Source organism: Juglans regia, unplaced genomic scaffold (genome assembly GCF_001411555.2).
Source record: "Juglans regia cultivar Chandler unplaced genomic scaffold, Walnut 2.0 Scaffold_636, whole genome shotgun sequence".
Classification (NCBI taxonomy): Eukaryota; Viridiplantae; Streptophyta; class Magnoliopsida; order Fagales; family Juglandaceae; genus Juglans; species Juglans regia.
The window spans coordinates 1-59493 of record NW_023361220.1 but is presented as its reverse complement, the minus strand read 5'-3'; the positions used below and the strand labels follow the sequence as shown (position 1 = coordinate 59493).

General features: G+C 38.6%; 2 protein-coding genes and 1 pseudogene across 2 annotated transcripts; 1 reads left to right on the top strand and 2 right to left on the bottom strand.

Moving 5' to 3' along the window:
- Window positions 1-7261: 7261 nt before the first annotated feature.
- Window positions 7262-8111, bottom strand: LOC108984321. The gene is made up of 3 exons (XM_035687053.1): window positions 8027-8111; window positions 7585-7920; window positions 7262-7477 (listed from the first exon to the last, which is right to left on the bottom strand). The coding sequence occupies exons 2-3, from the start codon at window positions 7909-7911 to the stop codon at window positions 7262-7264; spliced, it is 543 nt and encodes a 180-aa protein (XP_035542946.1). The 5' UTR covers window positions 7912-7920; window positions 8027-8111.
- An 18564-nt stretch (window positions 8112-26675) lies between these two features.
- On the top strand, window positions 26676-28782 carry LOC108996117 (annotated as a pseudogene).
- Window positions 28783-50744: 21962 nt separating this feature from the next.
- On the bottom strand, window positions 50745-51404 carry LOC118346040. The gene has a single exon (XM_035687052.1). The coding sequence runs from the start codon at window positions 51402-51404 to the stop codon at window positions 50745-50747; it is 660 nt and encodes a 219-aa protein (XP_035542945.1).
- Between the last annotated feature and the right edge of the window lie 8089 nt (window positions 51405-59493).

Genomic DNA, 59493 nt, shown 5'->3' with positions numbered 1-59493 from the left:
TCCCTCCCTTCATTTTTGGCCTTCCCATTTCACCTCATTTTCTCCAATGTATACTTTTTCCATTCTGACCTTGACTCCACCAAAATCTCGAGAAAATGCCTTCAATCTCAGTGCATAGTCTTTTGGGCAACAAGAAAACACCCATTGTGTATGTTGGTACTGCTTGTAAAACAGCTTTGATCATCACCTCCTTTCCTCTCCTTTCTTTTATGCTTCGAAAAGCATTATATTTAGATCTTCCCACAAAAGCAGGTAGGCCTAAATATCTTTCATAGCTGTCACACATCACTGCACCAGCTTCATGGTTGACTCTCCTTCTTGTTTCAGTTTTTGTATTTTTGCTGAACATTATAGAAGTTTTTTCTTTATTAAGAGCTTGGCCAGAAGCAGCTTCATAGAGTTTTAAAATTTCATAAACTCTCCTCCACTCCTCTACTTTTGACCTGCAAAATAACACACAGTCGTCAGCAAATAATAGGTGATTCACCCTCAATCCACCTCTGCATACAGCACTCCCCCTTATATCACCCCGTGTCTCAGCTTTATGCAGCATTTGGCTAAGTCCTTCAGCACATATGATGAATAGGTAAGGGGAAAGGGGGTCCCCTTGCCTAATTCCTCTAGTTGGCCTTAAAATTCTCCCAACCTTCCCATTAACAATAACCGAGAAGCTGACAGTTTCCACACATTTCATAAGCAGTCCAGTTATTTTTTCCCCAAACCCCAATTTTAACAACATTGCCCTTAGGAAAGACCACTCAACTCTGTCATAGGCCTTAGACATATCCAATTTGACAGCCATACTCTCTTCACCACCCCTTTGCCTCAATCTCATTGAATGCAACATTTCATATGCCACCATTATGTTATCCGTGATTAACCTTCCCGGGATAAAAGCACTTTGGTTTTGGGAAATCACAGCTGGTAGAACTTTCTTAATTCTATTTGCAAGCACCTTTGCAATGAGTTTGTACAACACATTACAAAGGCTGATTGGCCTGAAATCTCTCACTGAGATAGGATCTTTCACTTTGGGAATCAATGCAATCAACGTATGGTTCAACTCCATGCTTATCTCTCCCCCATTCAGAACATCTAAAACTGCTTTACAAGTCTCCTCTTTAACTATTTCCCAGTGGTTTTGGTAGAAACCAGCCCCAAAACCATCAACCCCCGGAGACTTCATGGGAGACATTTGCTTTAGAGCCAACTCCACCTCTTCCACAGTAAACTTTCTCTCTAAACCTCCTCTCATACCTTCATCAATTTTGGATCTAGCATGCTGCACACAGTTCACAATATCACCAAAGGAAGGGTTCGAGGAAGTGTAAGTTTTTCCAAAATAATCCCAGAAAGCACCCTCTAATTCCCTCTCAGATTCCACCACCCTTCCTTCCTCATCCATGATGGATTTGATGGTATTTTTCATTTTTCTTTGGCTTGCACATGCGTGAAAGAATTGAGTGTTCTTGTCACCACATGCTAGCCATTGTTTCTTAGCCCTTTGCTTCCACCTCAAATCTTCCTGTTCCAACAAGAAACCTAACTCTTCTCTTAACTTTTTTATTTCTCCCATACTCTCGGGCTTTTCATCAACTTCCAGAAAATTAAGTCTCTCAGTTTTTTCTTTTATGGCCCCCTCTCTAACTCTTATTGAACCTCTACTCCATTTGCTTAGAGCCCTTCTACACCCTGAAAGCAGTTCTTGAATTTTTTTTTTGAGGTTTCCTCTCTATATTATATTTTCCCCACTCCTCTCTTACAATTTTACTGCACACCTCTTCCATGCCCCAGCTCATCTCATACTTAAAATTCCTTCTCTGTTGAAACCCCCCAGCCTTCCCTTCCACCGATAAAAATAAAGCCTTATGATCAGAAACTTGTGTTCCAAGCACCTCTACCCTTCTCTCCAAGAACCTGCCCATCCACCTCTGATTAGCCACCCCCCCTATCAAGTCTTTCTTTAATAAAAGTATGGTCCTCATGCCCATTTGACCATGTGAACTTGTTCCCCTTCCATCCCATATCATGCAACCCAGAGCATTCTAGAGCTTCTTTGAATTGTGCCATCTGCCCCTCACCTCTTTCTCTCCCTCCCACCTTTTCATCTTGAGAGATTATTTCATTAAAATCACCTAGAACACACCACTCCATCCCATCTTGAGGCTTTAATTCTTTTAAAAGATCCCATGATTTCCCCCTTTTATTAGCATCTGGGTTCCCATAAAACCCAGTCAACAACCAATCCCTCTCCCCCTTATTCCCTTTCACCAACAAATTGATATGCCATTGTGAGTAATTCAGCAAATCAACCTGATCTTCCTCTTTCCATAGGGCCATTAATCCACCACTCATGCCTCTGGGTTCGACAACCACACAACCATCCATTCCCAATTTTCTCCTGATATTCACAGCTTTTTCCATACGCATTCTTGTCTCTATCAAAAAGACAATCTCGGGTCTCCTCTCCTTTGCCATAATGCAAAGTGACTGAACTGTCCGAGGGTTCCCAAGCCCCCGGCAGTTCCAACATAGTATTTTCATAATTCTTGGCAGGACTGCACAGCAGCCTCTGCCAATCTGCACTCAAAGTGCTCTTCATCACTTAATTTCAACTTTTTCCCCACACAATCATTTAGCTCCTGTGACCCGCCCCTTTTTCTAATACTCACCAGGTTCACAAGAGTATTTTCCTTACTTTTATCTCTAGCCCTTCTCTTCCAACTGCTATTTTTCTTCTCACTAGACACACTTTGCTTCTCATCAGAACTAGCATCCACAGCCCCTCCTCCTCCTTTCTCTTCCTCAGGTAAAAGCAACAAACTCGATCCCTCACTTATTTCTATCAACCCTTCATCCTTCTCCCCCCATTTATTTTCTACTTTTGTTACTTTGGCCCCCAGAACCACGACACCCTCTACTTTTGAAATCTCCCTCTCAACACCCGCAACTCCTTCCACCACCTCCAATTCCTCTCTTCCAGCCCCCACCCATTCTTTTTCTTTTTCCTTTTCCTCATCCTTCCAACCTGTTTTTTCCTTCCCCACCCTCCCAGATCTATTCCAATAGCCATTATATTTTCCTTTTTGCCCAACCTCTGCCCTCAACCATGAACCAAATTGTGCTACATCCTCCCCCATCTCCTCCCTCTTCCCGGTTCCCATACTACACCCACCCTCCCTATGAAGAACCCAACCACAATTAAAACAAATACGAGGCAGTTTTTCATACCTCAATGTTGCCCAAATTTGCCTTTCATTTACCTTGACAAATCTCCCCCGAGCTAGTGCTTTGTGCAATTGGATCTCCACTCTAATCCGTAAAAATTGTCCCCATCCAATGCCATCTTCAGGACTCTCCACCTTCTTGACCTCTCCAATTGAGCTTCCAATATGGATTCCTCCCTCCCGAGTCATACAAACCATTGGAAGATCATGGACCTGTATCCAAAAAACTTCAGTAGAAAAGTTCCACTGATTTGGTTGAGAGAAACCATCGAACACTTTTAGGACGAACATATGGCTATCGAATAGCCATGGTCTTCCCTCCAGAATTCGCATCTTATCGGCGCTAGTTTTGAATGTTATCACAAACAAATTCTTTCCAACTCCCAAAAATTCTGCAGGGCTACTTACTCTCCAGATTTTAGTCATAATCGCAGCAATCACTTCACATCCAATTACTCTGTCCATACATACCTTCCCAACTAAACTCCTCTCCCCCTTCTCTCGTGCAACATTCACCGAATCTGGATCGAAATCAATACCTATCTTCTCTTCCTCCGATAATCGGAGCCTACCACACATCCTTTCGATCCCTTCCATCTCTTCACGTTCCGACTCTACCATTTCCCACCCACATTCCTCTCAGATCCACCCTAACGGTTTCTGACTTTTTTCACCACCTCAGTTTTCGCGGGAGAGAAAACAGAGAGGAGACTGTTTTAGTTATAACTTATATTAATCATGATTGATAATATCTAATCACTATAAGTCTATAGTATTAATGTATTATTATATAATATATAGTACTAGTATAGTAATAGACTCTAATATGGTATTAGAAAAAAATATACTAATAGTCTAGTCCTAAATTACTAATACTATTAATCTATTATATAGTTATAACTTATATTAATCATGATTGATAATAACTAATCACTATAAGTCTATAGTATTAATGTATTATTATATAATATATAGTATTAGTATAGTAATAGACTCTAATATGATATTAGAAAAAAATATACGTGTCGTTTGGATTCGAAGATGGGTTGAGATGATTTAAGATGATTTGAAATGAGTTTTGAATAGTAGTGAGATGAGTTGAGATGAGTTGAGATGATTTATGAATAGTAGTGAGATGAGTTGAGATAATTTATAAGTTGTTGTAATTTATTTATGAATTGATATGGTTTTAACTTTATATTAAATGTTATTTATAAATTATTGATAAAGAAGTATTAATAAATTATTAATTACCCAGGTACTTATTTTTTTTTAAATGAAGTGAATAATAAAAATTTTATTGTTACAATAGTCTTTTCTAATGAAAATACAACAAAATTTCAATAATAAAGTTAATCATTTATTCAAAGATCCCAATTGTAATTGTTTGCAAAAAAACGTTAAATAATATTAATATATTATAAAATAATTTTTTCAAATAGCTGTGCTTAAATTCATTTCCCATATTCACCGTAGTAATGGGAAATTTTCCCTACCTCTAATTTTCAATTATAGTCAATGATAATCAATTAGGAAAATAACATCATTAAATTATAAAATCAATCCTTGTAAATTTGTGTACGATAAAATTTACATATCGACCAATTATTTATGAAACTAAATTTACGTATATAGCTTATAATATTAGCAACCATATTTCTAAATAAATTTGCTACAAACTTCCCTATCTATATAAATAATTGCTTATATATTGCCAGACCAAAATAAAATTTGCAATACATTTGAATCTCTAACTACACCCTTATATAGTCTCAATAATGTCAATATTTATCAATATAAGTCAATGACCCCTCCTAGCTTCCCACATACGTTTGGCAATGTCATCCCTAATTGCAGCCATAGCTCGGGCTGATTCGACGGTCATGTCAGGATGATTTCCTGAAACAGCGGCGTCGCTATATGCACGACCGCTTGGACTGAGCTCCATATCTCTCCACTCCTCGAACAACCAGTCATTCGGGCTCGTCATTCTAATAAAATTGTGTAACGTACAACATGCAATGATCAGATCCCCTTGCCTCCCAACTTTATAACCAGGCATGAGTCTTAGAATTCTAAATCGTGATTTCAAGACCCCAAATGTACGTTCTATTACGTTACGAATACATGAATGACGATGATTAAAATAATCTTTATACCCCCTAAATCCCCGCTGACCCTGACGGTCACTTCTATGATATCTCTCTCTAGGGTAAGGGGGCATAAATCCTCGAGTACATGGATACGCCAATTCGACTAGATAATAATGACCTGTCAACCATTAACATTATGAGATAATCAGGCCCCAAGCAACGAATCCCGAGCTTTTTAAAAACAACAGATATAAAGACCCAATATAATCAGACAAAAATAATTGTGGCCTTCGAACTGATTTACCATCGAGAGGCATTGGAAATGCGTTGCGGCCCTGAGACAATGCATCGATGAATACACGTGCATCATGCGAGCTCCCCTCCCAACCAGTGTACAGGAATGTGAATTTCATGTCCAAGTCACATACACACAATACGTTTTGGGCAACTTTGCCATGCCGGTTGCAATATTCCTCACGCACCTCTGCAGGTACAACAGCGTCGATCATGGTCCCATCAATTGCACCAATGCATCCTGCGAACGAGTAAGCGGACATGATACATACGAATACATACGGTTTAAGTAATTTACAAAACAATTATCCAATATGTACAGAATTATATTTTATTATCTACCATAAACAACTCACCTCAAACCAAAGATAATTTCTCGGATTGGCTGCGATTGTTGGGTGCACCCCGGATGTGTGAGTTGGATAAATAAGATGTGTCCCTAGCCTACACAGGGCCTTCATAACGTTCCTCACATGGGCATTAACAGTTTCTGTTGAATGTTGAAAGCGCTGCCCCACAATCCGTTGTTCGTCTCCAGCTGCCACTACCGATGTGAACATGCCTATTTGTTCCTCGACGGTCAACCCTTTTCTAGTATCCTTCAAAAAACTATTTGAACGTAACAAGCTGCATAATGCGCGGAAGGCATCAACCTCAAGTCGAAATAACTCCCGACAATTTCTTGGATTCCAATTCAAAACTTCCAAAATATATTGATGTCCCCATAATCCGATATTGTGTTGTGGCTGTCTAAGCTGTTGTTGTGCTTCTCTACCAGCCCTCACAAGAAATGCGAGTGTCTCAAGATCCTCAGTTGCAAGGTCATCTTCACTACTATCAGTCAAACACACATTTGGGAACGTATCATCTGAATCTCGATTCACGTTCATCGAGTACCTTCCTGCTGACCAATTCCCATTGTGCACAGTGGGTTAATTCGTACTATTTTATCTTTACAACAGTTGTAAATAATCTGTCACAAGTTAACAAAATAATAAGGAGGTACTACGATAATCATATAATATATTAAACATAATCCAATATAATCATACAAAACCCGAACAGAGCCTAAAACAGGTCCTCCATAATCCGTCCTCATTTCAATCAGATTACAACAAATCAAACAGACAACCCACATTGGAAAATGAGGCTGTTTATAAACTCATCAAAGGAATACAAATAGTCTCATGAAAAATAAAGGGTGACAATGCCATCGAAAATATAGCCTAAGAATTAAAAATGAGCCTACTTTAACAATGACGGGCCCAATCGTCCCTCCTTGCAGCATCCAAGGACAAGAAAAACTGTCGCATCTCTGGATTCAGTAATTCCTTAATTGCGCGAACAAGTTGGGATGGCTCCAACGGAGGGGAAAGCTCGCTGAGCAACGTCGCACAATGACTAATCGGATCATACCCCGCATTGGTCCCCTCACTAGGCTTTGACTCTTTGCTGCGCTTCGATGATGCCACAGCTTCTGCATCCTCATATCGTTTACGCCTCACTCTCTGCGTCAGTTTAAACTCCTCAACGGCCTCAGAAAGCTGCACCTCAAAATCGCTCTTCTTTCTTGGCTTCGGCCTACGTGATGACCCAGTCACGGCATCCACTGCAGGTGACCCGATCCCCATCAAGTCAATAAAGTCGTCATTGCCAATGGGCAATCCCTGTCGATGGCCTAGTGATGGGAGGGCATCGAGCTCGCATCTCCTCATCCAGGCGCCGCTCGTCGTCGCTATCTGCGGGTAGCTGTGTTGATGCGTGTTGCATAGTCCCGTATGCAACGGACGCGCCAAATATGGTGCACAGCTCCTCGTACTTTGGGCAGCCAAAAGTACGAAACCTCCCCCATTTCGATTTAACCTAACAATTATAGAAGAAACATACGCAGTTAATAATCAAACATCGAGTGCTCAAAAAACAAATTTGAAGGGTGCAATAAAGATGGTTAACTTTAATTAAAATTTTACCCTAATGGCATTCTCCCAGCACTCGTCACTCGCGACAACTGTCTTTGTGTTGGGATCCCAACCCATACCAGTTTGGCTCAACAAATCGGTAAACAAGCGCTGCATCCCCTTCAACCTCGTCAATTTTCCACGAACCTGGTTCCCGTCAAACACTTTCTTCCCAACAGCAGTGAGTCGCTGTGCATAAACTCCATGCTCTCTAAACGTTATCTTTCCGCCCTTTAATCTACCTTGAAGCGCGTCCTGGTAGAGCATGTCGATGAATATCTCCTCCATGGCATCGCCCCAAAGCACATTATCCCGGCTCGTATCTTCGGGGTCCTCCATTTCAAATAGCTAAAATGGTAATATAAGGAAAAAAGAAAAAAGGTTTTGCATGTCAACTACCCTACGTTATATGCGTTAATATGAGTAACGAGCCGGAATTACAAATGACCCATACCTGTTGATACGGCTGATGTCTAGCAGATGAGCGTAAGGAGTATCGCTATGGGAACATGGATGACGTAAGTTTATTAATCCCCATGAAACTTTGTTATATATAAATACACAACAGTTGTAGGAGAAAAACCAAAATCAAAACACTACACTACCACATTCAACCACATGCATAGCAAAACCAAAACCCCCAAAAACAGAACAATAATCCCATTTACAACTCTAAAATAAAATGAGGCCCCAAGCAAAATAATTGTTTCAACTATAAAATACATGCAAATGCAAAAATCTCCCCAAATATGGTGCACGGCAGTAGCATATTTTTGAAAGAAAATATGGATGACGGAAGTTCATTAATCCCCACGAAACTTTGTTATATATTAATACACAACAGTAGTAGGAGAAAAACCAAAATCAAAACACCCCATTCCCACATTCAACCACATGCATACCAAAACCCAAACCCCCAAAAACAGAACAATAATCCCATTTACAACTCTAAAATAAAATGAGGCCCCAAGCAAACTAATATTTCAACTATAAAATACATGCAAATGCAAAAATCTCCCCACATTACCTCAAACTACTCCATGAAAGTAAAATACATCCAAATGCAAAAATCAAAACCACATTATGCACGGCAGTAGCAGATTTGAGAAAGAAAAATTAAAACCCCATTCCCACATTCAACCACATGCATAGCAAAACCAAAACCCCCAAAAACAGAACAATAATCCCATTTACAACTAACCTATGACATGAGGCCCCAAGCGAACTAATGTTTCAACCATAAAATACATGCAAATGCAAAAATCTCCCCACATTACAACCAACAATAATCCCCAACTAAAATCCATGCAAATGCAAAAATCTGTCCAATATTTATGCATCGAGTAGCAAATTTGACAAAGAAAAAATAAAACCCCATTCCCACTGTCAACCACATGCATACCAAAACCAAAACCCCAAAAACAGATCAATAATCACTTCTACAACTAACATATGAAATGAGGCCCCAAACAAACTAATGTTTCAACTATAAAATACATGCAATTGCAAAAATGTCCCCAAATATGATGCACGGCTGTAGCAGATTTTTGAAAGAAAAACTAACACCCCATTCCCACATTCAACCACATGCATACCAAAACCAAAACTCCCAAATAATCAATTATAATCACTTTCACAACTAACCTATGAAATGAGACCCCAAGCAAACTACTCCATTCAACTAAAATACATGGAAATGCAAAAATCTCCCCACATTATGCACGGCAGTAGCAGATTTGAGAAAGAAAAATTAACACCCCATTCCCACATTCAACCACATGCATAGCAAAACCAAAACCCCAAAAACAGAACAAGAATAAATTTTACAACTAACAAGCTGAAATGAGGACCCAAGCAAACTATGCCATTCAAGTATGCAAATGCAAAAATAAAACCATATTATGCACGGCAGTAGCAGGAAAAGAAAGAAAAATTAAAAACACCCCATTCCCACATTCAACCACATGCATACCAAAACCAAAACCCCAAAAAACAAAACAATAATCACTTTCACAACTAACCTATGAAATGAGGCCCCAAGCAAACTACTCCATTCAACTAAAATACATGGAAATGCAAAAATCTCCCCACATTATGCACGGCAGTAGCAGATTTGAGAAAGAAAAATTAACACCCCATTCCCACATTCAACCACATGCATAGCAAAACCAAAACCCCAAAAACAGAACAAGAATCAATTTTACAACTAACAAGCTGAAATGAGGACCCAAGCAAACTATGCCATTCAAGTATGCAAATGCAAAAATAAACCATATTATGCACGGCAGTAGCAGGAAAAGAAAGAAAAATTAAAACACCCCATTCCCACATTCAACCACATGCATACCAAAACCAAAACCAAAACCCCAAAAAACAAAACAATAATCACTTTTACAACTAACCTATGAAATGAGGCCCCAAGCAAACTCCATTCAACTAAAATACATGCAAATGGAAAAATCTCCCCACATTATGCACGAATCTCCCCACATAATGCGCGGAAGGCAAATTTGTAAACAATTCACAAAAGCATAAGTTGAGGAAGCCCTACTTAAAGATAATTTTAAGTCGTATGAATGAGGCCCCAACCAAACTACCACATTCAACCCATGCAAACCCAAAAATAAAAGCACAACCATGGCAACCATAAACATATGCAGCCATGATTATGCATTGATATCCACATTCAAGTATGCATCGACCAATCATGCAAATTAACAAAATAACATCTAAAGAAATGAAATGGGTAAACAACATAAAAATTTTCTAAACAGCTTACCATACAGCACTGAAAATTATAATAACATGAAAATTTTAACTGTCGTGGTCATGAGCACATCAATGATAATATGGATATACATTTATCTCGGTCAATAACCACAACAATAATAAATTTAAGGAGAAATTCATCTCCACACTAGAGTAATGCCAACTGAAATTGATGCATTGCATTTCTAACAGCTTAAAATGATTTGAGATGAGATTCACATACTTGGAAGGATCGTGTTCTTGGAGCCGTGATGGTGAAAGAAATACCCCGTAGGTGGTTATGGTGGAATCGACTTCTAGAGGTGGGGTGTTTGCAGATTTTTGGAATTGTGAGTTTCATTTGTGAAGGGGATTTATGAATTTCTCATGTAAGGGGCTATGACAATATTCCCTAAATCTACACTGTACAATGCGAATCTAAAATCAAAACCCTAGACGTGTGTTCACAGCCTTTGGGTCAGGGGGCAGGGGAATCTCTGTAACGGAAGGGGGACGTGATTGTGTACGGTTACCAGACATATAGATGAAACCCAAATCGATTGGTGGGGATGGTATCTCTCACGCGACTGAGCTCCCTGGGTTGCCTCAGACCATCGGTCTTAAGATGCTTCCACCTCAGGTTGCCTTCGAACTGGTGCGTTTGGAAGATCGCAGATGAGATGCCCCCTCGCCCATGCCGTGAAGTGGTCTGAAATGGTGAGGTATGGCGTCGATGATGACAGGAGATGGGTCTGCCCAGAGTGAGGAGCTTTGCATGGAGATGAATGGTGCGTGAAGAGGTGGGTGAGGGCCTTCGAGCTCTGCGTGGAGTTGATGGGTGTGTGAAGGGCATGGGTGAAGGGGTGGGTGAGAGGGCCTTAGGAGCCTTCATTACACCCGTGTAATGGAAACAGTAAAAAGGCAAAAAGCAACGGTCATTCCCATATTTGTCTTATATGAGAGAAAGATGTGAGGTGTGGTTTGACAGACCACTTCTCCGTATGAACTCAGTTTGAGATTTTCTGAAGTCACCTTCGAATCCAAACATCTCCTTAGAGTAAACCAACTTAGAATCTGACACATAGTTCAGCAAAAAAGTCATATTTTAAATATTTCTCTTCTCATTCCCTTTTTTCCTGCCTATAAGCTACGTTGCCCCCCTTCTTCTATTTAAACTGTTATGTGATCGAGTTTATAATTGATCACATCATTGCCTGTGCTGATATTGAACTTGCATACATTAGGTTGTTCTTTCTTTAGTTTACCAAACTGGAATTCAGAGGATTTATAACTTTGCAAAAAAGAACGAGATGTGCTTACAGTTAAAGTCTAGTGCTATATTTATGAATTTAGTTCATAATAAAGTTTCAAATTGTCGTCAAACTCGAGAACCACAGATATTTCCCTTCATACAAGATGTGATTCCAATATCTAAAATTTAAATGTGGAAAATTTCCATTGTTGACTATACAGTTGTTGAACCACATTAGGATTTCATTGTTCTTGTTGGGCACTGCTCTTTCTTCTTTTTCGTCTTATGAGACGATTGTGGAGTTGCTATCTAAGCTCACATACTTGCACTTATACCTTTATTATTACTTAGATCAAGAATTATTGTTTAATGCTGTCTGTTCTTGTTTGCAGTCATTGCTTCGATCAAAATGAAGAAAGGAGGACCCCGGACCTGTCTCTATAAATTATGTAAGAAAGTACAGTACTGGCCAATGCCTACATTTGAAACGACAGAAAGTAAATCAAGGTTAGTCAAGCCAATAGAATCCAAGCCTGGCTGCACAAAGAGTTCACTTAACTCTGTGGCGCTTGTCATGCTTTATGAGCTTCAATGACGTGGAAAAGTCATCATAGGTGGTGCATTAATATGAGAAGAAAAATATTGTTGTTGGGATAAAGATTCTTGTTCGGGGAGGAGAATTTGAAGCTTTTGCAACTCAACTTCTTAAGTTGTTGCTTTGCTCCATATATGGCTTTTTTATTTATTTATTTATTATTATTTTTTTTTATGACTTAGTGGCATCCAATTTTCATTGCAATTAAAAGTGAGCTTCGCTTTCGGCCTCACACGTGTACAGATTGCGGGGCATTTGGCTTCACTTTTTTTAATTTTACGAGCTTATAACCCGCCCAATGTATGGATTGTTGTATATGAGAGATAGAGATTTTGAGAGAGACCGGATTTTATAGTGGAGAAATTTGAAACTGTTTATAAGACGGTTTATTTGACGAAACAATATAAAGGTTGAAATAGTATCTTTGGGTGGAGACTTGAATCGGTTTATATCTTTATATGTAAGAAAAGAAATGAAACTTAAAAGTTATAACAGTTCATAATGAAATATTGTTTTTAAAATTGTTTTTAAATTGATTACCGCTTACTTCCAGTTTAATGGATAGAATGTCTAATTTTATGAGTAGAATGCCACATCGGAGTCATATGACTTCACTTAAAATACAAAATAATATAAATATTAAATTAGTGCTTTTGGGGGGAGTCTTGAATTGATTTATATATTTATAAGTAAGAAAAGAAATGAAACTTAAAAGTTGCAATAGTTCATAATGAAATATTGCTTTTAAAAGGTTCACCGCGTCATAAACATAACACTTCAAATTTAATGGGTAAAAGTCTATTTTTATAGGTAGAATGTCATGTCGGAATTCTATAACTTCGCTTTTATATAGTAATAGATTTTCTGTGTACAACGATATCAATCGTTTCATTCTCACTTCGTTTGATTCTGCATTCCTGTGTGTATTTGTCAATCGTTTCATTCTCACTTCTCATACTAATTTGTCTTATACATGTTAGCAAGAGGCAAGGAGGGGCGCCCATGTGGGCTAACCCCCTCCCTTTAAGCCTCAAAGCAACATATGGCACTAAGCCATACGTTATTTGACTTGTAACGTATGGCTTAAAGCCATACGTTACAAGCTGTTGCAGCTTGCAACTGCTGCAGTGTAAAGGTTGGCCTTTAAGGCTAGCCGTATGGAGGAGGACTATATATAGTCCTCCTCAATTGTGTTTTGGCACCATCTGATACATAAAAGAAAACCCTCTCTCTTTTGGTTCTCTCTTGATAAAATATATAGGATGTGGATTTGTTAAGTGCTACTCTAGTTTTATACTACGTAGTACACTTTCGTCACTAAGTGGGAATGCTTGAGATTTATCAATCTGGAAAAACTTGTGGAGCAATTTTATAAGCTGAGCTTGAGGTGCTTTTCCATTGTGCATTCTGACATTGGTATCAGAGCTTTTTTGAATTGCTTCCAGTTTATAACTTTTTCTTGCATGTACTTGAGATTTGTATGGTGTCTTTTTTATCATCTTTTTTTATCTGGATTTAAAAAAAAAAATGGCCTCGCACTAGGAGGTGCTGCGAGCACTAACGCAATGGTGCTGCACGCACCATCGCAAGGCGCTGCGCACACCAGGAGGTGCTGCGAGCACCAACGCAGTGGTGTTGCGCACACCAACGAGGTGGTGCTGCACGCACCACCGTGGTGCAGTGTGCACCAACGAGGTGGTGCGGCAGCACCCAGCTGCTTGGATCGAGTTTTTCCGGCGTCTGCGGTGCTCCGTGGTAGTCTCGAGCGGCTTCTTTGCTGCTGCTGTGGAATGGCTACTATTCACGTAGCCGACTGGAGGAAGAAGATGACCATTAGGTCATCTGTTTTCTTCCATGGGCCTGGGCCTCACGGCCTATAATATTTTTTATTTTTTATTTAGATTAAATGTGATTACATGTGAATATATAGTTATATTCATGCTATTTTTTTTATTATTCCATTATGTTATATTACATGTGATTTTTTAATTAATTTGTTATATCAAATGTGATTACATGTATATGTGAATTGAACATGTGGATATGTGATTATTTTATCATCTATGAATGTTAGGCTTGAATGTTTATACATTAGTCTTTATTGATAAAATAGAAAAATTTCCACTAAGTAGTCTTAGTTAGAATTGTCAGTGTAAATGATAGATTGAAAAAAAAAATTACAGTGACCCCAGTAAGAACTGTAAATGCACTGTATAGCCAAAAGACCACAGTGACCCCAGTAAGAACTGTAAATGCACTGATAGAACAAGAAAAATAGACTGTAATGATCTTATATGAACCATCTTTGTAGACTGGCCCAACAGGTTACTGTGGTTGGAGTAGCTGTTCTTGTAGACTGGCTCAAAAGGTTACTGCAATTTTAGTAGGTTATGTATTTACATGTGACTAGGACTATAAGATGCGTGGGTTAACCATGAGGTTTGACTCCTATAAGATGTGCTCTGACCGCATGATGAAGCAGCATTTTAGGGCTATGTCAACCATGATCCGCGAACTTAAGTCGGCAGGAAACAACCTGACTGATGAACAGCAAGTCCAGGCAGTGATAAGATCACTGCCGAATTCTTAGGAGAATATGAGCCAGAATCTGATGCATAACGAGAATATAAAAGACTTTGATGATGTCTCGCGTCACTTGGAATTGGAGGCTGAGCGCCTAGAGGCTGCCAAGCCCAATCACACAGCCTATGTGGCTGATTCTGGTTCGTGTAAGGCATCAAGGCCTAAGCGCAAGAAGTCCAAGAATGAGGTAGCTACTGGACAAATTAAGAAGGTGTCAGGAACTTCTCAGCGCAGCAAGAGGGGCAAGCATGGGAAGAACAAGTCAAAATTAGAGTGCTTCAACTGTGGAAAGAATGACCACTTCGCTCATGACTGCACTGAGCCGAAGAAGGTACACTCTGACTTTTCTCGCATTGTTTTTGTAACTAGCCATGTGATGGTTGCTCACTCCTATCCTGTGTGGTTTATTGATTTATGAGCGACTGAACACATAGCGCGAGAGAGAGTCGGATTTGTGGAGTATCGCCGAATTCCAGCTAGGAGCCGTGATATCAAGATGGAGAAAGGAGCTAGCGTGGCGGTACTGGGACTTGGTACCTACAAGCTGGACTTGCAGGGTGACCGCACTCTTTTCCTCCACAATGTACTATACGCTCCCGAGATCCGACGAAACTTACTTTCTGTAGTCACTTTATTAAAACTTGGTTTTCGAATTGTATTTGAAAACAATTATGTTTCCTTTTATTTGGGCTATGTGTTTTATGGCAATGATTTCTTCAAGACGGTTGTATGATTTTGATTTTGGATTATTCAAATATAAATGAATCTATTGTTTTTCTTTGTACATCAGATAATTTGAATTCATCTAAATGGCATGCTAGGCTTGGCCATATAGGGCAAGATAGAATGGCTAAGTTAGCAAGAGAAGGCCTAATAGGCAATCTCGCTAAGGTCATCTTGCTCACATGTGAACATTGTCTAATGAGAAAAGCTAAGAGAAAACCGTTTGGAAAAGCCACTAGAGCATCTTTTCCACTGCAATTAGTCCATTCAGACATCTGTGGTCCAATGAGTGGGAGGGCAAGACACGGAGGTGTCTACTTCATTACATTTATAGATGATTTTTCACGTTACGGTCATGTCTACTTAATCTCCCATAAGTATGAAGCATTGGAATGCTTTAGGCGATATCTAAGAATGGTTGAGAATCAATTAGACAAGAGTTTAAAAACTCTAAGAACTGACCGAGGACGAGAATATCTCTCTGAGCAATTTAAAAGGCTCTGTGATGAAAAAGGAATCAAAAGACAGTTGACGATGCCGAGATGGTTAGGTGAATGATGGCGCAAGCAAACCTACCAATTTCTTTTTGGGGGATGCACTTTTGACTGCTGCCTACATTTTGAACCGAGTGCCTTCCAAATCAGTAACTTCCACCCCATATGAACTATGGACCGACGAGAAACCCAATTTGAGTAACTTGCGGCCATGGGGATCAACGGGTTTTGTTCACGATCTTTCTCATAAGTATGGGAAGTTAGGCCCTAGAGGGAAGAAGTGTATCTTTATAAGGTACTCAGAATACTCTAAAGGGTGTGTATTAATAGGTGAACAATCTGATGGAAGTGTGATTGAGATTGAGTCACGAGATGTGGATTTCATTGAAGATGAGTTTCCAAGTAGAGGTGAGGTTGTTAGGAGTTTAGAACTTCATGAGATTGTGGAACAAGAGGAAAGTGCTCCAAGGAATTTAGTTGAGAATGAGGAAGAAATTCTTCAAGCTCCTACAAATTATTTGAATCCGAGTGAGAGCACATCACTTGTCAATCAATCACAACAACCTCAGCCGCGTAGAAGCACACGTGAAAGTATTCCCCATCGTCGTTTTGAGATTGAAGGGGAAGCTTTTATGGCAGCTCTGCATGATGATGACGAGCCTAGGACAATTTATGAGACTCTCTCATCTTCTACTAAAGATGAGTGGATGAAAGCTCTTAATGATGAGATTGAGTCTATCAAGACTAACCAGGTCTGGGATCTGGTTGATCTACCAATAGGGCATAAGACTATTGGGAACAAATAGGTTCTTAAGGTCAAACGCAAGTCGGATGGATCAATAGATAAGTACAAAGCTTGCTTAGTGGTGAAAGGATATACCCAACATGAAGGTATAGATTATGAGGAGACTTTTTCACCAGTGGTGAGGTTTGCCTCAATTCGCTTGATTCTAGCTATAGTAGCAAACATGGATTTGGAACTCTACCAGATGGACGTTAAGACAACATTTCTCAATGGAGAACTAGATGAGGAGATCTATATGGATCAACCAACGGGTTTTGTGGTCAAAGGTCAGCAAAGTGTGCAAGCTCAAATGATCTATATATGGCTTAAAGCAATCATCTAGACAATGGTACCTCAGATTCCATCGAGCCATTCTCTTGAATGGGTTTACGATGATCACAGAGGATCATTATGTCTATGTCAAAAGGTCTAAGAAGAGTTTCATTATATTGTCATTATATGTTGACGACATACTACTAGCTGGAAATGATAAAGGGCTGATAGTCGCTACAAAATAGTGGTTATCCTTCAATTTTGAGATGAAGAATATGGGTGAGGCAGAATACATTCTAGGAGTTAAAATCTACAGAGATCGCTCAAAGAGACTTTTGTGTTTGTCTCAATAGACTTACATAAAGAAAGTCCTCGAGCGCTTCTTAATGAATGGATGTAAACCCAGTGACACCCCTGTTGCAAGAAGCGAGAACTTGTCTAAAGAGTTGTGTCCTAAGACTCAAAGAGAAAAGGAAAAGATGGCTCGTGTCCCTCATGCTAATGCTGTGGGTAGTCTGATGTATGCAATGATGTGTACTCGGCCTGACATATGCTATGCAGTTGGCTTAGTGAGTAGATTCCAATCTAACCCTGGAGTAGCTCACTGGAAAGCGGTCAAAAGGATTATGCGATATCTCAAGGGAACTACTGACTATATGCGGTGCTATCAGGGTTCAGATTTGTAGCTAAGAGGTTACAGTGATGCCGATTGGGGCAGCGACCTAGATGAGCACAAATCAATCACTAGGTATGTCTTTCTCTTCAACCAAGGCGCCATTACATGGAGCAGCAAGAAACAACCCTGTATAGCTTTATCCACCATGGAGGCAGAATACATAGCTTGTTCTGCAGTAGTTCAAGAAGTTGTTTGGTTACGGAGGTTCCTCAAGCATTTAGACATTGGCACGGATACTTCAGATCCGGTGACGATATTCTGCGATAGTATGGCAGTTCTCGCTTATGCTAAGGACTCCAAGTATCATGGAAGAACCAACACATAGATATCAGATATCACTACATCAGAGACATGGTAGCGCAAAAGGAAGTGGTTCTGAAACACCTTTCTACGAGTCGCATGGTTGCTGATCCCTTAACGAAGCCTATATCAAGAGATGTCTTCGAGGCTCTTGTTAGGAATTTAGGACTGCATAGACTGTAAATGTAATTTGTGTTTCAAATGACATTAAGATGTAACATTTCCTTTGGGATATTAATATAATATGATTCAGTTCTTGCCTTTATCGTATTGTTTTTTAATACACACACACAAGATATGTCAACAGGCTTAGATCAGCTCACTCACACGAGTGATTGCCTCTAGCGCTTAAGTAACTAGTAGAGATGAGACATTGTGTCCCTTGGTACTTGTCCAAAGGGATAAGTTGGTTGACACAAAGTTATGTCGCCTTAGTAGGAGCTAAGATGAGGTCCATTGATAGGACTATGCATGGGTTACCCCACCATCCATGTAGCCTGTAGTAAGCCAGATGTGAGTTCCTCTTTGACGCCTTGGAGGCATGCAAATAGAGGAATTCGGGTTAGACGCTTAAGGAGCGGCTAGACTAATATCTGTACGGTGTTGATATATACATATGCTCTTTAAGAAAAATAAATCCACCGTAGCATGTGTTTCATACTATATGTGCTTATACGACCATATGAGTAAGTGAGTAAAATGTTTCCCTCTTTCTCACTGTGTGAGTCTCATTGCTTTTAAATGTCCTTTACTTTTGACTATGTCACGAGATGGAGGTTGTGATGTCTGCTACTTTGGCATGTTGTCTATGGCCATGATTGATACGGTCTAAAGAGGCATTGTTGGGAAAGCGGTTCAACCAAAATTGAGTGATATGAGTGCAAAGGGAAGACTCTTCGATATCGTATATTCGATAGTGTTTGCTGCCGTCAAACAATCACGCTACATCTTGGTAGCGGCTAAAAGTTGTGAACACATTGAAATGATTTGGAGGTAGTCAAGCATTGCTCTGAGTTTTTAAACTCAAGAGGGTTCAAAAATGCTTGATCTTGATGCGATCGAATGAGTCTAGGACATGACCAGACACTTTAGGGATGTTACAATGCTGGTCTTCTCTGTGAGATATTTGGTGTATGTACTCCTACCTTTCTATAGATATGCTTGGTGGTGGCACGACCTATTTACTTGTATGAACAAGATTGAGAACATTAGAGAGATGCAGACCTGAGGTCATGCTCACTGTGTGCGAGTGGGAGATGTTAGCAAAAGGCAAGGAGGGCCCCCCACGTGGGCTGACCCCCTCCCTTTAAGCCTCAAAGCAACGTATGGCATTAAGCCATACGTTACTTGACTTGTAACGTTTGGCTTAAAGCCATACGTTTCTAGCTGTTGCAGCTTGCAACGGCTGCAGTGTAAAGGCTGGCCTTTAAGGCCAGCCGTATGTAAGAGGAATATATATAGTCCTCCTCAATTGTGTTTTGGCACCATCTAATACATAAAAGAAAACTCTCTCTCTTTTGGTTCTCTCTTGATAAAATATATAGGATGTGGATTTGTTAAGTGTTACTCTAGTTTTATACTACGTAGTACACTTTCGCTACTAAGTGGAAACGCTTGGGATTTATCAATCTGGAAAAGCTTGTGGAGCAATTTTATAAGATGAGTTTGAGGTACTTTTTCGCTGTGTATTCTGACAGTCTAATACCTCAAATCTTAAGAATAATATCATCTTCTTAAATTAGAGCAATTAGGCAGCAGGCTAGCTAGTCAGGACATCATATTATATATAATCTCTTTCATATGATATTAATTTCATGTTCATCTTCTTTTTAGGTTCGGTTTGAATTGAGAGATGCTCTCAACCTATCTCATCTCATATCATTATTACAACTTTTACAAATTCTCACACAAAATATAATGAATAATTTAACGTTTTTAAATTTCAAAACAATAATAATATTAAAAAATAATATTCTATCAATATTTTATTCAATTTTTAACTGTATCTCAACTCAATTAACTCAATTCACTATCCAAATCTAATCTTAGTGTTACGACACTCTTCATCTTTTTCTTTTATCCTCAGTCGCACTTGTCGATACGAGACATTTTAAATAGATTTCGACATAACAAACTTATTTACAAGCCTCCTTATTCATACACATGACATAACTTTGATGTAGAAGCTCCACCGTTCTAATAACTAGTCCGTGCACAACTCATTTAAAAAAAAACAAACCGCCAATTATAACTATAGTACAAAAAATTTTAAATAATAAAGAGGTTGTTAAATCTATGAAGAACTTTTATAAAACTGAATTTATTAATTGTCACATATATATAGGGGTGGGCAGGAAAGCCCCCGCCCTTCTTCCGCCCCGTCCCACCCCACATGGAGAAGGCGTAGCGGGGGCGGGATGACCCCAACTTGGTCCCTGCTAAACTTAAAATTGTGTAAAGTATGGTGAATTTTTTTTTTATTTATCTATTTCCTTTTAAATTAAGGCAACCATTTATAAGTTTATTTGTAATTTTATAAAAAAACATAAAAGAAAAAAAGGCTCGAGTTGATGTGGAGGCATGTATTCCGTATCTGAACACCAGGCTCGCAGAGTAAACTACGCATGTACGTGTAATACCCTGCTCATTCCTTCTTACGTACGGTTCTTCTTTCTAACTTATGTTTGGTCTTTATGACGTAAGCAAATCCCGAAAGCAGAGATTATGTGATCATCTGCCCTTCTCACTAGCGACTGCGAGCCACATTATGCGTGTCGAACCATGATGACGTGTCTCGAAGATATATTGTGACTTCTAAGGCACGTCCAGTGTTTTAAATATGCTGGAAATATTTATAAGGAATATTTCCATTGTTATTGAATTAATATTTGATCTTAAATATAACAATCATAAATTCTTGAAGAGCTCCAAAAATATTATAATTTTCGGAAATCATTTTAATATTATTATTAAAATTATTTCAATTATTCAAGATATTATGAGATTTAAATTATGTTGAGAACTTTTATTAATTAAATGGTTTAATCCTTTTAAATATGTTAAATAAGACTTCATCATTTTATTAATGATGAAGAAATATTATTTTATAAACTTTTATTAATTAATGTTTTACGTGTTTTCAAATCAATGTTTTAATCCCTCGTCGTTAGATCGTTGTGTAGATCCCCAGACGAAGTGACTGGATTAAATACCCAGACCCCCTCTTTCTTCCTCACTTTTCCCCAGCCCTCTCTCTCTCTCCTCCCTCTCCCAAGCGTACGCAGTATGCGGCTTCTATCCACGCCGAACAGTTCCATCGCACAGCCCGGCGCCGCCGTGCGTAGCCAACCCTCACCACCGGCACCATTGGCCTCCTCTCCCTCTGGCGAGCCCATCCATGCCAGTCTCTCTCTCCAACGCTCTCTATTCCTCTCCCTTGGAAGTGCAAAGCCCGAACGAGCTCAAGGCCACTGCGCCGTTGTGCGCTGCCCAATGGCTCCACTGCTCCCACGGCGACCTCCCCTCCCACCGGCCATCATCCTCCACCGAAGCCAGCCCCTGTTACGCAGCCCTCCCTCTCCTTCCATAGTAAGTACCCGAAATGTGTCTCTAACCCATTTCCTCACCGTGCGCCGCCGTACACGGCCACCCATAGCCACCCAGCACCACCATGGACCTCCCTCTTCCTCCCCCTTCCTCCTCCACGTGACCTGAGGCCCATAGCCTCTCTCCACCACACGGGTTTCCCCCTCATGCATGCACAGGTTGCATATCCTCCACCGCCGTGCACCGCCACCCACTACTGGTAACCACCGTCATCAGCCTCCTCAGGCCACCACCAAACCAAGCCAACCACCCACGGCCCCGATCTGCCACCCACGAAAGCACACTCTCTCTCACTCTCCCACGGCTTCTCCTCCACTGTATGGCCAGATCTGCCACCGTGGCGCCACCACGAGATCCACCGCATTTCCCTTAGCCGAACCCTAGGTCCAAACCACCACTTTGAGTGGTGGGTAGTCACTTCATGTGATTGATAGCCACTGCGCGTGGTTGACCGCCACTGCACACGGCTAGATCTGCCGTGTTATGCTCCTTGCCATCATCACAAGACCACCACGAGCCCTTCCAAGACCACACCTAGCTATCTAAATGCCTAAACAGTCACCCGTATGCGGTTTAGCCACAACATACGACCCTTCCGACTTCTTCGACCGTGATGGTCAACAAGCAACGAACGGGTTATCCCGTCGATGGTATAACTCTCTATCCCTCGTATTTATGTTAGATATTGATTAGTTGACTAGGTTGTGGACTGTGCTGTTGGTTTTGTGGAATTGTGGTATTGTGATGTGGTGTTATGTAACGAAGTGTTGGGCACTTTATGTAATGAAGTGTTGGGCTTGTCTGTGTTGTATGGAAGTGTATTGTGTCGTGTAGTGTATTGTGAAGTGTGGGGCGTAATTGAGTAGTGTGCTGTGAAGTGTTGTGGACTGTGCCATGTAGTGTGCTGTGGAGTGTTGGGTGTAATTAGAAAGTGCGCTGTGTAGTGTTGTGGACTGTGTTGTAATGGTGGCGTGGTATATGTATGGAATGGGAACAGTACACGCTGAGTGTACTCTGTGTGTGTGTGGCGTAATGTGAGACAAGGAGAGTATATGTAAAATATACCCTCCTGGCGTATTGTGGAACGGGGTGAGTACGAGTGGAGTGTACTCAGTGGCGTAGTGCGTGTAAAAGGAGTACACTTGGAGTGTACTCCATGTGATATAATCATGCACCATATAGCGGATATGCCATAATGGTGATGTGCCGTAGTGTGTATGAAGAGAGATGAGTGTACTCTGTGTGGGGTATGGTATATGTGGGGAGTAAATGTGGAATGTACTCTATGTGGTGGACGATGCACCATATGGCGTGTATGCCATAATGGTGATGTGGCATGTTCTATATGTGGGGAGTACATGTGGAATGTACTCTATGTGGTGGAGTGTGTATGAAGAGTATACGATGAGTGTACTCCATGTGATGTGTCGTAGTGTGTATGAAGGGAGTATATGAGGAGTGTACTCCATGTGATATAGTGATGCACCATATGGCGGGTATGTCATAGTAGTGATGTGGCGTATGTGAAGGGAGTATATGTGGAGTGTACTCCACGTGGCAGCGATACTCCGTGTGGCGTGTCGCAGAAATAAGGATGGTTATGTGATTTATGGGTGTGGAACGTGATGGATAGTGTCGAGAACTGTGGAACAGTGTTCCGAAGTAGTTATGGCGTAGCTTGTAATCTGAGGTGGCAAGTGTCACTATGATGGACTTATGGCTAGGAGTATGCGCAAAGTAGCGGAACAAGTACAAGAGTGCGCAGTGGAAGCATGACTGAGGAATGTCACGAAGTGACATGACTACTGACAGTCATGCTTGTGATGGGCGAAGTAGTGGAGCAAGTGTAAGAGTATGCAGCGGAAGCATGACTGGGCAACGTCACGAAGTGACGTGGTTATTGGCAGTCATGCTTATGATGGGTGAAGTGTTAAAGTGTAGAAATGGCAATATAGAAACGTGACGAGATGTCACGATGTGACAGGAATACGTGAGGAACCATACTCGTGATGGGTTAGGAGTTGGCATAGAAATGATGTAACGGGATATCAAGTGATGTGACAAGGTCATGATATAGCTTGGGAGCAATCTCAAGCTATATGACATGACATAAGGTGTAGTTGTGAATGGAGTCTTGTCATGTCAAGTGTTGGGATGAACTGTCAAAAGGGACGGGTATTATGAAGAGTCATGCTAGCCTGGTTAAGAGAAGATTGGTATCGGAATATGGTGCTTGTTTATACAAGCAGGTGATCAACATGTCATATGTTGATCTTAGGTGATAGAGGGGTAAGGTACATGTGTAATCTGGGTAGACACATATGTCGGACAGATTCACCATATATAATGGGTAATCTGTCATGAGCATAGTTGCACGGTGCTTAAGCCTCAGAGTTGGCTTAGAGCCGTGTTGCTTATATGGACGAGAATGATGATTTAGTGTGGGCTAAGATGCATGAAGGTAGTGACGGATGCATCGTTAGGATTGAGATGTGTGATTCCATCGGTCGGAATTATGCGTCGAATGTGGTTGTAAGAAGAGTAAGACGAATGTCTTAGTGTCTTAATCCTAAGGTGAAACATGGGTTCACTTTAGTGGATGAGCACTGGAGGCAAGACTTTGAGTTGGAAGATGTGGTGATCGTAAGTGGTTCCCGAAGGATTTAACATAGTGAAGGGCACGTAAGTGCACGGGATAGAAGGAGAGTGTTCTAAGTGATGTGTAGCTCTGTTTATAGTTCAAGTTGCTTATGCATTAGATAGAGAATGACGTTAATGTTATGTGCATGCATGTAGGTTGCCATCTGACAAACACATGAATGGACTGCATGACATGCAAATAGCATGGTGTGTAGGTAAATGTTGCGTTCATACTCTTCTAGAGTCTTTATAAGATAAAAGAAAATGAAAACAAAAGCTTTTCCTTTATGACGCTTTAAGAAAAGACTAAAGACATTTTACGAAAGAAAATGCTAAGTGTTCAAATGTATAAGTATGTACGGCCCCTCCTTGGCAACCCCTTTTTATGCAACCAAAGTATTAATTGTACGCATGTGAATGGATGACTATACGCTGTAGCTATTGTATGTATTTTCTAAGAAAAATCTACAAACTGATGAAAATGCATGAAAGGCATGACAATGGATGTTTTTATGGATCCTATGAACCGACGCTCTCATGTGCGCCATGCGGTGATGCTCATGGACGCCATGATTGACGATGTTCAAGGTGACACTTATGGGATGCCATGAAAGCTAACGTTTAAGCCCATGTATGTTCTTAAATGAAGTTTTCCACGAACGAACTATTAAAGAAATGATAGGACTGAAATGAACTGAAAGACAAAAAGACGATTTTCGGGCTTATGCCCCAAACGATGTTTTTCTCATGAAAAGAAATGTTTTCTCATGAAAAGAAAGGACTGTTAAATGAAAGAATGAACTGAATGAAAGCTTCAGCTCTTTCGAGCTAACATGAATGAATGAATGCATGAATGAAAAGAAAGAAAGAAAGAAAGAAATGAAAGCATGAATGTATGAAGATACGTAACGGCCACATGAATGAATGAAAATAGTACCAATGAATGGGCAGATTGCAATGCCGGGTAAGTGGTACTAGAAGTGTACCCAGTGCTACCCCCTATGAAAGGAATTCCCAACCCATGGCCACAGGCTGAATCCGGGTCCAAAGGAAGACCGCTAACCCCAAACACACGGGGCGTAATAGTGTGTACTGGCCTATGAAAGTGATAAGAACGAATGGATGTATGCATGCATGTACGAACGCACGAACCTTTAAGAAATGAAGGCACTAACGGGGGACACGTTTTAAAGAAAGGAAAGCCTTTTTGAAAAGAAAAGCCTCGTCCAGTGAAGTTTTCAAAAGAATGCACGCATTCACATAAACATGCACGAACTCTTGAAGAAATGAAGACACTAACGGGAGAAACGTTTTACGAAAGGGATGCCCATGTTTAAAGAGAAAAATCCCGTCCAGTGAAGTTTTCAAACGAACGCACGTATGACACGTATGCATGCACGTAATAGTATGTAGGAATGATGAATACATGAATGAAAACATATGTTGTTATATTTTAACTATATGAAGTAATGCTTACCAATCTTCGACTCATTTTAGTTTTTATGCATGTCCCTCCCCCCACAGGAACTGCATGATCAGGATGGACACGGCCCATGGGGAAGAGCACGGAAGTCTAGGCATAAGTTTTAAACGTACGAGAGGCCTTTTATTATAAGATTTATGTTTTCTGCTGTAAACCTCTTTTATCCCAAAGCACATTTTAATTTATAAACGTGGAGTCTCGCACCCTGGGCATGCAAGTGGAAAGTTTTAAATAGGACGGTAATTCCCGTCGTCCTTTTATAAAAATATTTTGGAAAAAGTTCCACCACAAGGACGGGCGTTAGAGTACGGTTCTTACGCAATGAGAGCGAAGAAAGATCATCAGCATGACAGCAATAGCAACCCTTTCAGTCTTGACTCTTAATGGCTACTTTCTCATTTTTTCGTACCAGTATCTGCCAGCTTTTTCTTCCTCCTCGGAAACCAAGCTTTAAGCTTTAACACAGTAGCTTTTACTGCAAGCAAAAAAGCTTGACAATGACGTTACCTTACAAACGAACCATGTCCCTTCATCCATCCGACCTCGCTTTCTTTTCTCAGCAGGTTACACTCTGATTTCCTTTTCTTTTATCTTTTCTTTCCACAAAGCTGACTGCAAATAAAAAAAGAGTGTTATTCCCCAAACCCCTTCATTCTCTTTTTGACACCGTTGGTCGGTGGGGTTTAGTTCAACTCCCTTATCATTTTTCCAACCCACCTTTCCAACCAGCTTCAATCTTCCCCATACCTGCCAGAACCCCATAGCTCATACAATCTCTATGCTCCACATCTTCTGCTTTGCACTCTTATTATCTTCATTTTTTTTTAATCTTCATATCTCATTCAGGCTACAACAATTTCCTTTCTTTTCGTTTCTTTTTTTTTTTCCTCTTGGGATGGTTTCACTCTGAGTTCATGAGTTCAGGAAGCAGTAGAGTACAATGAAGATGGGTCTGGGTCTTGTTCCTCTGCTCATTCTCTCCCACTTGGTTTCCGTCTGCAGTAAGTTCATAGTTCTTTTTTGCTCAAAAGTTCTCGAAAGTGGTTTTGTGGGGTTCGTTTAATGTGCTCTTAAACCATATTTTGCTTGTAGGCGCAGAGATCTCAGGCAAGGTGGGGGTAAACTATGGTCAGTTGGGAAATAATCTGCCATCGCCGTCACGGTCGGTAGAGCTCATTAAATCCCTCAAAGCCAAGCACGTTAAAATCTACATCGCCAATGCAGAAATCCTCGAATCCCTCAAGAACACAAACCTTAAGGTCTCGATCATGGTCCCCAACCAGGTCATCTCCAACATCTCCTCCAACCAAACCGTTGTAGACCAGTGTTCCAACGTCGTACCGTTTTACCTGCATACTATAATACGGTACCTCCTCGTCAGAAACGAAATCCTCAGCTCCTATTCTAGCACCCAAAGCTGGTACAACATCGTTCCCGCCATGCTCAAAATCAAGAATCCTAAGAGCCCAAGGGATCTACAAGGTCAAGGTTGGGACTCCGTCCGCCATGGACATCCTCGAATATTCATTTCCACCTTCTAACGATACGTTCCGGTCCGACATTGCTGTGCGGATCGTAAAACCGATGTTGCAGTTCTTGAACTGGACCAAATCCTTCTTCCTTGACGTGTACCCGTATTTCCCCTAGTTTTTGAACCCAGTCAATATCAAACTAGACTACGCTCTGTTCAGGGCCGAGAACACGACGTACACAGATCCGGGTTCGGGCCTGACCTACACCAACCTCTTCGACCAGATGGTGGACGTTGTAATTTTCACGATGAAGAGACTCGGTTATCCTGATATCCGCATATGGATCACCAAAACGGGTTGGCCCAACGGCGGCGACTTCGATCAAATGGGATGCAATATCTACAACGTTGCCACTTACAACCGCAACGTAGTAAAGAACCTACGTCCAAACCGCCAGTCTGTACTCCGGCTCGTCCGGGTTGAATCTTGTCGTCGTTCATTTTCTCCTTGTTCAGTGTTCAACGAGAACCAAAAACCAGGTGTAGGTACGGAGCGGAATGTTGGGTCACTGTACCCAAACGGGTCGAACGTGTATGAGATGGACCTCTTCGGAGAGACGGCGGAGTCGAAGTACAAGCCGTTGCCGAGGCCGATGAACAATGAGCCGTACAAGGGGCAGATATGGTGCGTGGTGGAGACGGGAGCCAATAGGAGCGAGGTGGGGTTGGCATTATCCTACGCGTGCTCGCAGGGGAAGAAAACCTGTGACCCGATTCAACCCGAGGGTGGGTGTCATAAACCCGACTCGGTGACCTGGCACGCGAGCTACCCGTTTTTCTCTTATTGGGCACAGTTCAGAAAGTCCGATGGGACCTACTACTTTAATGGGCTCGCTACTCTAGCTGTCAAGGAATATCCTAGTAAGCATTGCCCCTTAATTTAATTTAGATTTATTGTCATATAATATTTCTTTATTACAGCATTCCGATGCTATAATTAATGAAATGACTACAATTAAAATAATTATTAATATAATTTTTGTACCAATATTTTAGGTTGTGGATCTTGCAAGTTTCCAAGTGCATAACGTTTTGAAGGTATGAAAAATGTTAGTGGTAATTGGGAAGTCGAATCGTCGGGAAACCGTAGCTAATATAGATAAATTAAAACACTACCGTTTCATTCAACTGGTTAAAACGGTGCATTCAGTCCACCGAATCCCTTTATCTTCCCCCGAATCCCCTTTTCCTTTCGTCTTCCCCACCATTATCCCCACTTTTCTTTCGAGATCTGAAATGCTATTTGCATAAGAAACACCTTGAGATCAATAGGAGTGAGAGGAAGAGAATATGCAGGTTGATAGACTGTTGGAAGATGTCAATGGAAGCCTACTTGCATGCAGTTCAAAATGAGCGGCTGCCTTTGCGAGTTGTAGTACAGGTCCTTTTCTTCGAGCATCTTAGAGCTACCACATCTACTGGAAACAGCACACTTGAGCTTCCTTGTTCAGTTAGGGCCCTAATCCCTGCTGGCTCTCATTGGAGTTCAAGGTCTACATCAATCAACACGGAGGAGGAATGAGATGTCGTGCCAACAACTAAGAATTTATAGCATTGGCATTGGATTAGCCAAATGCCTTTTCATATTCAAATTTAGCAAATATCATCTATATTTGCTTCAAATTGAATTAACTAAATTGTTTTCATCCAAACTATAAGCTACAGTAAATCCATTCTTCTTTTCAAATATGAAAAGAACTATAACAAGTCTAAAAGTATTTTTTTAGATTATTATATTATAGATATGATATTTTTATTCATATGAGATTTTACTATCTATATACATATGAGATTATTATATTATAAATTGTTAGATTGTGAGAATAAAAATAAAGATGATTTGTTGGAGGTTATTGAAGATTATGAAAATAAAATAAAAATTAATTAAAAAATATAAGTAATAAAAAATAATAATATTTTATTATTATAGAGAGTGTGATGACTAATCTAATATAGACTTCAAGTTTTGAATGATTAGTTAAATGTAAAAAAATTACAAATTAGTTAAATTTTGAAGAATAGGATGGCCAATCTAATACTAATGCTCTAAAGGCTTTGAAATGGGAGCTCACTACTATGAGATTAGGAGGTGGAAAGGGTTCTTGTGATGCAAACTATGCTAAAAGTAATGCGAAAAAAGTTACTGGAAATAAGATGAAATGTTTGGTCACGTCAAAACTATTTTCAAAGCTCTGGTCAAGCAAAGAAAGAAATGGTGAAATAAGCGGCTCTGATACATCAGAAAGCCTTCTCGCTCATGAGTTGACATTAAGAAATTAGAAGCCATTGACAGCCAGTTTATAAAAATTCAAAAGGCAAAGAAATTCTTTTATGCTCTCGCTTATTCTCACAAAAAAAAAAAAGAAGAAGACAGAGTGGGTTAGATATGAAGCTCCACTTCAACGACCTAGGAAAACGAAGTGCTTTTCGAGTAGGTTAGAGTAATGTCGTCAACAAGCATAGAGTGGGTTAGATCTGAAGCCTCTGTTTTTTCTCCTCCCACAAAGACGACCCAAAGACCCAAATCTCTGCTTTCTCTCCTCCATGAAGACGACCCCGCGATAAAAAATCTCTGCTTTTCCTCCTTAGTTCAGGTCGTCGTGTTGTTTGAGTCTATATACTTCTTTTATTTTTTTAATAAATCGACTGCAATTCCCTTGTGGTTCCTCCAATGTTTTGAATACCGTACCGGACGTCGTACCGGTCAAAGCACTGGAACGAAATATTTCGGTACCGGTACCGTTTCGGGATAACGTTTCGGGATAATATTTCGAAATAGTCGATATATAAATAAATTATATATATAAATATATATATAAATTATATTTCAAAATAATAGTCTATATATAAATAAATTATATATAAATACATATATATAAAAATTATAAATAGTCTAGTCTAAATTAGGGGTTAAAATATAAATTTGTAGTATGAAAAATGAAAAAAAAAAAAAAAAAAAGCTACCAGTGAAATATCGACCCGATGCAAACTGAAATATAGTAGGAATGCCGTCTAGAACGAAATTTAGTCCGGTATGACCGGTACCGGCCGGTATTTTGGCCGATGCGGAACATATATAGTACCTGTACCGGCCGGAAGGCCGAAACGAAAAATTTCGGCCGTACCGGCCGGTACGGTACGGTACGAAATTTAAAACACTGGGTTCCCCACCCTAGTTGTACGTAGAATACTCCTGTGTCAATTCTTTATTTAGAAAAAAATTTGATTTATATAGAAATTTTATATAAGGAAATTTACAGTCTGACGTGATTTAGTGTAATCTGTCAGATGTGTAAAGTTATTTTTATTGTAAAATATATATATAGTGTGTCATGTTAAGTTGCGTTAATTTGTGAACTTATTTGTATAAATTTCTATAGAAATTAGCACTTCTATTTTATTTATTGACCTTCTCATTCTCATTATATTTAGACAAAAATTTATATTCTCAAGTTAGTGTGTAGAGTACAATGGATAAATTGCTTACATGTCATAATTTGATTTGAAATATAAATTTTAAAAGCTGAATCTAATCAAATCTTATCATTTAAATGATATAAATAATGTGTTTTACGCACCTACTTAGAAATAGAATAACTATATTTAAACTGTCTCTGAACAATTTTTCTCAACTTTGTTATGTACTATGTATTTTTAGGCATTTTTCATCCAATGCCTGCAAGTTGCAACTGGCCATAGTTCTGGACTTCTGGTCCCTTTAACCTGGTTGTTGTTTGTGTTTATACATTAAAAAGAACATATTGCATGGAAAAACATAGACTGCATTTTAATTTTCTTAATACGAAGTAGAAGATAAAATTAAAAAGAAGAATAAGAAATAGACACACATGAGAAGGATATATTATTGAACTTTCATATGGCTTACATTCCCTTCCAAACTATTATTTTCATTTTTTTTTTTTTCTAAAACATTGAAACAACATAAAGCTCATGGGCCTAGCTAATATCCTTTCAAACATACATTGTTGTTCCACTTAAGTTACTGCTCCTCTCGAACATACCCTTTCAAACACCATACAAAGCGTCATGCTCCTTCATGTGCCACTAACAATTAGGGGGGGATTTTCTTGAAGAAAAGAGAAAAAGATAGGGTTAAAACATGTTTGCATTGGAAATCTTCTATTGCCAAACATAATATTAATTTTGTTGGCTTGATTAAGTACCGGTCGTCTGTGAGTCGCGGCAATGAAAAATCTTGTTGCAACCACGAGTGTAGCGGTTTGCTTCTTTCGGAGGGCTTGGAGGGCTTAGAGGGTCCTCTTCTTTAGGACAACTTGAGGATAGGACTTTGGACCGCTTGCATATATTAAAGACATCGCGACTTAGATTAGTCGCATCAGTAGCCCTTAGCACCACCATGCTTATGAGAACCAAACACCAGAACCATGACCTCATGTTAACCCTCTAAACTAAGCCCTTTTTAGCCTGTCAAGACTCCCTTTCTTGCAATACTTTCTATGCCGATCAATTTATATAATTTTCTAACAAGCTGGTATTGGGGTCACATCTAAAAATGGTAGAAAGAGATATACTTTTTTTTTTTTTTTTGGAAAAAATCGGTTTTGGAAGAACGGTTATTAGTATGCATATTTTTAGAGGACAAACACGAATAAGATGAGTGTCCCTGAAATAACAATCAAATTTACATTATAGAAATGCGGGGCTTAAAGTATCTAAATAGAAAATTAAAGCCCTAAAATAGAAAGTCAAAATTTTTTACCTAAAAAAACTACCAACTTCTAGCTATCTATGGTGGCCAACAACCATAATCATTTTTCAAATATTTGAAATATGAATACCTATTCCACAACATTCGGATGCTATATATAACTAATGAAATGAATATAATTAAAAAAATTATTAATATAATTTTTGTGCCAATATTTATGGTTATGGGTCTTGCAAGTTTTCAAGTGTTGCGCTTTGGAGGTCTAGTCAAGAAATTAATGTGAGAAATGCTTCCTTTGTGGAAAAATTATTTTAGAAATTGATGAAATTTGATATGATATGTTAGATGGTAAATCTCATTAGATCCGGCCTATAATATCAAAAGGAAATTGCTAGTATGATTTTCAAATGCGCCCACTCATATATTTTAATTTTTTAATTTTTCTTATTGGTTAAATAACTAACAATTAGTGAATTTTTCATTTTTTTTTATTAATGATCAAGGATGTTTAGAAAATGCTTAAAAGAAAAAGAAAAAAAGAAACCATTTGCACTTGTGTGCATATACGAAATGTGCACCCGAGCATTGTCCAATATAAAAATATATCAGTATGTAATTCTTTATTTAGAAAAATGTTTGATTTATATAGAAATTTTATACAAGGAAATTTATATAGAAAAAATTTATGTAGAAAAATGTGCACCCTTTCAAAAATACCTTGTTGTTCCACCTAAGTTACCGCTCCTTTCAAACATACCCTTTCAAACACCATACAAAACTTAATGCTCCTTCATGTGCCACTAACAATTAGGGGAAATTTTCCTTGAAGGAAATGGAAAAAGATATTTGGGTTAAAACATGTTTGCATTGGAAATCTTATATTACCAAACATAATATTAATTTTGTAGGCTTGATTTTTAAGTACCGGTGCTATGTCCGCCGCAGCAACGAAAAATCTTGTTGCAACTGCGAGTGTAGTGGTTTGCTTCTTTTGAAGGGCCCCCTTCTTTAGGACAACCTAGGGGTAGGACTTTGGACCATTTGCAAGGATTAAAGATATCGTGACTTAGATTAGTTGCATCAGTAGCCCTTAGCACTACCATACTTATGAGAATCAAACACCAGAACCATGACCTCATGTTAACTCTCTAAAATAAGGCCTTTTTAGCTTGTCAAGACTCCCTTTCAGGCAATACTTTCTATGCTGATCAATTTATATATTTTGGGACAAGGTATTGGCGTCATATTTGAAAATGGCAGCAAGAGATATCTTTTCTTTTTTTTTTTTGGGAAAAAATTGGGTTTGGAAGAATGGTTATTAGTATGCATATTTGTAGAGGACAAATACGAATAAGACGAGTGTCCACGAAATAACAATCAAATTTACATGATAGAAAGGCGGGGCTTAAGGTATCTCCATCATTAATTTTCGGTTATAAATAGAGAATTATAACATAACACATAACTACCTTGTTTATTTATTTATTTACTTACCTTGACGATAACGAGCTCACACTCCCTTTCTGCATATTAGAGATGATTGTTGTATGCATATGGAGTTGTTACGATCTGATGATCATCAGATATATAGTAACAATACTAATGAGCAAATTCTAATCTTTCATATTAGAGAATTATATTAAGTGAATGTAAATAAAAAATGGAAAATGATAGTATGACTACCAAATATACCCATTAAATGCTGCCACTCATATATTTTTATTTATTTTTTATTTTTTCTTAATGATTAAAGAAGTAACTATTAGTGAACTTATATTTTTTTCCTTAACGATGAAGGATGTTTAAAAAATGCTTAAAGAAAAATAAAAAATTAAATAAAAAAACTCATTTGTACTAGTATCCACATTTGGTAGACACATTTGATGGGCAACCAAGCATTGTCCCAAAAAAATTCACTTCGAATTTTATGATATGGTTTTTGGTTTGGCACAATTGTGGCTAAACGCAACACATCGGTTCATTTGTGTTTTTCTTCTTCTTTTTATATGCGTTGAAAGTATGCAAAATTGGTTTCTAAATGTCCTCCACGATAGAAAATAACAAATACTATAAAATTATAATATCATTTATAATTAATCTCCATGTAGAAATAGAAGAAAATGGAATAAAAGGCCCCATATATATATATTTTTGAAAAACCCTAATACACCTTTACTATATTTGATGGCATTTAAAAATTCCTCTAAGTTGTATATAGTTTTGGCCCCCCAAGCATCCATTGTTTATCACAATAAAATATAATCTAGCTCCAAATTATCACCTAATAAAAACCACTCATATATGTGCTATCTAAAAAACTATCATATTTTAATTTTCATTGCTTGATATTGCATTAGGAGATGATAATAGGATATGGTTAAAAAAATGATTAAGAATATTTTTCTAATTGTTTAGTTAAAGTCATTCAATTATCTCCCTTTGTGAGGGGAGCACTCCTCTAATTAGGATGTGATGTAAAACTCCAACCACACGTTGCCACATAATGATTTTACAATTTTTAAAATAGAATAGAAGACATAGGATTATTATTATTAAAGTCCTACTATATAGATCATAATATATCTAGTTTTATACATCCATGGATGGCATTCGCATTGCTATCCTGTAAGTTCGCCAATAATGAGTCATATATCTTATTATGCACTTTGGCAGCATTGCAGGTAATAGAACACTCCAGCTAACTCATATACATAGATTGCTGGGTTGCATTGTCCTCAAACAATATTATTTCTAATTACATATTAGTCACCCTTAATGCCTAGATATTTGCTACCTCTATTGAGATGAGGCCATCAATAATATTTTGGCAACCTGACACTTGTCCAATCTTTTGCCATTGTTATAATGATCCATTTGACATCTACTATCATTAAACATCAAAAATAACATTCACAAGCAATTTTATATACTTTGTAATTTAACACTGCTGCATTAATGCCATCATCAAGTACACATATGTGATTAAAACTCTACCAACTCCAAACAAGACACATCAGCATCATATATACACATCTAATAGTAATATTACTTCTGTGATAAAAAAAAAACTAGGTCCACATAAAAGTTCAACTTCACAAGCAGCCTAAATAAAGTTGCACATCGCACACATATAATTTCCAATTATATGGCAACTTGCATAAGCAGTTCATATATTTAGATTCAATAGAACTGCATGGTGTTTGCTTTACTGGTCAAACACAGCTATGGTGGAAGCTAAAAAATGCACCTCCTCCAATGGACTTGTTTGTCTCAGCTGGTAGCATTGTGTCTTTAGCACTAGTCCCATCCAGTCCCCTTGCTACAAGCTACAGACTTGCAAAAGCAAGTAATAAGAAAACATCAACCATTACTGGAGATTTTATCAGCAAAATTTCCACACTAGCAGATCACCTGACAACCTCAAGTAAAGATATCTCATCACTAACAAACAATTTCAGGCCTTACCAGTTATTTTCTGGATCATTTAATGATTCATATGTATGTATCCAATGCAAATAATCTAAAATGCAGTCTCTACTTTATCAGTTCATCTCCAACAACCAATCTAGCAAGTGTCACATAACTCGCATTCAAATACATGTACATATATGGTAGGACATAAATCAGATAATATAGGAAACATAATTGCATACATGGACACAACTTGTACCTCTCCATGTGCATGTGCCGTATGATCTTCCTAACACTTCCAACCAAGACACATCTTAAGTTGCTCAACAAAATACCACCATCACCATCAACTGGCTGCTCAAGCTTCAAAAAATACTTCAAAAATCCTTCCAAAAAATGAAAAGCAGGGGTGATTTCATGTGATATAGATGCATAGGCATCAATGTGAGTCTCTTGATGAGACTCCCTTTGACACTCCAGATTAGTCATGCGAGTATTCATCAATTTCTCAGTCTTTAAATTAGTTCTTGAATTCTTGTAAATCAGCTCTCAATGCCTATAACTGGTTCTTGTACAATGTTGCGTCATTCTTGTTCTTCTCGTTCTCTTCCACAATGCGTTGATAATGCCTATTGTTGCGCAATGAAAGAGATGGTTTAGGTATAACAGAGTGGCCTAGTCATGTTGCATAACCTGATCGGTGTCCTAAAACCTCCCTAAACACTGCATTACTAGCTTCATCAATGTTCCCTGCATCCACCTCGGTCTCATCCAACCACTCAAGCATAAGATTTTGCATCCATAGATAAGCATGAATATCATTAAAATTCCTATTTAAAAAGATTTATTTCATTAAACATAAAAGAAACCACTTACATAATTGTTTTCTGGTGTGTCAATGATAAATCTACTTTTCGTTTTTTACCAATGCATCTCTTTATAAAAAACTATTTGATTCGGACCTTGTTCATTCTTTATCATCAAAACAATTTGTTAAGTACTCCAAACTATAAACACAAGAAATAACTTAGCAAACCATGTTTGACATGTCACCAACTACATCTTACCATTTTCTCCATAATCCTAACGAAGGGCTTCTGCCACTCGTATGGTTGACCCATTGTTTCATCCTATTTTTTCTATTTCTCTTTGACATTTTCTGTGATTTAACATATGCAAACATTAATGAGTCATCATATAAATTGATTCCTCCTGCACTAGTAATAACCATTTAGCAATATTATGTAACTTGTAAAAACAATAACTTAAACATTTGTACATTTACCTTGAAACCTTCACTTGACCACATTGCACATAAGTGTTCACATACGAGCTTCTCCACCCAGGTCGTCCCATCGAAAAGTGCCGCTTTGTGCTTTCCATACCCCAAGTATTGTTTGTGTAGTATAGTGGAATGCATTGTATTTTTGAGCAACTGCGTTTGTCACACACTCACGATGGGAACTTTGTGTCCAGTCCAATATAAAGTCGGCCTATGAAAAATGAGTGTAAACAATTATGTATGCATTTATATTAATATTCAGTGTTGAAATTTGGTAAAAAGGTTTCTAACGAAGTCCGTATTATAAACATGCATTACCCGAACACGGTCAATGAGTTCATCTTTCTCCTCTTTGGGTTTATTTGAGCCCTTTTCACAACAAAGTGTTTATTTGAGCCCTTTTCACAGCAAAGTGTTAAGAAAAGTGTAGAAAAAGGATTGATGAGAGAGAGAGAGAGTGAAAGCAGAGGGAGAAATGGCAAACCCTAGGCTCCTTGATGTGTGGTCGGTGTAGTGTGATTCTGGATCCTTGCTTGAGCAAACACTGCAAATCTGTTTGCAACACTAGTCGAATTTTTGGGATATCTTTGGCATCTCAACTTGCTAATTTCTTTAGTCTCATTCCCACAGAAAGCTCAATCCCACTCTCACTTTTATGTGATCAAAGTGACTAGTTTCTGCCTCTTTTGTGTGATGAGAATTAGTTGTGGGGTGGTTAGCTTAACCAATGTATTGCCTCTTAGGTAGAGTTAGGAAAGTACATATATTTGTGGTAATCATTTTACCAGATATCGATATGAAAATGCATCTAAGCCAATTACCCCATATATCCCACCTATTTTTTTGTGTCTTCTGGCCCTGAAGTACTACATTTGATTTTATTTCATCAACCCCTCTGGTTGTTGCCTTAGCTTATGTAACACCCTGCTCCTCCTTCTTACTTACGTTTCTTCTTTCTAACGTACGTTCCTTCTTTTTGACAAAAGCAAATTCAACTGCGAGCCTGCTGAACCCCGATTACATGTTTTCAAAGATATTATGTGACTTCTAGGGCATGCCCAGTGTTCTAAATGTGATAGAAATATTTATAAGGAGTATTTTCAATGTCATTGAATTAAGTTTGATTTTAAATACGACAATTATAATATTCTTGAAGAGCTCCAAAAATATTATAATTGTCGGAAATAATTTTAATATCATTATTAAAATGATTTCAACTATTTAAGATATTATGAGATTTAAATTATGTTAAAAGTTTTAATTAATTAAATGATTTTATTCTCTTAAAGATATTAAATAAGACTTCATCATTTTATTAATGATGAATGAATATTATTTTGTAAACTAAAGTTTAGTTTAAATAATATTCTACCTTAATTCCTCTAAGTGCTTTTAATTAAGTTAACGTTTATGCATTTTTAAATCAATGTTTGAGTTCCGTCGTTAGATCGTTGCGTAGATCCCCAGATGTTGGGTTTTAGAATAAAACCCCAGCCCCTCTCTCTTTCTCCCTCACTTTTCCCCAGCCCTCTCTCTCTCCTCCCTCTCCTTCGGCTTGAGCAGCACTCCCCTCCCCCATGCCCGATTCCTCCACTGCACAACCAGGCACTGCCATGCGCCGGCAGGCCTCACCGCCGCCACCACCAGCTCCACCTCCCTCCGGCGAGCTCCCTCATCTCGGTCTCTCTCTCCCCGCTGGCCATGCATAGCCCGAATGGGCTTGGTGCTCGCTACACTGCCGTGCGCCACCCAACAGCACCACCACCTCCACTGCAGCTTCCCCACCCACCGGCCATCATCCTCCAACAAGCTCAGCCTCCACCTCACGACCACCTTCCTCCCATGCACGTACGTGGCCTCTTCCATGCACGGGTTCACTGTACATGCCCCTAGTGCCGCCGTGGGTGGCCACCGGACACCACCACGGGCACCTCCCAGCCTCCCTCTTTCTCCTCCCTTGGACCCATGGCCAGTAGCCCCCTCATCCACCTCACGATTCCTCCCTCCCTCACGCACAGGTTCTCCTCCCTCCAACATCGTACGCCGCCACCCACAACGTGTGACCACCCTCTCCGGCATCCTTAGGCCACCATCGACCCATCCCAACCACCCATAGCCTTGATCTGCCACCTATGCTCCCTCACTCTCTCACGACCTCTCTCCCTCTCACACACGGCCAGTTTCCCCTCCACCACCGTGGACTGCCATGCCACCACCACCGAGCCTCCATGGCTCCACCAGTAACCTCCCTTGACCTCCCTTGTTCTAACCCTAAGCCCAAACTGCCACTTTATGTAGTGGACAGCCACCACACATGGTGGACAGCCACTGTACGTGGGTTAGCTGCCACGTACGACCATTCCGGCATCATCAATAGTGATGATCAGTGAACAACGCACAGGTTTTCCCGTCAATGGTATAACTCTCTATCCCTCGTATTTATGTTAGATGTTAATTAGTTGTTTAGGTTGTGGACTGTGCTGTTAGTATTTGTGGGGTTTGCTGTATTGTGATGTGCAGTGTGGTGAAGTGTTGGGAGTAGTTGGGAACTGTGTTGTGTAGTGTTGTGAATTGTACTGTGTAGTGTTGTGGATTGTATTGTGTAGTGTCCTTGTGGAGTATGTGATGTAATGGTGGCGTGGTGTTGTGTGAAACGGGAAGAGTACACGTAAAGTGTACTCTATGTGGCGTAGCATGTGTGAAGGGAGTACGCACGGAGTGTACTCCATGTGATGGAGTGGGGCACCACATGGCATGTACGCCATAGCGATAATGTGGCGCAACGTGTGAGAAGGCGTATACGTGGAGTATACTCCATGAGGCGCAGCGACACACCGTGTGACGTGTCGTAGAGATAAGGATGGTTGTGTGATTGATGGGCGTAGAGGGTGGTGAGCAGTGTCGAGACCTGTGGAACAGTGTCCCGAAGTTGTTATGGTGTGGCCTATAGTCTGGGGTGACAGGTGTCACCGTATTTGACTTATGACTGAGAGTATGTGTGAAGTGGAAAAACAAGTGTAAGAGTGCGCAGTGGAAGCATGACTGGGGAATTAGTTACCGGCAGTCGTGCTTGCGATGGATGAGGAGTTAGTGTAAGAATGACATAGCAGGAACGTGACGAGATGTCACAATGTGACAGGAGTACATGAGGGACCGTACTTGTGATGTGTTAGGAGTTGGCGTAGAAATGACGTAGCGGGATGTTAGGTGATATGACACGGTCACGTGTAGCTTGGGAGTAGTCTCGAGCTATATGACGTGACGTAAGGCGTAATTATTAACGGAGTCTTTTCGTATTAAGTGTTGGGATGAACAGTCAAAAGGGACGGGTAGCATGAAGAGTCAAGCTAGCTGGGTTAAGAGAAGGTTGGTATCGGAGTATGGTGCTTGTTTACACAAGCAGGTCATCAAAGTGTTATATGTTGATCTTAGGTGATAAAGAGGTAAGGTACATGTGTAATCTAGTGAGACACATGTACCGAACGGATTCACCATATATAATGGGTAATCTGTCCCAAGCATAGTTGCACAGTGCTTAAGCCACGGAGTTGGCTTAGAACTGTGTGGCTTGTATGGATGAGAATGAGGATTTAGTATAGGCTAAGATGTATGGAGATAGTGATGGGTGTATTATCTAGGATTGGGATGTGTGATTCCATCGGTCGGAATCATGTGTCGGAATATGGTCTGTAAGAAGAGTAAGACGAAGGTCCTAGTGTCTTAATCCTAAGGTGAATCATGGGTTCACTTTAGTGGATGAGCACTCGAGGCAAGTCCTTGAGTTGGAAGATGTGGTGACCGTAAGTAGATCCCGAAGGTTTTAACATAGTAAACAGGCACGTAAGTGCATAAGATAGAATAAGAGTGTTCCAAGTGATGTGTAGTTCTATTATAGTTTAAGTTGCTTATGTACTAGATAAAGAATGACGTTAAGGTCATGTGTATGCATGAAGATTGCCATCTGACACGCACATGAATGGAATGCATGATATGAAAGTAGCATGGAGTCCAGGTAAGTATTACGTTCATGCGCTTCCAGAGTTTTCTAAAATACAAGAAATGAAAACGACACGTTTTCTCTTTAAGATGTTTTATGAAAGAAAATACTAAGTGTTCAAAAGTATATGTATGTAACGACCCTCTTTGGCAACCTCTTTTTACGCAACCAAAGAATTAATTGTACGCATGTGAATAGATAACTACACATTGTATCTATTATATATTTTTTACAAGAAAAGAAAAGAAACGTCGAGGAGTGTGCCCCGAGCTCTAAACTAATATTTTGACCGACGCGAAGAAAGTGTTTTAAAATGGTCCCGATGAACTGATGTTAAAATGCCCCTATGAATTGATGCTTTTATGGATGCCATGAACTAATGCTTATGGATGCCATGAAAGACGATGTTTAAGCCCATGCTTTTAAAAGATGTTTTTCCATGAATGAACTGTTAAATGAAAAGGACTGAATGAAAGAAAATGACTGAAATGAATGAAAGGACTGAACTGAAAGAAAGGACTGGACGTTCAATGTATGAAAATACGTAACGGCCATATAAATGAATGGAAGGGGTACCAATAAATGGGCAGATTGCAATGCCGGGTAAGTAGTACTGGTAGTGCACCTAGTGCTGCCCCTGACTGAAAAGGGATTCCCAACTCGTGGCCATAGGTGGAGTCCAGGTCTAAAGGAAGACGCTAACCCTAACACATGGGGCGTAACAGTGTGTACCGGCCAATGAAAGTGATAAAAATGAATGTATGAATGCACGAACTCTTCAAGAAATGAAAGCACTGACGAGAGACACGTTTACAAAAAGAAAGCCCCTTTTTAAAAGAAAAACTCCGTCCAGTGACGTTTTCAAATGAATGCACGTATGCATGTATGCATGTACGTATAATATGTATTAATGATGAATGCATGAATGAAAACCTATGTTGTTATATTTAATTGTATGAAGTAATGCTTACGAGTCATCGACTCATTTTAGTTTTTATGTATACCCCTCCCCCCCATAGGAACTGAACAGTCAGGACGGACACGACCCATGGGAAAGAGCACGAAAGTCTAGGAATGAGTTTTAATTGTACGAGAGTCATTTTTATTGTAAGAATAATGTTTTCTGCTATAAACCTCTTTTATTGCCAAATCACATTTTATTTTATAAACGTAGAGTCTTGCATCTTGGGTATGGAAGTAAAATGTTTTAAATCGGACGGTAATTCCCGTCGTCCTTTCTAAAAATATTTTATAAAAAATTTCACCACAAGGACTGGCTTTACAACTTGTTGAAGATATGTCAAGCTTTTAAGTTTGTATTTCATTAATGGCATTTTTGTAAATAGATTAATGGCAAACTGGTAATATTTGAGTGATTGCAAACTTGTAATATTTGAGTGATGGCAAAATTGTAATATTAAGTGATGGCAAAGTTGTAATTTTTATAGTTTATACATAAAAGGCTATTGCCTACGGGACGTGAAAAAAAAAAAGCAGAAGAATGAAAATAACTTTACCTTTTTCTTTCGACGCCGCACGTATCTGGAGAGAAATGAAGGGGTTTTTTCAAACCCTAGATTTATCAAGATCAAATTGGAGCTTGAGGAGATGATCAAGTGTATTTTATGGTATGGTTTTGTTAGAGAATAATACGAGGAAGCCAATCCATATTTTGTGCGGTGATCTATGGTTGTAAGTGATTGAAAACTCAAGTTCTTTGATACATTCTTCAATAATAAAGACTCCTAGACTGTTCCTGCAGTGGATGGAGACCATTAGGGGTCGAACCACGTAATTTCTTGTGTTGATTTCACATTTCTTTTATTTTTCTAACTTTTATTTTGATCTTCCATGAGTATATACTGTGATTTCAGGTTTTCTAATTAGTTTAAATAGAAAACTAAACTGATCACGTTAATCATATAATTTCTTGGGATTTGGTTGTCTGATTTCAATTTTAAATTGCATATTAAAACCAGTTACGTTAATTTGATTTTTTGAGTATTTGTTTGTAAGAGGCTGAAAATATAACACAGCTTAATACTCAAGTGATGTACTTTCTTCTTCCATTTTTTTTAATAATAGTTGATGAAGATTCTGTTGATGGAGATTCCGTTGGGGGATACTTTGTCTTCGGGTGGTCAAGGGCCGACTTGCACTCATCCGTGAGAGGAATAAGGCAACCTTTTAGGCCAACCTTTTCATTTTTTCCTCATGGCCCGCGAGGAGGTAAGTTGTTGATGGAGATATCGCTAATGTAGATTTTGTTGGCAGAGATTCTGTCTTCGGGTGAACAAGGGCCAACCCGCACTCCTCAGCGAGAGTGATAAGACAACATTTTAGGATTACATTTCCCTTTTTGCCTCCAGGAGAGGTAAGTTGCTACAAGAATCAATCATATTAGTGAAAACAAAATCTATGTAAGTTTTGAAGTAGACAAACCAAAATATTTTGCCGCCATGACTGATTTTTTCCTTCTTCTTCTCTTTTTTTATTTTATTTGATGTTTTCTGTCTGCTACTTGACCGAAGTTGTCTGCTACTGTTTTGTCGTTTCTTTTCTTCCTCGCTCCTCATTTTTATTTTCACTTCCATTTTTTTCTTTTTTTCTTCCTTTTTCTTCTTCTTCTTTCTCTTTTCTTTTTTTTTTCCTCTGTCGTCTGTCCGTTGCTTGACCGAAGTTGTCCGCTGTTGTTTTGTCATTTCTTCTCTTCTTCGCTCCACATTTTTATTTCCACTTCCATTTTTTTCTTTCTTTTTCTTCTTCTTCTTTCTCTCTCTTTTTTTTTAGGTGCATGCTTGGCTGAGGTATCTGGCATCAGCTGCTTGCTCGCACTTGGCTGAGGTATCTGGTGTTGGCTGCCCACTTCCACTTGGTTGAGGTGGCGGTCATCCAAGATGTGCATGGGACATGTAGGGTACCGATTGTGCGTGCGTGTGACACGCAAGGCGTCCAGAGCCGTGCACGTGGCGGTCAAGCGAATGCGACTGGTGTGCACGTTACATGGTTCATGCAACGTGTGCTGCATGTTGCCAACTTGCATGGGCAGTGTGATGTGCCTCAAGGGTGGCCCATGGCCGTGGAGATGTGTGCTGATGTTTGTTGTCGTGGAGTGGAGGTCTACCCACCAGTTAGTGGCCGAGCAGGTTGCACGGCAACAAATGCATTGGTCGTGGAGTGGTCTGCCTGCCAGTTAATGGCCATGTAGTCCAATGTTCATGGCCACTGACCGTGGTGCACATGGCCGAGGAGAGGGGGCCATGTAGTCCTTGGTCGCAGTGCATGGCTGACAAATACCTCCATTGGCCAAGGAGATGGCATTCAGGTGGGGGCAGAAAATGCCGACGATCCACATGGTGGCCATGGGCACCCCTACCGTGCCATGGTGTGACTGGGCCGAGGAGAAAATTGGCCACGTGTGGTCTCGAGCATGGGGACTGCATGGTAAGGTCCCCGCTGTGAGGGGCGGTTGCAGACCGTCCCCACTAGGATAGACGGCTCCAATGGTTACGCAAGTGACCATCGGTGCCGCTCCCGCGCCACGTCGTGGCGGCTCCGTGGCATTTCCAGATGTCCACTGCCTTGCATGGTCATGGAGCCCGTACATTAGCCACCGGCGTAGGGTGCCCCAGTGTCAGGTACAAAGGGCGCCGATAGACCTAACTATGGCCATCGGCAGGTCCTGCAAACTCACGACGGGCTGTCATGAGCTTCTCGTTGCGCTACCATGCATGCCATGCATAGTCAGGACGTGATGCCCATGCGGGCACTGTGCACTTAAATGCATAGTGTCTAGCCATTGTGCATGTGTAGGTGCCCAGTGTCCATTTAAGTTCAAGTGGTGGGGAGTTTGGGACCTGGCCTACATGCTGGATGTATAAAAAATATTCAAATGTAGTTTGGGACCTGGCCTACATGCTGGATGTATAAAAAATATTCAAATGTAGTGTGCTTTTAATCGCCCTTTTTCCTGCAGTAATGTTTTTCATAAAAATAAAAGTGGAAAAACTAAATATACTTATCTAGAAGAGTTTCATCTGCACCTTTGGAGATTATTTAGCGCGTCGAGAAATCATCCTTCTTTCGCTTCCGGTACAAAAAATCTCTATCTCACAGATGGCACCAACTATAAACGTAAAAAAATGCATAGTTCGAAAGGGAAGAGAGATTCATTTCTAAGATGTGCTGAGATGGGCTGATCCTCGATCGGTGTTGTTTAGAGCCCCCAATAGAGGTCCGATGTGGTTGTACGGTGTCGGTGCGTACATCCATGACAGTGAACATTATTTAAATATAAATGAAATAAGAAAAGATGAACACACATATTTATATGGTTCTGCACTAGGCTTTCGTCCACGGGGATTTATGGAGGAGAGGTTCTACTATAATAGGTTTTTTTACAGTGTCTCATAACCTCTCATTTCTCACTGTACAATGGGAGCAGCATATCTATTTGCTGGAGAAGCGATTCTCTCTAGAGCTCTTAGATTGAAGAAGCAGACAAAAAAGAATCGAAAAAGTCCCCAAGTCGAAAATAAGTCGAAAGTTCAAGAGTCCCTGAAACCGTAGGCACCTTGCCCCTTTTATCTGACTCTCTTCTCGTGTGCCTCTGGGTAATGGTAAAGATGTCTACTTTGCGTGTCTGACCCCCTTTCCCCTTCCCACTTTCTCCTGACACACACATCCCTTAGTCCCTTCTTGTCCCCTCTCATTCTCTCATATTATGTCTTCTAGTGATGACCCTCTTGATGGATTAGGCCTTGGAAACTATTTTTGGGCTTGATGTATTTTACCCTTCACACTTTGTTTATCACAATAAAATATAATCTCCAAATTTAATAAAAACCATTCATATATGTGCTCTATAAAAAAACTATCATATTTTATTTTTTCGTCACTTGATATTGCTTTAGGAGATGCTAATAGGATATGGTTAAAAAGATAATTAAGAATATTTTTCTAATTGTTTAGTTAAATTCATTCAATTATCTCCCTTTGTGAGGGGAGCACTGCTCTGATTAGGATGTGATGTAAAACTCCAACCACACGTTGCCACATAATGATTTTACAATTTTTAAAATAGAATAGAAGATAAAGGATTATTGTTATTAAAGTCCGAAAATAGGAAGTTTTGACCCAGAAAAACTACCAACTCTAATTAGTTTTCATATCATTTCTTATCATCGCTTAGTTTGTATCTCGGGATGCTACTAGAGTAATTATAATTAACAAGAATCCAAGGCTTGCAATGGCTAGTACTGGCAGAATCCCAACAATCGAAATCTGGCTATATATGGTGGCCAGCAACCATAATCATTTTTTGAAATATATGAAATCTGACTACCTATTACTCAGCATTCAGATGCTAACAAATGAAATGAATATAATTAAAATAATTATTAATATAGTTTTTGTGTCAATATATAAGGTTATGAGTCTTGCAAGTTTTCAAGTGCTACGCTTAATTTGAAGGTATAGACAAGAAATCCAAGTGAGAAATGTTTCCTTTGTGGAAAAATTATTTTTTAAATTGACGAAATATGACATAGTATATTTGATGGTAAATCTCATTAGATCCGACGTATAATATCAAAAGAAAAATGATAGTTATATGACTCTCAAATGTGCCCACTCATATATTTAATTTTTTAAAATTTCTTAATTTTTCTTAATGGTTAAGGAAGTGACTATTAGTGAAGTTGTAATTTATTTTTTATTTTTTATTAATTATTAAGGATGTTTAGAAAATGCTTAAAACAAAAAACAAAAAGACAATTTGCACTTGTGTGCATATATAGGGTACCCTATATAAAAATATATCAGTGTGAAATTCTTTATTTAGAAAAATATTTGATTTATATAGAAATTTTATACAAGGAAGTTTGCGATCTGGCGTGGTTTAGTGTAATGTGTTAGATGTAAACCTATTTTTATTGTAAAATATATATAGCGTGCCACATTAAGTCAAATTAATTTATGTAGTTACTTGTATAAGATTTCTGTAGAAATTAACACTTATATTTTATTTATAGACCTTCTACTTCTCATCGTATTTAGATAAAAAAAAACTTCTATTCTTAAGACAGTGTGTATAGCTAGCCACAGGATAAAGTGTTTACATATCATAATTTTATTTAGAATATAAATTTTAAAATTTGAATCTAACAAATCAAATATTGCCATTTAAGTAATATAGATGATGTGTTTTACATGGCTTAAAAATAGAATAACTATATTTAGACTGTTCTAATTTTATTAGAGACGATTAGAGCAGCCATATTTTTTACGGGAAATTAAAGACCATAATTTTGGTCCCTTTAGCTGGTCGATATTTGTGTATAGATATTAAAAAGAACGGCTTGCAAGGAAAAGCTGCATAGATTGCTTTTTAATTTTCTTAATACGAAGTAGAAAATAAATTAAAAAAGAAGAAGGGGTTGAGGAAGAAATAGAAAACAAATAATGGAAAAGGCTTTTTTCCAAAGAAGAATAAGAAATAGATACACATGAGGATATAATATTATTGAACTTTCATATGGCTTTCATTCCCTTTCAAATTAACTATTTCTTTTTTCTTTTCTTTTTTCTTTTCTTTTTTCTTTCTTTTTTTGTTTTTTGGAAGAAGAGCACTGAAACAAAGTAAAGTTCATGGACCTAATACACTTCCCAACATACCTTGTTGTTCCACCTAACTAGTTACTGCTCCTTTCAAACATACCCTTTCAAACACCATACAAAATTAAGTTACCGCTCCTTCATGTGCCACTAACAATTAGGGGAAAACTTTCTTGAAGGAAAGAGAAAAAGATATTTGGGTTAAAACATGTTTGCATTGGAAATCTTCTATATATTGCTAAACATAATATTAATTTTGTTGGCTTGATTTTTAAGTACCGGTGCTAAGTCCGTCGCGGCAATGAAAAATCTTGTTGCAATCTCGAGTGTAGTGGTTTGCTTCTTTCATAGGGCCCCTTGTTTAGGAAACCTGGGGGTAGGACTCTGAACCACTTGCATGGATAAAGATATCGCGACCAACTTAGATTAGTTGCATCAGTAGCCCCTAACACCACCATGCTTATGAGAACCAAACATCAGAACCATGACCTCATGTTAACCCTCTAAAATAAGTCATTTTTAGCCTGTCAAGACGCCCTTTTTGGCAATACTTTCTATGCTGATCAATTTATATGATTTTGGAACAAGGTATTGCGGTCACATCTGAAAATGGCAGCAAGAGATATCCTACTTAAAAAAAAAAAATGGTTTTGGAAGAATGGTTATTAGTATGCATATTTGTAGAGCACAAATACGAATAAGACGAGTGTCCACGAAATAACAATCAAATTTACATGATAGAAATGCGGGGCTTAAAGTATCTGCATCATATATATTTTTTGTTATAAATATAAAATTGTAACATAACACATAACTACCTTGTTTTCTTATTTATTTATGTATCTATATATAGTTATTTACTTACCTTGATGATCCTAACGAGGTTGCCACATAATGATTTTGCAATTTGTAAAATAAAATAGAAGACATAGGATTACTATTAAAGCCCTAAAATAGGGAGTTTCGTCCCCAAAAAATTACCAACCCTAATTAGTTTTCAGATCATGATCTCTTATCATTGCTTAGTTCGTATCTCGGGGTTGCGACCAAAATAATCATAATTACCAAGAATCCAAGGCAAGCAAGGGCTAGTAGCGGCAGACAATGTTGATGAACCTGCCACAATCGAGTTGCTAGCTGTGTTGAGAGGACTACAATTTTGTCTTCCACTTGGGATTCCTAACTTGGTGGTCGAATCTGATTGTCTAGTTGTGGTACAGGAATTGCAAGATAGCCAAGAGACTTTATCATCAAATGGGAATCTGATTCAGGATGTTAAAGGGCTCATGCAGCTTTTCAGAAATTCAAATGTTCAGCATGTTTATAGGGATGGAAATGGGGTGGCCCATACTTTAGCACGGTTTGCATGGAATGTAGATGATGTGCATATGTGGTGGGACGAGGTTCCAGCGTTTGTAACTCATGTACTTTGGTTTGATCAGATTGACATGTAATTTGTTCTTATGAATGAAAGTTTGTTTTCTTATAAAAAAAAAAAAAGAAAAAAGGGCTAGTAGCGGCAGAATTCCAACAATCGAAATCTAGCTATCTATGGTGAGCAACCATAATCATTTTTTAAAAAAATAAATATATATATATATATTTTTTGTGTGTGATTGGGTTTGTTTTGCTTGTGATGAAAAATGGATGTGAAATTTTTTGGTTTGAGGGTGTAAAATCATCATTTATCCCACATCCTAATTTAAGATAAATTCTTTAATGAATGAATTTGCTAATTTTATTGATGATATTGAAAATCATAAGGCAACACAAAATTACACTTTGGCATCATGATTATCGAGCTGGCGAAGACAATTTGTTATCGTGCATAATGAAAATCATTTAGAGACACTAATATTTATGGCTAATTCTTAGAGTTTTGCATATTATCCCACACACCACACTTATTTTTATTTATTTATTATTTTTTTTATACTTCTTAAATTAATTGAATTCTTCTACTAATAATCCATATACCACACATTTGGTAAGAGAAGAGAAAAAGATAAAAAAAAAAAAAAAAAAAAAAAAAAAAAAAAAAAAAAAAAAAAAAAAAATCATGTGTGGTGTGTGGTGTGGAGATGATGAGTAGAATTTTCAATTTCTTAGGCTTTAGTAAGGATGAGAAGTTGTTAATATGTATGTTTCGGATGTGTCAAAGTGAAGTTTCTCATTATGAGTCATCATAATTGATACTTTTAATATATATATTAGGGAGCGATATATCTATTCATACATGTGTGTGTGTGTATATATATATATATATATATATATATATATATATGTATATGTATGTATCTGCATGTATGTGTGTGTATGTATGTATGTGCACATGCATGCAAGTAGTGGCAGAACCAGTAATTTTTTTTAGGGGGCAACTTTTCTACTGCACAAGATATTTTTGTAAAATTTAAAAATATTACAAAATCTTAAAGTACAACTGTAAATAAAATTAAATCTCGATAATTTTTCAAATAATGTAGAAATAAAATTTTAAAAATACAACTTAAAGTCTGTTTTAGATTTTTTACGACAATATTTCATATAATAATATTCATCCATTATTAGTTTTGTAAATATGAAATATTTAGAAATTATTTTTTCATAGAAATTATCAAATGATCTTTTAGAATGTCATATTTCATTCTAATATCTAAGCTTGTCCTTGCTCAGTGAAGTTTAGAGGATAAATCATCTCTACAATTTTTCATATAAATTATCAATTTTAAATGGTTTTTCTTATATTTTCACTTTGAATTCTATATTAAGAAACTTAATGCTGTATAATAAAAAACTTTGGGGTCAATGTTAATAGTTTATTATTTCTCCTAATCTTAGTTTTAATTTAATTTTAGTGGGGTCACATCCTTGAAAATAGATCAAATATAGAAATTATACAAAATCTAGGGATTATAGGAAAAAATTAGATAGAGACATATCTATATATATTGAAATTTTACAAGATTTTAGAAAGCATAGGAGAATAAGGAAATTATAAACTTTGGAGGAGGTCCCATGGCTCCCTCAAGCTCTATCTAGCTCCGCCACTGCGGGCAAGTTAATGAAAGTATTATCATTAATAAAATTTATTTTATTACGTCACCTCATTCATCCAAGTTTGTTGGAAACGGAATATGATATAATGATGGATAAACAAGTCCTTATTATTTTTTGTTGATCTCAAATCCTTTTCTTATTCTCATTTTCGGCAGCGATTTAACATTATTCATGAATAATTAAATTTATTATTTTAAAAAGTAAGAATTTATTTATTAAGTGGTGAATAATACATCAATACAATGTGATGTGACTAGTGGATGAGTATAGTTATAGCATAGCTTATATATGTATTGTATTTTATGTATATATATGCGCATATAAGTCTAAAAACATTATAAAAAATAAAATTTACAAATTAACATAGGTTGAACTAATGCATTTGATTTTTATTTTTATTTTTTGAGAAAAGGTTGAAATTGTATTAATAAATCAACCAAGGAGGTTGTGAATACAATGAGGATAATCCTCTACATGAATAGACTTCTCAGGGAGGTCTAGTGAACTCTTGGCCAAGCAGTGAGCCACTGCATTGGTCTGTCGAGGAACATGTTTAACTTGCCATACTCCTACTTGTTTCAATAGCTTCTTGATATCCAAGATGAGAAGACCAACTAAACTCCAACTTTCCTCCTGTCCATTGATGGCATTCACCACGTTCAATGAGTCTCCTTCAAGGATGATAGTTCTCAGGCCTAGTTCAGCACAGAATTTAACTGCTCTCAGTGCTGCAATGGCTTCCCCTAGCAAAGGGTCAAGGAAGGAGGCACAGGTGGATCTTAAGGTGGTAGTGACACAAACATTCCAGTCCCTAATGACCACTCCTGTACCTACCCTGCAATGAACTTTATGGATGGCTGCATCCCAGTTGATTTTGTAGTGATTGAAGAAAGGTTTGCACCACTGAGATGGGGATGAGGCCAGAGATACCTTTTTTTCTTGGACCCCCTTAAGCATGTGAAGCTCTGGTAAGCTTGTGGAAACTTGCTTGGTAACTTGTTGGGGGGAAAGGAACTGAGACTCGAAAACCCATTTATTTCTCATGTGCCAAAGCTGCTTGGTTGTAAGGGCCACTGCAGTCTGATCCTCCATAGGCAGAGTCGAAAAAAGCTCATCCAAGATCAAATTAAAAGGTGCCTCATGGATGCTACACTTTTGGAGCCTTCTCGAGCTGCAACTCCAAACATCCTAAGCAGCTTCGCTGGTCCAAAGAAAATGAGAAATAGTCTCAGGATGAAGCAGGCAGACTGGGCAAAGGGGTGAGTCAACCACCTTTCTTTTGTGCAGGTTTACCTTAGTGGGAAGAATGTCCTTTGTAGATCGCCACAAAAACATATTGGCAGAATTTGGGACTTGTAAATGCCAGATATGGTTCCACAAGGCAGGAGAACTTGGAGGACATGAGGATTGTCCAAGGTTGTCTGCAGAAAGGGATACTTGGAGGTGATATGCAAACTTCATAGAGAATTTTCTATTGGTAGTACATTACCAAGCCAACTAATCAGGACTATTGTAGGGGCTAATAGGAAGTTTTGAGATGGTGGTGGCCTCAGATTCATTGAAGATGTCATAGAGTAAAGGTAGATTCCATTGGAGAGTGTCATGGTCAATAAGGGAAGAAACAGTGGCCTCAAGTTCAATGGTCTTGGGTGGAGATTGGATTCTAAAAGAAGTGGGGATAGGGATCCATTTATCATACTAGATTTTGACCTTCTTACCATTACCAATTTTCCAGATTAGGCCTTCGAGGAGGAGAGATCTAGCTACTGTAATGTTTTTCCATACAAAGGAGTTGCAAGTCCTAACTTTTGCAGTAGGGGAGTCAGCATGAAGATAGTATTTTGCTTGTAGAACTCGTGCAACTAAAGAGGAGGAGTGAGTGAGTAATCTCCAACCTTGTTTGGCCAGTAGAGCTAGGTTGAAATTTTCAAACTCCCTAAAACCAAGACCCCCATCCTGCTTGGATATGCCTAGGCCCTTCCAACTTAGCCAATGTAGCTTCGATTTCTGCTCTTTTAGCCCCCACCAGAAGGACTGCATAAACTTCTTGATGTTTCTCAAGATACCCTTAGGAATTTTGAAAGTTCCCATGGAGTAAGTGGGTATGGACTAAATGACAAATTTCAGAAGTATCTCCTTCCCTACTTGTAAAATCAGGTTAGTCTTCCAGCTTCCCATCAGAGATTTGATCCTGTCTAGAATTGGATTGAAGGCCTTGGATTTCTGCTTGCCAATATAGGAAGGCATGCCTAAGTATTTATCAAAAGGACCAGAGACTTGGATCCCTGCCATGGCCCCTATGGAATGGTGAGTAACCTGCTTGGTCTTTTTGCTGAAGAAGATGGAGGTTTTTTCTAGGTTGAGTCTCTGACCAGAGGCTTGTTCATAGGAGCTTAGAATACCATGCAGCCTACACCATTCATTTGAGGGAGTCTTGCAAAAACCAAGGTTGTCATCTGCAAAAAATAGGTAGTTAATAGACAAAGAACCTCAAGCTATATGAAATCCTCAGATAAGACCCCTCTGTTAAGCTTGGTTCAAAGCAAAACTGAACATTTCTGAACATAGAATGAAGAGGTAAGGAGAAAAGGGGTATCCTTGTCTAATTCCCCTTGAAGGTGTGAAGTTGGTTTGAGGGGAGCCAGTTAGGAGGATTGAGTAGGAAACTACAGACACACACTACATAATAAGGTCAATCCAGCCACTTTCAAACCCCGTTTTTTGCATCAAATCTTGTAAAAGGCTTCATTCAAGCCTGTCATAGGCCTTGCTCATATCGAGATTGAGAGCTATGTACCCCTCTTTTTGTCTTCTCATCCTATTTTGCATGGAGTGAAGTAGTTCATAGGCCACGATAGTGTTGTCAGATATCAGTCTTCCTTGGACAAAGGCACTCTGAGGGTTTGAGATCAAGTGTGGCTGTATGCTTTTGAGTCTATTGGCAACAACCTTTGCAATGATTTTGTAAAATACATTGCAAAGGCTGATGGGTCTGTAGTCAGTTACAAGCACAGGGGTTCTCTTCATAGGAATGAGGGTGATGAAGGTGTGGTTTATGGATTGGAATCCTACCTTTGATTAAGCAATTCAATGACAGCAGCTCAACAGAATCTCCCACAGTTGACCAGTGGTTTTGAAAGAAAACTGTTGGGAAGACATTAGGACCAGGGGATCCAATAGGGTTCATTTCAAACATAGCCCTCTCCACCTCTTCTCTAGTGTACCCCTTGGATAAATTGATGTTCATCTCTTCTGTGACAGATGGCTCAAGATTTTCCAGAAGAGCTGCATCACCAATTGGGTTGGAGGATGAGAAAAGGTTGAGGTAAAATTCTTGAAACTGCACCCTAATATCCTCCACATTTGGCACACGATTCCCTTCCTTAGTTCTGATGTTAAAGATGAAGTTTCTTTGTTTCCATGGACTAGCACATCTATGAAAATATTTGATGTTTCTGTCACCATCTTGTAGCCATCTTTGTTTGGCTCTCTGGCGCCATTTTAAATCATATTCCTCAAGGAAAGCATCAACTTCCCTTTATGAGGTTCGAATCTATTCAGTTACAAGTTCAGTGTTTAATTCTTGTAAGGATCTTAACAGCACCCATTTATGGTTCAGGGTTTGCTGATGGTTCCTCTTGGAGGTGCTATTCCAATCTCTTAACTGAAATCTGCATCGCTCGAGTCCTCTCCTAATGACTTCTGCTTTGGAACCATGTTGGAGTTACCCAAACCAGGCTCTCTTGACAATAGCATCACATTCCTCCTGCTTAATCCATGCTGCCTCCTATATGAAAATTCTTTTATGAGGGGTGAAGGTAGGTTCATGTGATTAGTTTGTGACAAGTAAGGGGTTATGGTCTGAGCTTTGTACAAGCAGAATGTTGACTGAGTTAAAGTTAAATAATTGCTACCATTCACAATTTACTAGTGCCCTATCCAATCTCTCATTGGTGAAATTAGTGCCATCTCGGTTATTATACCATGTAAATTCGGATCTTTTAAAGCCAAGGTCTCCAAGATCACAATCCATAAGTGTCTACCTAAAATCGTCCATTTGTTTAGAGGGCTTAGGGGGTCCACCCATCTTTTAATCATGGGAGATTATTTCATTGAAGTCCCCTATGCATAACCAGGAGATGTTCTGAGTAGGTTTAAGAAGTCTAAGCAGGCTCCAACTCTCTTTTCGCTTAGCCACTACAGGTTGACCATAAAAGCCTATTAAGATCCAATTCTTGTCTAAGGCATCAGCTTGGATCTCAAGGGAGATGTGACTTTGAGAGTAAGAGACTAAGTCAACATTGAGTTCCTGCTTCCAAAAGGCTGCCAAACCTCCACTTCAACCCAAGCAGTCAACTATAAAACTGCATTCAAATCCCAATTTGTTACCAATGGTTTCCACTTTGTTTCTTTTGCATTTTTTTCAATTAGAAAAACCAAATGGGGGCTTATCTCTCACCAAAAGGTGAAGCTCTCGAACTGTCTAAGGGTTCCCAATCCCTCGACAGTTCCAGCAAAGGGTTTTCATGGGGATTGGCAAGGCTATTGAACATCCTCTGCCATTGCTACGTTCTTGAGTCTTTTAGAGACTCTCAGGGACTTAACAGTCATAGCACTAGTTCTTTTATTTTTCCTATTTTTGGGACAAATCACAGGCATGTTAACCAGAGTTACCTTAGGACTAGATGCAAACTCCCCTGGCCCACATTTTCCAGTAAGACAAAAGGTGAGTTTTGTTTTGTCTAGCTGGACTTTGTTGAGTAGAGGTCCAAGGGAGACTTACTAGGTTGTTGTCTTCTGCAGAGGCCATGACATGGTCAATCTGCTGTGTGCCTATCTGGAGCTTGGTGGGAGCAGGCATGTCAATAGCTACTAGAAGTTCTCCAATGCAGTTTCAGGCTTCCTCAAACGGCAGATAAGAGCCACCTTGATTTCCTGAGTGCAAAATGTTGACACTTGCTTTTGTTAAACCCTCTGTACAATCTTTGTCATCCACATCCATGAGCATGACATGCCTTACACTTCCCCGAGCTTCTCTCCCATGTTTTTATTCATGCCAACAAAAGGAAGGTCATGAAGCTGGATGCAGAATGGTACTGGAGAGAAATCTATGTCCTTCAGAGCAACACCACATTTACACTCTTGTAAGCTAACCAAGTACCTATCAAAAGACCACAGAAGTCCCAATAACACCCTGTTCTTCATAGCCATGCTATGGAAATCAATGAGGAATTTGTTCCTAGCAATATCCTTGAATGTCAGACAACCATTGGTTTTCCAGACTTTGGCCATCGTAGCTTTGAATAGGGGTGGGCAGCGGGTCCCCACCCCCACATGGGCGGGCAAGCTACCCTGCTCCTCCCATGCTGGGGCAAGGGCGAGATTACCCCAGTGGAGCCCTGCCCCGCCCCCCACTCCGCTCCACATATATAAAAAAATATTTTTTTTTTACATTTATATATATATAAATAAATATATTGTATATAAGATATATACAATTTATTAAAAACTTGAAATTGTATTCAAGCTATGTATTGCCCACATTATTTAAGTATGACTATTGTATTGTCTTGACGTCCTATCTAAATATTGGCTTAGGAATCCAAAACAATCCAAAATATAATTCTAATGAGTTTAAGTTCTTTTTGTATTTATAAATTTTAATTTATAATTTAAATTGTATTATAATTTGGGTCTAAAAGATTATTTTTGGACAGATAAATAATTTTTTAAACCCTATGGGTTGGCCTAGGAGGGGGCGTGGCAGATGGCATTTTTCGGGAAAAAGCTTCTCCCCCGCATGGTGAGGGGGAGGGTGCGGGGACAGGGCCCCCCACCCCCGCATGATGCGGGGCTGGACGGGGCATGCGGGTAGCACCCCTAGCTTTAAAGGCTCATTTGTTCACCTCTTTGTCTGTTACAACCAGTGCAGCAAGACAAGTTTTGCTTATGCTCTGTGAAAGCCAAATATCCTCCTTAGAGAGGTTGATCTCTTTTTGCTCCTCCATTGCTGACCTTGAGCAATAGATACGCACCCTCTTTAGATTAGAGATCAAAGAGACCAATCTCTTTGTTCCAAATGAGCATAAAGCACAAACCCCACCTATATTTGATATATCTTATAAGTAATGATTTACATATTTGATTTACCTAATCGTGAAAGTTTTATTCCTAGTCACGCTAGTTGATCTGGTGTAATTTAATTAGTTTTTTACATCAATTGCTTAAGAGTCTAGCTTTCTACATGATATCTCCTATGGAGGATACATCATTCACACATTTGATGCGGCAAGATCTAATTGATAAGATTTAAATTTTAAATTTTAAATTTTTTTATTTTATAAATCAAACCATCATGTTTTTTCTAGTACGATTAGGGGTGTAACCGGTCTGATCCGGTCCGATTTTGTTTGAACAAAATTTAGGACCGAACCTGTATATACCGATTTTGTATTTTCCAAAACCCCAGTTACCCTCCAAAACTGGTATTTTCGATTTTATCGGTTTTCGGTCCGATCCAGTCCGGTTTTCCAGTTTTTTAAAATGTAAGTTTGTCATTAAAAAATAAAAATCTGTTAATAAAAAAAACTACTTCAAAAAATATGTTTTAGTAAAAAAATTAGTATTAGTTATAAACTTATATATTAGTATAGCTATAAAATATATTAGACTATATAATAGTATGAATATTATACTATTAGTATCGTTATATATTAGTATTAGTCATAAACTTATATATTAATATAGCTATATAATATATTAGACTATATATAATATAATTTAACATATATATTATGTTTAAAGCATATAATCAATTAAATTTTTATCTTTAAGATTAAAGTTTTATTTTATAAATTAATTATAGTAACATTATCTTATATATAATTATATTAATAACATATGATCAAACAAATTACAAATGTTCATATTTAAGATTAACATTTTATGTTATAATTTATAAATTATAATATGAAATTATTTCATATATGATATATATTATATATAAAAATTTCACATATAATTATATATTATATATAAAACTTATATATAAAATATTAATTTTTATATTTTTTCCCCCAATCGTTCCGGGCCGGTTCGGGCCGGTCTCATAAATCATAGAACCGGAATCAGACCCGCTCCGGCCGGTATGCATAATTCAAGAACCGGTTTCGGACCGGACCGGTTCAAAACTGGTCCAACCGGTCCAGTCCGGTTTTCCGGTTTAAATTTACACCCCTAAGTACGGTATGAGAATCACATCATTCACACCAACTTGAAAACATGATTTTTCTTAACATAAACCATACAATATAGTTTACATACGGAAAAATAGTATTCCAGTGGTATCTTGACAATACACCACACACACACACACACAAATGCGCTTGATCCTTTGCATATCTTGAAGTTTTGGGATTGGCGTTAAGACGACATATCCGGACCGAGTTTTTTTCTTGGCCAGTCCGAAACCCAGATACCTGCTTTCCGGTTCTGGGCTTTGGCCCGGATCAAATTCGAGCCGAAATCCAGATTATAAAACTCGGACCTATACAGTCCGGATGCAGGTGACTTAAAGCGAGTACCGGATTGAGTACCAGTTCATCTCTTTTTTAGGTTTAGCTTTCATCTGTCCTCTCTCTCTCTCTCTCTCTCTCTTAGGTTTCGTGGCTCCATCGTTTTCTTCTCTCTCTCTCTCTCTCTCTCTCTCTCTCGTGTTGAAACCCTAGCTCCTGTCACTCATCCTCTATTAATCGAAGATCTGTTCCTCATGGCCGTCGTCTTCTACTTTTTTGCTTCGTCGTCGACTTCTACAACCAAGGTTAGTTTTTCTCCATTTCACATACACTCTCCATGTTGGTGCTATTATTTCGATTTGGGTTGTGAAATATTGTCTTTGTGTTAGTTCTTCTTAACAAACCGAAGGTTCGAATTCCTTCTTTGGGAAATATCCCCGAAACCCATGCATTACACTTCCAAATCTGTGTTTTTTGACTGTGTTTTAGATTTGTAAGCACGTGGGAAAGGATATGATATGGAATGCAATAACACCTTGAACTTGAAGGGGAAACTTTGTTTACTTGGCATAAAAATGTCCAAGTGTGGTGACTTGGATTTCCTTTTTAAGCATACTGTGAGAGATCAAATGTATTGTTTGGTGGTAGCATTTTTCTTTCCAAAAGATTTGGATCTGACATTGTTGGTTTACTATTTGAGTGTCTTCCTTTTGTTACCTAGTGTTTCTGATGAATTGTTTTGACATGTTGTTGACTTGTCATTCTTTTTGTTATGAACTGTGAGGAACATATCTTGGAAATGTAATTTATCTTGTCATACGTGGGTATGTTTTCTTCTCTCTGTATGTTTTGTTCTCTATTTGTTGATTTTGAGTTTGTTTTGTTGATTTCGGCAAAGGTCTTGTGAGATTTAATGCTTTCTCTTTAGCTTTGTTTTTAGAAGATTTGTTGTTGTCGGTGAAAATTTTGAAGTTGAGTTTAATAGATAAGAAGTAGCTACTCCATATATATTATAAACATGATTATTCCGTTGTCATGGGTTTTAGACTTTGGGGTGAAAGTGATGGATTAATGTTTTCTTAGATCTCCTTTTTTTTCTTTAACATGGGTCATTTTTCACTACTGATTTGCCCAGATCTTAAGTTTCTTCAGCCAAAGATCTAGGAAGAAGCAGTGGAGCAGATGCTGAACATAACCTCATAGACCCTTTCCTCGTTCTAGCACACGTTTGGGTATGGATTTCTCTCTCTCTCTCTCTCTCTTTTGTGTGTCTGTGTCTTGGTATGGGTTGTTTTCTTAAGAGCCAAACAAAATGTCTTTTACCTATATTTTTGAGAAGTTTAACTTGTTATGCAGTAGTATTGATAGAAAAAAAATAGACTTTTACTGTCTGAAAAGTCTTTACAAGGGTTACAACTTCTCATTATTGATTTAAAAATGGAACTCAATGATCAACATCTTTTTTTTAAGTCTACGTTTTTTTCTTGTGTTGGTATGGGTTGTTTTCTTTTGTGTGTGTGTGTGTGTGTGTGTGTGTGTGTGTGTGTGTGTGTGTGTGTGTGTGTGTGTGTGTGTGTGTGTGTGTGTGTGTGTGTGTGTGTTCTACCTGTATTTTTGAAATGTTTGACTTGTTATGCAGCAATATTGATAGAAAAGAAATGTAGACT

Excerpts from the sequence above, each read along its gene's own strand:
- LOC108984321 (XM_035687053.1), bottom strand. The coding sequence starts at position 7,911 with ATGGAGGACCCCGAAGATACGAGCCGGGATAATGTGCTTTGGGGCGAT. Across the intron at positions 7,478-7,584 it reads GCTGGGAGAATGCCATTAGG|GTTAAATCGAAATGGGGGAG; the intron begins GTAAAATTTTAA and ends TATAATTGTTAG.
- LOC118346040 (XM_035687052.1), bottom strand. The coding sequence starts at position 51,404 with ATGGAGGATCAGACTGCAGTGGCCCTTACAACCAAGCAGCTTTGGCAC.